Source organism: Cryptomeria japonica, chromosome 5, assembly GCF_030272615.1.
Source record: "Cryptomeria japonica chromosome 5, Sugi_1.0, whole genome shotgun sequence".
Classification (NCBI taxonomy): Eukaryota; Viridiplantae; Streptophyta; class Pinopsida; order Cupressales; family Cupressaceae; genus Cryptomeria; species Cryptomeria japonica.
Window position 1 is genome coordinate 700,931,169 of NC_081409.1, and position 72,089 is coordinate 701,003,257.

Genomic DNA, 72,089 nt, shown 5'->3' on the forward strand with positions numbered 1-72,089 from the left:
GAAAATGACTATTAATAGATAACGAAAAATGGTAATGAATTTATGAAATCGAAATATTTATTTTTCCATAAATAACGAAATATTAGCCAATAAAATTAAATAATTTTTAAATGGTACATAAAAATCGCCAATGCACTAAAATATTTTTTCCTTCAAAGTATAACTTTTCGCCCATACACTTATGTTTTTTTCCTTTAAGCAAAAAAATATTCACCTCCTATGTTATATATTTTCCCCACACAATAATGAATTACTCACCAGGATTTTATGGAATTTTCATACCCTAAAAAAAACGCCAATACAAATTAATGTTTTTTCCAAATTTGAAATTTTTTTTGCCATCAATATGAAATTTCCCCCCCAAAAATAATGTTTGATTCACCAGGATTTTATACTTTTTCCCAAAGGGTGGTTTCTTAAAGTTATCCCTATTTGAAAGTTGATGATATTCATGGTGTTATCCTAAGCGAGGAAATGCGAGGAAAAAGTATAGGTGAGACTTCAACATCATTAGGTATTGTTTTGAATGTAGAGAATAGGGGAAGATCAAAGGAAAGAAGAAAAGGCCCTACGCGTGAGAAGTCACGAGGGAAGTCAAAGAAAGGACGCTCTCAATCTAGAGGAAAAAAGGATTACTGGTACTGCGGAAAGACAGGACATTTAAAGAAAGATTGCTAGTCTTGGAAGAACAAACAAGGAGAGGGAAATGAAGATGACAGTAAGGAAGCTAATGTTGTAAGTAATACTTTACAAGATGCCTTGATTCTATGTTTAGATACTGTTAATGATTCTTGGGTAATAGATTTAGAGGCTTCATTCCATGCCACAACCTATAGAAAATACTTTCTAGATTATGTTCAAGGTGATTTTGGATAGGGTGATGATGAGCCTTGCTAGATTGTTGGAAAAGGAAAGATAAAGATCAAGTTGCAGAATGCAAATGACTGGTTGTTGTAGAGGCAAGGCACTTTCCTAATTTAAGAAGAAATTTAATTTCTAAACTAGATAGTGAAGGTTGCATAGTTACTGAAGAAGTTGAGAAATACAACTTCAGAGATCCCAAGAACACCTTCAAGAAAAATACCTATCACAAGAGAAGAATGGAGGCAAAAAAACAATAATGGCTCTGAAGAAAAAGATTATCATTCAGAGAGGAAATGAATAAAAAAGTACAATACAATCCTTATAAAAGGAGATTGTGCAACCCTAAAGAAACCCTAAAGGGATAATGTGTATTTAATAATTATATTAAATACCTATAATATTATTAAGTGCCTAAGTTTAGCTTAAGTGTAGAGTATAATAGACTAATAATTAAAAAAATAATTATTAGCCACAACATGATAACTCTAACACCCCCCCTTAAGACGAACTTAGGGAATAGCTAAAAACAACTAAGGACTAAAAATGCATGTAAACAAAATGCATGAAAGTGACAACGGGTCCGGACAACTAGGCCTGATGGGGTACCCAAGTACAAAAGATCTTTGTAAAGTGGAGAAATAGAGAAAACCTCATGGAAAAAAACTCTACTCCAAAAATAGATTAAGACTAGTGAAGGACTGAAGAAGCCTCCAAACTAGAGAATGTTCTAGAAAATAGGAACAAAGGATGAACATGAAGAACACCATTGAAGCATGAAGCTGCAAACACTATCAAGAATAACTCTTGATCTGAAGAACCTTCACTGAAATAGAAGATGATCAGGTAGAGAAGACTGTAATCTACATGAGTGTCCTCAAATAACACTACTCGAATCAGATGGCAAACAAAGGCAAACAACTGAACTCGAAGATATAGAAGGAAAAAAACACCAAGTCTAAAGAGATGATCAATTGAAGATGGAAGGTTGCCTCCAAAAATAGGAATGAAAGAGTGTGCATTTGGTAAATGATCCACCTCACCTAAATGCATAGGTAACCAGCCACTGCATCTGCCTAATACATAGGAATAAATATTGAATACATAGCTCACTCCAACGAACCAAGGAAGCATTAGAACCAACAATCAACAGGTGAAACCCCCCATAATGTTGACAAGGGAGAGGTGATAGGTACACTAAAAATAAATGCCAAAAAAGCTACATGACGAAGAACCAAGAACATTGAGAGTGCAGCAAAAAGTACAAACATATAGAGGCTAGTGTCATGGAATGAACACTCACTTGACACGCATAATGAAACTAATTTCATGGAAGGAACACTCACGTGAAAAAGGTAGATGGAAAACAAAGGCAAACATCAAACCCCCCCATGGCACATTATAATGGAGTGTGAGTACAATAAAGCACAAGATGTGCAAGATCCCAAGCATGCAAGGCATAGTGGCACTTTATCTCAATGCGTTTGTAAAAAGGAAAATGCTTACAAAAATGATGTATACAATGCTTAAAGAAGACAAAAGGCTAGAAATACATGAATAAAAGCCAAAAAAATTCATCCCACGCAAACGAGAAGCTTCCATGATCTCATATGCCAAATAATTCACCAGAGTGTGAAAACACAAAAAACTACATAAAATGTGCTAGGAGAAAAATATTGAAAAGGTGCATGAATGGCTATGAAGAGCTCTGAAAAAATATCCCAATGTCGTTGGAATCACGAAAAATGGAGAAATTGGCTAAAAGATATGAGCTCAGGACTGAAAACAATACCTTTGACTTCAAATGGTTGTATAATGTACCAGCAGCAAAACCAGATGATAAAACCCACAAATCTGGAAATTCAACAAAACCATCTTTCTAAAAATATCTCATTTGACAAAAAATGATATCGTATGCCCAACTTATGGCCAAATGAAAAAAACACCTCTTTTAGGGCACAGAGAGGGTTCAAAGGGGCCATGCACAGTTGTCCATACTACTGACGTCATGCTGACATCAACAAAATATTCTTTGTTGTCAGAAAAAAATAGGTTGCCGGAAAAAAAATACCACCTACCGAAAAGGGATCGCCGTCTAGAAAAACATTGCCGGAAAATATCTCGATGCCAGAAAAAACTACAGGCGGGGGCTAGAAAATCGGCAGCATTCGGAAGGCCCAAGAGGTGGCGAGCAAGCAGGAGGCAACGACGGAGAGGCTTCTGAGAGGTGGCCAGGAGGTGGCGCGGGGCTGTTGTCCAACGGAGCAAGAGGGTCGGTCATGGAAAGGACAAGCGGCAGGCTGCAGGGCAGAGGGTGCACAGAGGGGGCAAGGGGGGTTCAGGGTCCATGGCCTGCTGCAGGCCGTATAGACCGATAGACGATGCCAACCCCCACCCCATCCCCCCATTTGATTTGAAAAAAAAACTTTGTTTTAAAAATTTTCACAAGTTTTTCATTTCGGCCTAGGTATGTCGTAAAACTGACAAAAAAAAAAATCAATAAATATTTATTTTTTTGGATTTTTTCAACCCAAAACTGGGCAAAAACCAAAAAAATATTCCAGAGGCTAAAGTTGTCCAAATTGGATAAATTTTATATGAAAATGGGGGTTTTTGGGTGTTCTAAGCTCAACAATGAGGTCCGTTTTAGCCCAAAATGCCCAAAAACAAAGAAGCACCCCAGATCAAAATACAAAGCTCTAAAAAAACTTGAAACCCTAGCCTCCAAAAATCTTTTGGAAAATCAAGAACAAGTAGCAGCAGATGTAGGATTTGATACCATGAAGAAGTTGAGAAATACAACTTCAGTGATCCCAAGAATACTTGCAAGCAAAATACCTGTCATAAGAGAAGAATGGAGGCAAAAGAACAATAATGGCTCTGAAGAAAAAGATTATCATTCAGAGAGGGAATGTATAAAAAAGTACAATACAATCCTTATAAAAGGAGATTGTGCAACCCTAAAGGGATAATGTATATTTAATCATTAGAATAATTATTGAATTCCTACAATATTATTAAATGCCTAAGTTTAGCTTAAGCGTAGAGTATAATAGACTAATAATTAAATAAATAATTATTAGCCATAACATGATAACTCTAATAGTTACCTTCACAGACAATGTGTGGAAGGTCACTAAAAGTGCATTAGTTGTAGCTAAAGGTGCAAAGGTGGGCACATTGTATTAGTGTACTGGTAATACTTATCCTACCTTAGCTGCTACAAAAAAAGTTGTTGCTGGGACAGCTACAATAGATGTTGCAAGGACAGATTCAAAACTGTGGCACTATAGACTTGGGCACATCAATGAGAAAGGGATGAAAATCCTTCAGTCTAAAATTTTTTTGATAGTATTGAAACAGATTGATTTAGAATTTTGTGGAAATTGTGTTTATGGTAAACAAAAAGGAGTCAAATTTCTCAAGGTTGGGAAAGAGAAGAAGAGTGCAAAATTAGAGTTTGTGCATTCAGATGTATGGGGACCAACTCAGGTATGATCTCTTGGTGGCTCTTGTTATTATGTTATTTTTATAGATGATGCAACTAGGAAAACATGGGTATATTTCCTAAAATAAAAATCAGATGTTTTTGAAACTTTTAAGAAATGGAAAGTTTTGGTTGAGAATGAGACGGGAAAAAAGTTTACGTGTCTCATATCTGATAATGGAGGCAATTATTGCATCAAAACATTTGAAGATTATTGTTTCTCAATGGAATCCGAAGGCAGAAAATAGTTCTGAGAACCCCACAAGAAAATGGTGTGTCAGAGAGAATGAATAGGCATGGAGCATGCAAAGAGCATGGGATTGCATGATGGACTACCCCTACAATTTTGGGCAGATGTTGTACATATTGTTGTTTATTTGATAAATAAAGGACCTTCAAATCCTTTGGATGGTGGCATTCCAAAGGAGGCATGGACTACTAAAAAGGTAAACTATTCTTTTATAAAATCCTTTGGTTGTGAAGCTTTTGTCCATGTTGATAAAGAAAACAGAACCAAGCTTGATGCTAAATCTAAAAAATGTACCTTCATTGGATATGGAATGGATGACTTTGGTTATTGGTTATGGGATTTTGAAAATCAAAAAATAATTAGAAGTAAAGATGTTATATTCAATGAGAAGGTCATGTATAAAGAATAGATGTAGGAAAAGAAGCATGAACAAGTCAAAAATCAATATGTGGTGTTGGGTGAGATTCCTAAAAATAAAATTCCATTGGTACCTAATGCTTAGCAACAACAAAATATCCCACAAACTCCTGCAAGTATTAGACATTCTACGAGGATAAGTAGGCCTCCTGAAAGATTTTCTCCTTCTTTGTATTCTATTTTATTAACTAATTCTGGTGAACTGGAAGGATATGATGAAGCAATGTAGGTGGATGCCAAACAACAATAGGAGCTAGGCATGAAAGAGGAAATGGATTCCTTGATGAAAAATCAAACTTGGGACTTAGTCCCATTACCTGCGGGAAAAAGAGAATTGCCAAATAAATGGGTTTATAGGTTGAAGGAGGAGGACGAAGGGAAAAAAAATACAAGGCCACACTCATGGTTAAAGGTTTTGCACAGAAAAAGGGTATAGACTTTGATGAAATATTTTTGCCAGATGTAAAAATGACTTCAATTGAAATTTGCTTAAGTCTTGTGGTTGTAGAAGACTTGCATCTTGAACAACTAGATGTTAAAACAACTTTTCTCCATGGGGATTTGGAGGAGGAAATCTACATGGAGCAACCACAAGGATATGAGGTCAAAGGTAAGGAGGAGTTAGTGTGCAAGTTGAAGAAGAGTCTGTATGGCCTAAAGCAAGCACCTTGACAATGGTATTTCAAATTTGATAGTTTCATGGTTGAACAAGGTTACCACAAATGTGATTCTAATCATTGTGTTTATTTTAAGAGATTGGATAATGGCAATTATATTATCCTCTTACTTTATGTTGATGACATGCTTGTTGTTGGGTCTAACATGCAACACATAAATGAACTTAAATAGAAATTAGCAAAGTCATTTTTTATGAAGGATTTAGGTGCAGCTAAGCAAATCCTTGGTATGAGGATTTCATGGGACAAGAAAAATAGAACATTAACTCTATCCCAAAGTGATTATATAAAGAAGGTGTTGAAAATATTTAACATGCAGAATGCAAAAGCAGTTGGTACACCTTTGGCTAGTCATTTCAAATTGACTAAGGAGATGTGTCCTAAGACATAGGAAGAGGTAAATAAAATGTCTAACATCTCATATTCATTAGTTGTTGGCAATCTGATGTATGCAATGGTATGCACATAGCCAGATATTACAAATGCAGTGGGAGTTGTGAGCAAGTACATGAGCAATCCATGAATGGAACATTGGAATGTTGTCAAATGGATTCTCAGGTATTTGAGAGGTACTTCTAGCAAAGCATTATGTTTCAAAGGATCAAATGCTGCTCTACGAGGATATGTTGACTCTGATTTGGCAGGTGATATTGATACAAGAAGGAGTACTACAGGGTATATTTTTACTGTAGGGGGAATTGCAGTTAGTTGGATTTCTAGACTACAAAAGGTTGTTGCGCTTTCAACCACTGAAGTTGAGTATGCAGCTGCTACTAAAGCTAGCAAGGAGATGATTTAGTTACAATATTTTCAGGAGGAATCAAGCCAGATGCAAGGGCATAGCCCATTGTTTACTGATAGCTAGAGTGTCATTCATCTTGCAAATAACTTTCCTCTTCATTCAAGGACAAAACACATTCATCTTAGGTACCACTTCATATGGTCTATTTTGGAGGATGGCCAGTTACAACTTGAGAAGATTCACACAAGTGGCAATCCTATAGATATCTTCACAAAGGTAGTCCCATGGGAGAAGTTGATTTCCTCCTCAGTTTCTCTTGGCCTTCTTGACTAAACATCATGGAATTAAGGTACAACCAAGTCCGGGAGTTTTATCCAGTGGGAGCTACAAGTTCAGTAGTGTCATCCAGGATCAGTCTCCAAGTGGGAGATTGTTTGGTATGGAGCCTGAACAGCCTCCAAGTGGGAGATTGTTGGTATTTGGTGAGTGATCATGCAAGTACTATACATTCGTTGAGTGAATGTGTCAGCCCAAAGGGATGAAGTATTTGGGAGCCGAAGGCTCCTGGCAAGTGGAGCTCACCAGGTGATTTCTTGTATGTATGAGAATATGAGAGTATGAGAATATGTGTACGGGAAGAAGATTAGGGTGGCTGCAAGAAGTTGAGTCCCACTTTTGGGCAAAAAGTGGAAGTGTTTTCTTTGTTTTTCAAATTTTCCATCGATTGATGTCAAAATTTGAGGCACTTAGAGATTGAATCTCAAAAGACTTCACTAATAGAAAATGTAGTGTTTAGAGTCTACTTTTCAAATATGTAATTTATTTCAATACCCACATGGCAGAAATTGCTTTTTAGTAGGCATGTTTAAAAACCACTTTTTCAAACTGCCTATTTCAGGACCATACCACACGTGCACGACCACCATTTTTTGACACAAATAAATGAATTTTTGTAAATGCTTATGGGAAAAGATACCTAAGACACCAAATATTGATGAGAATATTTTTTCTTATTTTTTTATTGAATACATATTTTTTATTAATTTTTAATTGACTATAAAGTACATTTTCAAAACATCAGGTGTATGGCCACCATAATTTGATGAAAATTTCATATTTTTTAATTTTTTTTTTTTTTTATCTTCAAAATAATTGTATATAGATTGATGTCATATAATTTATTTTTCTAAAAACTTAAAAACAAAAAAGATATTAAAGTTTTACTAAACCTCAGTATTTTAGGTTTAGGTGTCACTTTTGATTAATAAATAATGCAAAAATAGTAAAAATAATCTTATCACTATGAAATTTATATTTTTGAAATTAGGACACAGAGAACTTAAATGGGTTTTCGTTTCATCAAAAAATTCGATCAAGAAGGCCCTTAAAAAATTCGGGCAAGGCAAAAATATGATATTCTTTTGTCTTAGCCATTTTTTAGAGGTTCAAGCATAGGCTTGGTCCCACCAAGCCATATCCAAAGCCAAAATCGAGGCATAGGGTTGTTTCTCGCTCCACCTTTTATGAAATGGGTGCAAGTTATTTGAAATTCAAAAAACGGGCACCCATTTTAAAACTTATAGCATTTTAAGAAACGTGCACCCATTTTTAGAAATGCGCACCCATTCTTAAAAATATGTGCCCATTTCTAAAAATTGTGCACCCATTTTTGTGTGTGGGTCCAATTCTAAATGGGCACCCATTTTTCAAAACGTGCATCTGTTTTATTTCTATGGGTTGGGGCCCCAAAGCTAAACGGGTGCTCGTTTCTAGCGGCAATTTTTTTTGCTCGGGGACTTCCACATAATTGGGACCCAACTTCTTGCACCCACCCATTATGAGAATATTCCTTTAGGGTTAGGGTTATTCTTTGTTATCCATTTTTGTCTGTTCTCATAAAAATTGCTTGTTATAAGTGGCTACAATGTAAAAGGGCATGGTAATGGTGTTGTATTGATTTACTGGATAATAAGAAAACATTGAATGGTTGTGTTCTATGGATGTATCCCATCTTGGGTGAACCATGTTAAATCTTCGTGTTATCTATGTTATGCAATTTTCTTCATCTTTTGTGTTTGTATCTGCATATAATTGTTAATTTTTATTTTCTCTAGATCTGCCTAAACCCTAACACACACAAATAAATATTATATCATGTTTGGTCCCTTGGGGTAAGGGCCTTCTCATCCCTTGTTATGGGTCCTTGACTCCCTTGTTATGGGTCCTTGACTAAAGGCTAGAATTATGCTCCTATAGATCCCTTCATGAGACTCAAGTACTCTTTGACCAATTCATCTTCATTCAAAGGCCAATCTACTCTCTCATCTAGCATGAAGACTTCTTCAATTGCTTGTTTATTAATTACAACCAACCTCCCTCCATCCTTGGCCACAATTTCCCTCACACATTTGATGTAATTATTGGCAATAGACCTTTCCAGTTCAATATTTATAAAACCATTTGGAACAACTAACCTTCCCAAATTCATATTCTCAATGTTGCATACTAAAACTCTCTCCTTCTTTTTCTAACATCTTCTTCAAAGGCTAAAACCCCAAGGCTCCATTATAGGGTCTTTGCATGTAGTTGTGAAGTCAATAAAAAACAACTCTAGACTGGCACTAACTTTGGCTCTCTTTTGAGTATCTATTGACCTCAGAAGTTGAGAGATACTTTCATCAAAAAATGTCCTCTTGCACTAGCTAGATGATTCAACCATTTTTGGTTATTAAGGGTTTTAGCTAAACATAAGTCAATTTATTGGACCTAGGGTTTCAAATTTGAACTACAAAGAATACTCTAAGAATACTTAACTACATATGATTTATTGAAAGAAGATAAAACTCAAAGCAAAGCACAATGGACAAGCACTAAAGCATTGACAGCTAGTATAACCATTAGCAAACAAAACCCAAGGAAAAACCCTAATATATAATAATTCACATTGGAGAGATGACACAAAGTGCAAGAATTATAAAAATATACTTTCCAAGATCAAAGTGAAATGATTTGATCAAGAATCTGACTCATAATGGTGTAATTGAGTCATTGATTGCAAGCATGTAACTATTTGGTTGGTGCGAACTAGCCATTGCAATTCATATTTGAAAGTTGTGATAGTAATAGCTATTTACATGTTTCAGGTGTCAACCAATGAGAAAAGAACACGTTAGCTTATAAATCCTAATTGGGCAGATATTTGCTTCTCAAAACCAATCACTTTTCCTTAATCATGTAGCTTGGTGAATCATAGTCGTCAATCATTTCATTCTATGTTTATATTTTAATTTCCCCCATTTGATTAACTACAAGGCTATAGAGTTAACACTTATGAGCTACTTTTTCTAATTGTGCAACAACGTGAACATTCATGTCTATTGGTCGAGCTTGATATGAGTGTTCTTTATTTAGCTGACTACTATGGGCCCCATGGAATCGATTGGCCCACCACAAAAGAGGTTTGAGCATTTGGTAGAATTTAATTAGTGGACAAGTGTGATGATTAGTCTGCAATGTGGGCCACCATGCCACGTCTGTGAGATTGAGTTACAAACTTAAGATGATTGCATTTCTTCTACTAACTACACAATCATGTGAGTATCCTGACTATTGATTCAAAACAAAGAAGCCTGAGCTAAAAACTAGTTAAAGACTCTGACCATGGGCTTACGGGCTTATCCCTAGCAAGAAATTTCTCTTCATCGTGCAATAGTGCACAAATTTGGATCGTTGATTGAAGTGAACCCACATGGTTAGTACTACAGAGATAAAGGCCAAAGCTAATAAAAAAAGCTAACACAAGGAGTCGGTTGACGAAACATTATAAAAGGCATAAGTTGTGAGAAATGACCAAGAACCAATTATAGAGATTCAACATATAATTAGAACATAGAATAAGAAAAGCCTTTATACAAGGGCTTAGGGGTTAGGATTTAGAGTTTCAGTCAATGATAAATAAGACTTCCTATTCTCAAACCCTAAAACTAGGGATGACATGTTGTTTCAAGAAAAAGTTGACCTCCCAATAGTGTCAAGGTCTCTTTTGGTTTCTTGCATGTTGACCCAAAAAGACATTTGTTTGTTAATCTTATGTGGTCTTATTCCATTGTTCTTGTAGTTCCACTACCTTAGGGGGATGAGGCCAATTCAATGAAATTATTCTTGATATACATTATTTAACAAAAGTGCATACTGACCCTAGCTAATGGACCCCTTATGTGTTTTTTCCTATATGTTTTGTGACCATTGTCCTTTGATTTGTCATTTCTTGGGGGCATATCATTGTGGAAATATTCTTGTCTTTTGGATGCATGTATGCTACCTTAAAGCTATTGCTCTTGGCATGGCCTACCCAATCACATTAATGTTGGGGCATGCACTCTTCTCAATGTTACAATTTATGCACACACCACGAGACTTGGTTTGTACACTTTTAATCACACACCATGACATTTTTGGTACATGTTGCAGTACCCATTTTGCAATCAAATCAATTCAATGTTCGAGTTACTTTACAAATTGAGCCTTTTTCTTTGTAATCTTTTGCACTGAATTTTTTATCTCAAACTTTTCAATCTAACATGGCTCATAGTAAGCACAAGCCTTACTAGTCCAAGAAAGTCAGGCTCTTTCCATCCTCACCCTGTTATGTTGCTCCTTTTTTTGTATATTAGATTGATAAGATCCTAAGTCCTTGGGAGCTTGGTGTGTATGGTCTCTTTGGTATCTTGGTGAAAGTTTTTCAATGAAACTTTGTACTTTAAATTGAGTATGGGAATAGGCTCATACTCACGCTAAATTGAGGGTTAAATGTAGCATTATAAATCGTATCCTTGTACAATTTCATCCTCACCTAGGCCTCACTTTGGTGTTCCTACCTTCAGTTCTCTATAGCTACTTTGATTCTACTCACACAATTCTAGAATCTACATTGTTAACTCTTTCTCTAGCTTTGATTCAATTTTGAGTCTTGATTGACAAGACCAAGATGTCTTGGGCACTCTAGTCCCCCTAAAAGGAGCCCAAATTCAGACCCCTCAATAGTCACTTCTTTTGGGGAGGAAATCTATCTCTATGTCAGTATGCTCTTAAAATTCAAATAATTATGGCACGATTAGGTATAAAAGGAAGCCTACCCACCCCCCTCATAAAGGGGAAAACTTCTATCAAGATCTCAATTGCACTCTAGAAAATTCAAGCCTAAGTGAAAAAGAAATCAAACATTCATCAAGCATTGAAGGAGAAGTCAAGTCAAGTTTAAGCTTTCAAGATGGCATCTATGATCAACATTATATGAGGACACTCTATATGATATCCTAAACCCTTGTATGAGGATTCAAGAAAGCTTCATCAAGGTATCAAGTTCAATTTCAAGCATTTTTAGATCTAGCCTTTCCCTCAAAAGGAAAGAATTTTACTTCAATTCAATTCCATTTCCAAATTCAAGTATTATTTTAATTTAAAGGTTATTTCCTAAACCGTAGTTTGGTCTAGGTGAACGCCCATCAACAATTTTTTTTTGTCTTTCTATGTGTAGGAAATTGACTTAGGAGCCACCAATGAAGAATTCGACAAAGTAAACGATGACAATATGATATGGGTTTTGAAGGTGTGAAAAGAAGAGGACTGGGTTGCCCCGTATCTCCTAATCCCAATAATCTTTGACAAGCTTCTAATAGGAGATTTTGTGTGTCATCCTGATCCTAAAAAAGATTCAATTTATCTACATCTGACATTTGAAAGACCAGGTTACCCCACACATCCCGATACCAACAATTCAGCCTAAATTCTTTGTCACAGGTTGTAATTTGTTTCCTATTCTCAAATTCAACTTTACAACTTTGCATGATATTTGGAACTTACTATTACTATTACTTTATGTCAAATTCTGACCATTTGTCTTAGACCTAGCATTGCAATTCAAATCTAACTCAAATACAATTTCAAATCAATTAAGGAAGATTAATCTCATCTGTATTCATTGTTTTTAGAGTTTGACCAACCAAATTCAGTCCCCCTTAATGTAAGTTGGTCCCATGAAATCAGTGGCTTTATTAACCTAATTTCTGAAGTCCTAATTTCACCACCTCACAATCTCTTACCTAGCAAGAGGTGCCTACTGATTTAATACTAAATTTTATTCTCAATTCTTGCAATCACAACTTGCTGAAGCTTGAAAGAATTGACATGAAAAGAAAAATGGATGCCCAAGAATCAAAATATTTACCCACAAAATCTATTTACTATTGACAGACCCTAGCTAGAAGACCTTGGATAGAATGGATTGTATATAACACCAGTTCTTATGACATTGAATGTAGGATGTAAGGGCTTGACAGAAAATTTCAATTCTCTTCAAAGTGTGGTTGATTTTTTCTTATATAGCATGAAGAGTGATAAAAAAAAATCATGAGAAAAATGACCATTCAAAATGTGTTGCAAATAATTAAGAGAAAAATACCCTTGAAATGGGATTGAGAAATAGCTTAAGAAAGGAGGTATCCAAATCCTTCTACCAAAAAAAACACAAAGATTCAGGAAAGAGGAAACCTTTCTTAATGGACTTGTAATGTATTAAAATAGAGGCCCTAGCCTAGAGACATAAACTAAGATCAAAATAAATATCATCCATTAAAAAAAATAGCAAAAAAGATGTAACTTTTGTCCCAAATGAGAGGTGGATGTTGTGTATGATTACTTCCTTCTTTTGATTTTGTATGATTGGATATGAAAATGCAAGATCTAGGTAAAATATTGGGAAATTGGCAATATTAAACATAAACAAAAGTACATAGAACTAATTATCAACATAGAAGTATAAATCTAGAAATGAGATGTAGACAAGAACTTGCTATTAAAATCTAGAGTTGAAAGTGGTAGTCAAGTGAGCTAGGCACTCTAGACTTGGAGGTATCTTCATCAATTGACGCTTCAAATTTCAGATCAAGATTCTTTCTAGATCGTTCTGTCCAAAATTTAGCATTAAAATTAGATCAATCAACTGAGCTAATCTCTTATTCAATGTTTGGGATTGTGCATCTCAGTCTATGATGTACAAATCTACTGCTATTTGGTGTCATATCTATATCATGCACACTTAAGGAGAGAAAAATTTTGTGTTGTACATAGGAGCTTTCCTATATCAAACCCAGTTTTGTTGTCTTCACCTCCACAAGAGCTATGATGATGAGAAAGAGATCTTAGTCCTAGTAGGATAAAGGCTAAATAAGAAATAGAATGCTTAATTGAAAATTTTATATCTTAGGATTGATAATGGTTGTGATGCAAATCTCTTTACACAAGTCCTCCAAGTGTTTTTGTAATAACATAACAATTCATAACAATATCCATCATGAAAAATATATGTTTTCTTCTTTTCACTTTATATTTGATTACTTTTGTTCGATGTATTTATATTGATTATCATGAGTATTATCTTTATAATCTATGTTTTATGTTTGCTTTCATTTTTACTCCCTATCAATAGGTAGGTATATATATGCATCTATTTGATTTTGTTTCGTGTGACATTCTTATCTAATGAAAATATATAGTTTATATTCAACTTTTTTTTCATTAAATTTTGAATAGCCCATATATCTATTTTTCTATTGGATAATATTGTGAATAATTAGCTTATTAATCAAATTTCTCTTTTATTTTTACTAGAATTTCAGTTAATCAATACATTTTTATTTTATCCCTAATATTTTATATCATAGTCTTTTCATATATAAAATTGACAAGCTTGTATAATATAAAATTCTATTAAAAAACTATTTATAAAATCTATGTTTTATTTAAAGTTGAAATTTAAATATATGTCCCTATAAATACCAATTGAATAAAAATATTTTGACATAGATTTTATTTATTATAAAATTTAAATCCTTGCAATGAATGACATGTCTTCAAAATTCAACTCTATTAATGGTCATTTTTCCATTGAAATTTGACAATAGCCTCGTGAGATGGAGAAGCATTCATCTAATTTATAAGTTGCAAATTCATTAGAAGATAATTATGTAAATTTACTTCTTGAATTGTAAGTGTAAGTAAACTATTGCCTACATGATGTTTGACAATATATGACCATAACCATGCTTAATGTGTCTGTTCTCAATTTTTGTCTACATTTATATCTACGAAAAGTTTAATTATTTATTTGTTTACCTCTTTCTAAATTAATTTATTCAATACATCAACATGAGAAATAAGGAATGAGTAAAAATGTAGTTACTAGCTTTGCAATGGAACATACTATAATTGCCTTGAGATGAAAGTTTAACTAGCAATTGTTTAGAAGAAAGTGACTCTATCCATTATTCAATTTTGACAAATCAAATTTACTTTGTCTTAGCCTTAAGTCTCAATTCTTTAAGGCTAAGGTCCCATGGGGGCTTGAAGATCTATTTTAAAATATTAGGGAATCTCATGAAGCAAAAAAGAATACAGTATAAGATCAATCAAAATCTTTAAATGTTTTGAAAATGTCCCATAAAACTCTATTGTTTCAAAACTATTTATTCCACAAAATTACTTTTTTTATTTTTTTTATTATCACTTATTTTTTAAATAGTTGAGTTATATTGTAGTAGCCACTTGTAAGCAAATGAAGGAAACACATCACTTGAATTGGTCCCATGCAGGGGGCTTCCTAAACAAAATTAGTGGGTAGTGTTAGATTTCTCGATAGTCTCATGAATTTGTTAGTGCAGTTCTCCGAAATGAAGTTGGTGGTCTCATGAATTTTATTATTTAGCGTATTCAATTCATGTGAGTAAGTAAATATAAAAAAAAATGATTAATTAATAAAATTCAAAAAATTCAAAAGATTGACAAGTGACTGAAGAAAAAGCCTAAACAACTGGCACAATTTTTAGCCATCCACCATTTCCACCAATTCAAATATTTTGCCCTTAAAAATAAAACCGCTGTTTTTAAAAAATATAACCAATGGTTCCTTTACCAAAAAAAATTGACTTTATTAAAAATACTCATCCTTCAAAATAGATCTTGAAGCCATTTCATACAACCCCACCTTTACATAATTGGAAGCTTTTGGAGTGTCCCACCCTCGAAAATGTATCTTCACTTCACAAAGAGCATCGTATACAACAACTTCATCATAATGATGAAGGATAGATAATTAGAGGTGCGGTTAAACTGGTTCCAAAATGACATGTTAAAATTCCTGTTATTGAATTTTCAAAAAATTGTATTTTTCCAAAAATCGATAACACAAAAATTACTGATCCATACTGTGCCATTTTGGAACGAGTTTAGCGGCAACCGACAATTTATCTGATAATATCCTTGAAACCCTCCTGAGGAGAAAATCGATGCAGCTTCTCTGTAGTGAGAATATTTGTAAAAGATTCCTAGGGAGATAGTCGACGCTAACTTCTCTGTAGTGAGAATATGTGTAAAAGATTCCTAGGGAGATAGTCGATGCTAACTTCTCTGTAGTGAGAATATGTGTAAAAAATCATATGACAATTACATGTTTGTCCTCGGCAAAGCTGTAATGGCATAGCCGATACAAAACTATGCAACGGACTTCCTTGTTTCACCAACACAATGGTATTTCAAAGAAAATCACCATTCAAACACGGCGCTTTGTTGCTACCGTTTCCACCCAACCAGAAACAATGCAGAAAAAACCCGAGAAAGATTACAACAACAATAATTATCATTATCAGTATGCAGATGTTTTTTCTCTACTGCAGGCATGCAAGAATCTCAACCAACTCCAGCAACTCCAAGCCCACTTGTTTATTTCTGGGTTTGCTCAAAACGCTGAGATAGCTTCAAAATTGTTGAATATTTATGCCGAATGTGGCAATTTAGAGACTGCTTGCCTGCTTTTCGACAAATCTAGCAGAGCATTCCATCAGGAGAGAAGTCTGGGTAAATTTAACAAACATGATGACAACATTTCGTTCTGGAATGCAATGATAAGAGAATATGCCAATGGTAGGTTTTACACAGAAACGCTTAGAGTTTATTACCAAATGCAGTTCTATGAAGGCCAAACTTCAAACAATTCGACGTTGCCTTTCATACTCAAGGCATGTGCTGGTTTATCAGCTTTGCAAGAGGGAAAGAGGGTCCATAATTACATCATCAAAGCTGGATTTGAATCGGAAGTCCACGTGAGTGCTGCTCTAGTGGACATGTATTCAAAATGTGGGTTTATAGAGGATGCACGCCAAGTGTTTGACAAAATGACTGAGAGGGATGTCGCTTGCTGGACTGTTATGATATCAGGCAGGTAATTTTTTTCAGTTATTCGTTTTTTCTTTCTTCCAACTGTCTAGCTTTGCAAGGCTTAGAATCCGCGATCAACCACTTTTCCAAAAATAAAATTTGCCAAAATCTTTGTATGCGTGCATGAATTTAATAGACGAGCCAAAATTTAAATTTGAAATAGTAGTGAATCCTATGTTATGAATGTAATAGCTTTTCATAATAATCATGTTAATTTCGTTTAGATTTATTTCTGTGATCTATTATCAGTTTTTTTTTCCCGGCATCAAATTTGTAATTTATTTATCTCTCTTTTTAATCCTATTCAAGATTATGCAGCGTGATCCAAATGTTGATGAAAACAAAACAAACTTAGTGATACCATATAATTGTGGACTGTGAAAACGCCATCCTTATTAAATCCTCTGTTTCCCTTTTAACACTAACCTGTTATACAATATAAATTCGTTTTTTGAAATGAAAAGAGTGGCGAATCACCCAAAAATTTAAATCTCTCAAACTTATCCTGATTGCAGGGTATTCACAGAATAAATATGGTGCGGAGGCTTTGAGGATTTTTGATCAAATGCAAGCAGTAGGTGTTATGCCTAATTGTGTTACCGTGGTAAGTGCACTTACAGCTTGCGGAGAATTGGGAGCTCTGCATCGGGGTAAGTGGATCCATGAGTACTTAGTTAGGAGGGGATTTGAATCTAATGTGTTTGTTGGGACTGCCCTTGTGGATATGTATGCAAAATGTGGCAGTGTTGAGTTTGCACGGCAAGTATTTGATAGAATGCCTAAGAGAAATGTGGTCTCTTGGAGCGCGATGATTACTGGGTACGCCTTGAGTGGACATGGAAATGAGGCCTTGGGGATTTTCAATCAAATGCAACTTACAGGTGTTAAACCCAACTCTATTACCATGGTAAGCTTGCTATCGGCATGTGCTCATTTAGGAGCTCTTCAACAGGGCAAGCGGATCCATGATTATGTAATTAGAACTGGACTTGATTCATTTGTTTCTGTGGGAACTGGCCTCATTGACATGTACGTCAAATGTGGCAGTGTGGAGATGGCACGCCAGGTTTTCGACAAAATGAGTAGCAGAAATGTTGTCTCATGGAGTGCGATGATTGCAGGGTATGGATTACATGGATATGGCGAAGAAGCCCTATTACTTTTTTCCCAAATGAGACAGACAGATAAGAAACCAAATGAGATTACTTTCCTAGGTGTTTTGAATGCTTGTAGCCATTCTGGTCAGCTAAATGAGGGCAGGCAGTACTTTGAATGCATGACTAAAGATTACCGCATCACACCAACTTTGAAGCACTATGCATGCATGGTAGACATCCTTGCCCGAGCTGGTCATTTCATTGAAGCACAAGATCTAATAAAAGGAATGCCATTTGAACCTGATATATGTGTGTGGGGATCCTTACTTGGTGCCTGCAGAATACACCATAACATTGAGCTAGGAGTGCAAGTTGCAGAGTATATTTTTGCATTAGAACCCCAAAATGCAGGATATTATGTATTGTTATCAAATATGTATGCCACAGCTGGCAGATGGGATGATGTAGCAAAGGTCAGAATAATGATGAGAGCAAGGGGTGTGAAAAAGCCTCCTGGATATAGCTTCATTGAGATAAATAGCCAGGTTCATGCATTCCTTGCAGGAGACAGATCACACCCTCAATCTGAGAGGATTTATGCTACGTTGGAAAAATTGACAGAACAGATGAAGGATGCAGGGTATGTAGCAAGTACAAATTTTGTGCTACAAGAGCTAGATGAGGACGTGAAGGAACGCATGCTTTGCAGTCACAGTGAGAGGCTGGCTATTGCTTTTGGACTTGTAAGTACAAGCCCTGGCATCCCTCTCCATATAACAAAAAATCTCCGGGTATGTGGTGATTGCCATACTGCCACTAAAGTCATATCCAAGATTGTAATGCGAGAAATTATTATGAGAGATGCAAACCGTTTCCATCACTTCAAGGATGGGGTGTGTTCTTGCAGAGATTATTGGTGATTATGATTAATGATAAGAGATTTTCACAATTCATGATATAGAAAATACCAAATGTTGTTTTTGGATTAAATTGTGTTCAGTTTTTTGGATCGATATTTCGAATCACTCTCTGTGATCCATCATCAAAATGATATAAAACCAAGACATACAAAATGATGTTTATTGGTGATACTAATAGCATCCTACTTAATTTTTGGAGGCACAGATAGTCTTATGCAATTTTTAATTGGTAGGATGTATAAAAGTTTGAACTGTGGGTGAAGAGGCTGGGCTAAAATGATACAACCATTCTTTCACTACAAATATATTACCTTGACTTAGGTGATGAAGGGCCAAGATTACCTTGATCTGTAAGCACATATAAGATGCAAGCAAGAGAAAGCTTGGCGAGTTCAACTAGATGAGGATGAATGAACCATGTGGTGGATGGCTAAGGCTACCTTAACTTGGATGGAGAAATAAGATGCAAGCAAGTGGATGAGAACAAATAGATGGGGTAGATTGAATCATGAATGGATAGTCAAGATTACCCTGATTTGAAGGGAGAGTCAAGATGCAAAAGGTTGGTTTTTGGCTGCTTGTGGTGAAGTGGACATGGATTTTTATTCATATTAAATGACATAAAATGGGGGAATGTGCATTAGCTTAATTAATTAAATATGAATTTATTTAATTAATTAGTGATGCAAGAAGGTTAGAGTGATTAACAAAACAAATATGATTCATTTAATTAATTAGTGAATGGGAAGTTAGATTAATTAACTAAATAGATTAATTTATTTAATTAGCCACTAGATGAAATATTATCTGATTAATTAAATAATGTATGCAATTGATTAGTGCAGAAATGATGGAGAATTAACTAATGAGAGTTAGAAATATGGAGATGTTAGGTTAAAATATGAAAGTGAATTTGAAGTGTCTACATTTTGCCCCTCTTTGAAATGGTGTCATCATTAAAAGAAGTGATGTCATTTCAAGGAAAATAAATATATCCACCAAATGAAGAAAAAAAATTGGTTGTAGGATGCCCCAATGGGGTTAGAAAGTGGGTTAGTGTCGACCCTCGAAAGAGTGAGCAAGGTTATGAGATGCAAGTGGTCTCTCAAAAGGAGAATTAGCTCGTAAGGGGCTAAAAATGGAGGGAAAAGATGCCAATGGGGGGGACAGTGACTAAATGGGGGAGGGGCATAATATTTTCATTTTCAGCCTTGCAAATATTGATTCAAAACTCTAAGATAAAAGATTCTGAGACCAAAATGGAGCAAGTATCAATCCATGAGCCCTATAGTGAGTATGTTAGGGAGTACCAATGATGGGATGACACTAGATTGTCTATTAATTGTGTTTTGAAAGTTTGAATTTTACATTTATAAGAATTTATTAGGGGAAAAGTCATCTTAATATCATTTCAATGGAAAATCCAAACATTTCCATCATATGACTTTTTTGGGGGGGGAGGGTTTGTATCAAATGGTTGCGCCCTACAAAAAGGCATTTACAAGACAAGATGAAATATGTGTGCTTTGAACATAACAATTTTTAATAAGAAATACTTTTTGTTAAGGGAAATTATGCCACACATTGAGATGTTTGTGCTTTGAGCATAGAATTTACATATACAAAAGATATTTATACCCAACTAAATGGAATTGCACAAGAGGTGCAATGTTTGTTGCTTGTTGCACAAAATTTGCACTATAAGTACAGAGAAGAAGATTTTTTGACACTAGCAAAACATTTTTTAATAAGAAATAATTTTGACAAAGACAGTTGTTCCACACATTGAGATGTTTGTGCTTTGAGCATAGAATTTACATATACAAAAGATATTTATACCCAACTACGTGGAATTGCACAAGAGGTGCAATTCCGTGAATTGTGTTTAGAAAGTTTGAATTTTACATTTATAAGAATTTATTAGGGGGGAAGTCATCTTGTATCATTTATATGGTAAATCCAAGTATTTGCATCATATGACATTTTCTATGTATGGGGTGGTTGCGCCCTACAAAAAGACATTTACAAGACAAGCTGAAATATGTGTGCTTTGAATACAATATTTTATAATAAGAAACATTTTTGTCAAAGGCAATTGTGCCACACATTGAGATGTTTGTGCTTTGAGCATAGAATTTACATATAAAAAAGATATTTATACCCAACTACATTGAACTACAAAAGAGGTGCAATATTTGTGCCTTGTTGCACAAAATTTGCACTATAAGTACGAAGAAGATTTTTTGACATTAACACAACATGTTTGGGTAAGTGCACCAAGATGGTGTGCAAAAAGGGGGGTATAAATGGACACTTTTTTTCTGAAATCAGCTAAACCTAAACTTGGAAGAGCAATTTGAGACTCGTCCACTAAAAGTATGAAGATACTCAAAGAACATAGATTGTAGTACTCTAAATCTAGTTTCCAAACTACTAATTTTTTCAAAAGTAGATAAGATTAAGGAGGTCAAATCCTTCCTGCACAAAAAATAGATCCTGATTTTTTATGAAAAACATAACATAGTGCCTAGTGTGCGCATCAAAAAAGTCATAGTTAGATTTAGTATTTTGAAAAATCCTTTGGTAGAAAGATAGTTAAGACTGAGCACTAGAAGTGTATTTTTTTGTAATTTATTGTTGAAAATTTTTTTTATGATTTTTCGAAACGGTCACATCCTCAAAATCAAGTACCTATTTGTGGGCGAAGCATAACTTGCACCAAAATAATCAAAATGTAATTTATTTTTTGAAGTGTAAAGAATCAAGTGCACTACAATAATATAGAAAGCTTTTAAAATTTGGATGGATAGATCAAAAGTTATTAAAACAATGGTACACATATGTCTTTGAGAACTATGGAGACACTAGTAAAAGAAATTCAAGATTAATATGTTAATGTTGTTCAAAATTTTAAAAAATTATATGGTTAGAAAGCTCTGAAGATGGGTGAAATTATGTTGGCAATTTCAGAAATACCCATTTGATAACATGTAAACCTGATGATGATTAAGTTGAGAAACCAAACTGGAAGAAGAAAACACTTAAAAATGAGGGAAAAAAAGGCTCCCAAGCCTCAACCTTGCTATCCAAGCCTAAGTACAAGAAAAAATGCGTATGGGTTATTTAAATTAAAAACGCGTACGGGTTTTTTAAAACAAAAATGCATTCGCGTTTTTAAAAATTAAAAACGCGTTCACATTTTTAAAAATTAAAAACACGTACAAGCTTTTGAAAAGACAAAACACTTACGTGCTATGTTTAGTAAGAAAAAACATGTATGGGTTTTGCTTACACAAAGTTAGATTAGTAATATGGAATTATGTGCAATTCATTTAGAATTTCATTAGGTTTTTCAGTAGGATATATACATAAAATATAAAATTTAAGTATAAGTTACATTTTCATAAAGTATAAGTTACATTTTCTCTTTGTCTTTTATCTTTCTTATACTTTAAGTTATATTTTATGTATATATTGTCAGGATGTTTGAGAGTGGTTTGAAATCTCTAGGAGTCATAATGTAGATTTAATATTTTAGGAGATCTTATAATTTTTCAAACTTAGTCAAATTTCAATAATCAGTGGGCTTGTATCATCATTCACTTGCTATCTCTCTATCTCACGCTCTTTGTCTCCCCTAAGCTCTAAACCTATCTATTTTCCTATCTCTCTCATCGTCCCTTCACCTCTCTCTATCTCACTCTCTCCTCTCTCCCCAAGCTTTAGATCTTGTAATTTCTCAAACATAATCAAATCTCAATAATCACTAAACTCTCTCTCTCTCAATAATCACTAAACTCTCTCTCTCTCTCTCTCTCTCTCTCTCTCTCTCTCTCTCTCTCTCTCCCCCCTTCTCTCTATCTCACTCTCTCCTCTCCAAGATTTAAACCTATCTCTCTCACCCTTCCTTATATCTCCTTTCTATTCTATAAATATGTGACACAAATTCTCTCCTATGTATCTCACCTCTCTATCCCCCTCCCCAAATCTCTCTCTCTCTCTCTCTCTCTCTCTCTCTCTCTCTCTCTCTCTCTCTCTCTCTCTCTCTCTCTCTCTCTCTCTCTCTCTACATACCTCTTCTTCTCTTGCTCCCTAGCTCTATTCATCTTCATAAATCTTGCTCTTGCTCTCTACTTTTGTCTTTCTCGCTTCCTCCCTCCTTCCTTCCCTATCTATTTTTCTTTATCTCACACTCTTTATTTTCTCTCTCCTTCTCTTTATCTACCACTCTTTTCATCCCTTACTACTTTTAACTCCCCTAACTCTCTCTCTCTCTCTCTCTCTAGGTATCTAGATAAATATTTTATGGGAGGAGTGCAAAAAGGTAGGTAGATATAGATAAGTAGAGAGAAATGAAAAAAGAGAGAGGTAGATATATAGGTAGGGAGAGAGAGAGAGAGAGAGAGAGAGAGAGAGAGAGATGTAGGTTGAGAAAAAGGTAATAGAGAGAGAGTGGGGAGAGAGTGAGATTGATAGAAGTAGTAAGGGAAGGTTTTGGAGATAGAGGAAAATATAGAAATAGAGGTATTTTAGGGAGGGAGATATATATAGAGAGAATGAGAGAGAGGAATATTGGAGATAGTGATAAGTTGAGAGGGGGAAAATAGATAGAGAGAGATGGAGAGGGAAGGAGAGATATAGAGATAGGTGATATATACCAAAGTGGAGAGCAGACTTGGAATGAGAGAAGGAGAGGTATTTAAAGAGAGGTCCTGGGTAGATAGAGATAAGTAGCTAGAGAGAGAGTGTGTGGAAATGGAAGGAGGGAGGGAGGGAGAGAGGGAGAGAGAGAGAGAGAGAGAGAGAGAGTAGAATGGAGGGAAGGAGGCAGATAATTAGAGGAGATAAAAGTAGATAGGGATGGAAAGAGAGGTAGGTAGAGAAAGGGAGTTGGGAGATAAAGAGAACAAGAGGGAAGATAGATACCCATATAGAGAGAAGAGATAAATACATAAACGGAGAGGGGAGATAGAGAGTATCGATAAATGGTTACTTGATAGAGAGGTGGAGTAAAGAGTACCTCTCCTTCCCTCCCTCTCTTTGAATACCTCTCTTTAGGACTCCATATGACCCCTAACGACACCATATGATGTCTTAATGGGTCATATGGTGTACTAACACATGTGTGGCCCCTTATGCCCACAAATGACCCCTATTGACACCATATGACCCTGTACGACACCATATGACCCTTTAGGACACCATATTACCCCTTAGGACACCATATGATGATGTCCTAAGGGGTCATATGGTGTTCTAACACATGTGTGTTTCCTTCGGGCCTTATATGACCCCTAACAATATGATATCAACCTTGAGGACATCATATGACCATTTAGGACACCACATGACCCCTTAGGACACCACATGATAATGTCTTAAGGGGTTGTATGGTGTTCTAACACATGTGTGGCCCTTTAGGACCGCATATGACCCTTACGACACCATATGACCCCTCAAGACCATATGACCCGTAGCGACACCATATTACCCCTTAGGACACTATATGATCGCTCAGGATACCATATCACTCATTAGGACATCATATGGTACCCCAAGCGATCACGTGGTGTCCTAAGGGGTCATATGGTGTCGTTAGGGGTCATATGGGGTCTTAAGGGGCCACATAAACACCATATGACAACATATGACCCCTCAGGATATCATATGGCATCTTTAGGGCTCATATGGTGTCCTAAGGGGTCATCTCATGTAATAGGACAAAAAGGGGTCATATGTTGTTGTGAGGTGTCATATGGTACCCTAAGGGGTCATATGGCATCGTTAGAAGTCATATGAGGTCTTAAAGGGTCATATGGGGTCCTAAGGGGTCATATGGTGTCATTAGGGGTCATATGGGGTCCTAAGGGGCCACACGTGTGCTAGAACACCATATGACCCCTTAGGACATCATATGGTGTCCTAAGGGGTCATATGATATCCTAAGGGGTCATGTCATGTACTAGGATGTTAAAAGGGGTGATATGGTGTCGCTAGGGGTCATATGGTGTTATTATGGGTCATATGGTTTCCTAATGGGTGATATGGTGTTTTGAGGGGTCATATAGTGTCCTAAGGGGTCATATGGTGTCGTGAGGATTCATATGGTGTACTAAGGGATAATATGGTATCGTAAGGGGTCATATGTGGTCCTAAGGAGCCACACATGTGTTAGACCACCATATAACCCCTTTAAACACCATACGACCCCTTAGGACATCATATTGTCGTAAGGGGTCATATGGTGTTCTAAGGGGTCATAAGGTGCCCTAAGGGGTCATGTTGTGTACTCGAATGTTAAAAGGGGTCATATGGTGTCCTAAGGGGTCATATAGTGTCCTAAGGGGTCATATGGTGTCCTGAGTGGTCATATAGTGTCTTAAGGTGTCATATGGTGTTTTAAGGGGCCACACATGTGCTAGAACACTATATGACTCCTTAGGAAATCATATTGTCCTAGAGGTTGATATGGTGTTTTAAGGTGTCATATGGTGTCCTAAGGGGTCATGTCGTGTAGTAGGATGTTAAAAGGGATCATATGGTGTCTTGAGGAGTCATATGATGTCCTAAGGGGTTATATGGTATTGTTGTGGGTCATATAATGTCGTTAGGGGTCATATTGGGTCCTAAGAGGCCACACGTGTTAGAACACCATATGACCCCTTAGGACATCATATTTGTCCTAAAGGGTCATATGGTATCCTAAGGGTTCATATGGTGTCTGAAGGGGTCATGTCATGTACTAGGATGTTAAAATGGATCATATGGTGTCTGAAGGGGTCATATAGTTACCTAAGGGGTCATATGGTGTTCTGAGGGGTCATATAGTACCCTAAGGGGTCATATGGGGTCCTAAGGGGGCACACATGTGTTAGAACACCATATGACCCCTTAGGAAACCATATGACCCATTAGGACATCATATGGTCCTAAGGGGTTATATGGTGTCCTAAGGGGTCATATGGGACAAAGATGTGTTAGAACACCATATGACTCATTAGGGTGTCATATGATGTCCTTAGGGCTCATATGGTGTCCCAAGGGGTCATGTCGTACATACCAGGATGTTAAAAAGGGTCATATGGTGTCCTGAGCGGTCATATGGGGCCACACATGTGTTAAAACACCTTATGACCCCTTAAGACATCATATTGTCCTAAGGGGTCATGTCGTACATACCAAGATGTTAAAAAGGGTCATATGGTGTCCTAAGGAGTCATATGAGGTCCTAAAGGGACACACATGTGTTAGAACACCATATGACCTTTTAGGACATCATATTATCCTAAGGGGTCATATGGTGTCCTAAGGGGTCATGTCATGTACTAGGATGTTAAAAGGGGTCATATGGTGTCCTGAGGGGTAAGTAGAGAGGTGGACGGAAGGAGGCAAGGATGTATGAATAGAGACAGAAGAAGAGAGAGCAGAAGAGGGGAGATAATGATAAGTTTAGAGGGGGGAAATAGATAAAGAGTGATGGAGAGGGAAGGAGATAGAGGTAGGTGAGATATACAAAAGTGGAGGGGAGAGTTGGAGTGAGCGAGAGAAGGAGAGGTATTCAAAGAGAGGGAGGGAAGGAGAGGTACTCTTTACTCCACCTCTCTATCAAGTACCCATCTATCTATACTCTCTATCTCCCCTCTCCCTTTATGTATTTATCTCTTCTCTCTCTATGGGTATCTATCTTCCCTCATGTTCTCTTTATCTCCCCCCTCCCTCTCTATACCTACCTCTCTTTCCATCCCTATCTACTTTTATCTCCCCTAATCATCTCCCTACTTCCCTCCATTCTACTATTTATCTGACCTCTCTCTGTCTCGAGCTCTCTCTTTATCTCTCTCCCTCCCTCCTTCCATCTCCATATTCTCTCTCTCTAGCTACTTATCTCTATCTACCCAAGACCTCTCTTTAAATACCTCTCCTTCTCCCAATCCAAGTCTCTCCTCCACTTTTGTATATATCACCTATCTCTATATCTCTCATTCCCTCTCTGCCTCTCTCTATCTATTTTCCCCTCTCAACTTATCACTGTCTCCAATCTTCCTCTCTCTTTCTCTATATATATCTCCCTCCCTAAAATACCTCTATTTCTATATTTTCCTCTATCTCCCAAACCTTCCCTTACCACTTCTATCAATCTCACTATCTCCCCCCCCCCTCTCTCTCTCTCTCTCTCTCTCTCTCTCTCTCTCTCTCTCTCCCTATATATCTACCTCTCTCTCTCTTTTCATTTCTCTCTACTTATCTATATCTACCTACCTTTTTGCACTCCCCCCATAAAATGAGGATGCAATATATTGCATATTGGTGAAAATTGGGGGGTTTTTTATTTTGGCTATGAAAAGTACAATATTTGGTGAAAATAGGGGGCTTTTAATTTGGGTTGTGTATTGGGAGGGGTTGACAAAAAAGGAGTTTAGGATAATATTTTTTGAATATAGGGAGATTCTTTAGTATGCCATGAAAACACATGCTATAACCCAGTTTCACTAAGTGAAGCCCCCGTGTGTACAATATTAAATCACATTTTGGAATATCTTAAAAAAAGCTTTTCATATCTATTTTTGTAAGGTAATTTTTGAAATTTTTTTATATTTTTGGTCATGTCTTGAATAAAAATGAAAAATATATAATATTAAAATATATATATTATACTTTCTAAATACTTAACAAAAAGAGGGCATACTATCTAAGATATAAGTTTAGAAAATATAAGATAATAAATTTTCTAATGCTCTAATAGAACATTATTTTGGGCGCGATAAACAACATTTTAGTATCAATCTACAAAAAGAGACAAGAGAAAGACAAGAAAATAGATAATTGACAAAGACCCATCTTTAAGTTATCAAGGAAAGTCCAATAAATTATTTAATTTGTTAGGAAAATCTTTATGAATTCTTTTATAAGAAATTATTTTTCTCTTTTGAAGATTTATAAAAGACTTAAAAAAAGACAACAATTTAGTCACCAAATATATGGATTTGGTGAACTTCAAGTATAGTAGCTATTTTGTAAAGCTAATTCTTAGTAGCTATTTCTTTTAAGTTATTTATATTTTATATTATTTCTTTGTTTCATTTTCTAGCTCTTATTTGGCCTTATACTCTTTATATTATTGTATCTATATTTAAAGGACAACATTACACGGATTTTAGGCAGCTTTAATGATTGTCTTAGATCACACTTTTTATACGGTAATAAAATTCCTCTCGGATTCTTTATCACACAATTTAAATGCATCATAATTTATAATTGTCCATTAGTATTTAATACTGCCAATACTTGAACGGTGTTCAACAGAAGCAAAAGATACTATGGTTCTAATGGTGAAGTTAAAATAATAGGCAAGTTTGTTTAAATATCGACATTGTCTTTACTAAAGAGATAGTAAACATTGAGATAATGCAATTTCTTATTTATTTATTTTCTTACTTGGAAAAAGAAAAGAATGAATTAGGTACTAGATCTATGAATACATAATTATTCAATATTTGTTAAAGCTTACGAAACAATATTTTGTATTCCTAGTTCTTATACAAAGATGAAGAGGATTACAGAGGACTTTTTTATTCTTACATAGTGGACCTATTCCTTCACAAAACTTAAAGAACCCTTCAAGTAGTAAGGGAAGTATTACATTTATCTTTCCCTCTATTGTTTTCTACAATATAAACCTCAAATTTTTATTTGATTTTCATTCTACAAAAAATTGAACTTTGTTCATGTAACTTCAAGGAGAGAAAGGGAAAACTATAGCCATCATTAGGGTACGTAGTTAGTAGATTTGAACTAAAACATGCCAAAGAATAAGTATTACTCTTCTATTACACGATGAAACTCTTAATCAAACATGATGGATTATCCCTCAAACTATCATTTCAAAACCATCATATAGACATCACTAAAGTAACTCCAAAGAAAAATAACACCAATAGGACTTTCTCTCTTACCAACAATAACACTCGTAAGCTTCTTTATTCAAATTAATCATATAATCCTAAATAAGGAATGTCTAAGGAGAAAGAAAGAAAGAAAAAAAAAATCTCTCTCCACCCTACCATATTAGCATCATGAAGCCTCATTGGTTCTAGGCAAACCCCCAAGCAAGAAGAATCCACTATTTAACCATTGTGTTTAATGGTCGTAGCCCAAATTACAACCTGATTTTCTCAAAACAAAACAAAAACATTATCATCCTTTCATCTTTTTTTTTTTGATCAGTAATTGGCCGAAGCCTGAATAGCTTTTGACTAAAGCTATGAACCAGTGGGGACATAGTAGGGGCCCCCATCCCCATTACATATCTTTGAATTATTATTATTATTATGTTTGATTGGATTGACCCCAAGACCTTCCCCATCCTATGAAAGGCCAAGAGTCACAACTTAGAATTCCACTTCAAATGTCCCTATTGGGAATTGAACTTGGGTCTCCACAGTGAGAACCCAATGTTTTAACCAGTTAAACTCAACCCCTTGAACATCCTTTCATCTTTCTTACAACACAAGCACATTGAACAAAAAAGCTTGCCTACAAATAAACATATTTAACCCGATGAGTGAAATTCTCTCTATAGAAGCTCTTCATATTGCTTTCCATGTCCATAAGAAAGAATATCATCCTTCTCCAAATTCTATGCTCTTTCCAAAACTCAACTAGATTATTCTCCACAAGGAGAGGTGGATAACAAACCTTCATTCATTCACAACCAAGATATAAAGGGGTTTCAAATTGAAATTCTTAGATGGGGAAGTGACACTTTTCACCTTCTCATTGACTTCTCCATAAGAATCTTTTCCTTAATAAAGAGGAGACAAAAACTAGATCGTCTCATCCCCACTCAATCTCTACATTCGTCACTCATATTAATGAGGACTTTTGAAATGTTAAATTGAGTTGTATAGGTTTTATTGCATATCCAATAGACCCCCATCCCAAGGGTATAGATTGCAAGAGTTTATTTTTACACTCGATATTAAAATGCACTATTAACTAGACAATGATTACGAATAAGGTAAGGCCAAATCAAAATTAAAGTAAACAATTAGCTAGGCAATGATTAGAGGAAGTGGGTAGATTAATTTACGTCGAAGGCGTATTCTTATTTGAAATAGACTACCTATTTTTTGTCATCAACGGTTGACACTCAATATTAAAATGCACAATTAACTAACAATGATTAGAGATAAGGTATGGCCAAACCAATTATCTAGGCAATGATTAGAGGAAGTAGGTAGATTAGTTTACGCCAGGCATATTCTTATTTGAAATGGACTACGTATTTTTTCTCCAAACCATCAACAGTTGACACTCAATATTAAAATGCACAATTAACTAACAATGATTAGAAATAAGAAATAAGGTAAGGCCAAACCAATTAGGGGAAAGGACCCAGTAGTTGAGCATGTACCAATTGTTGTGAGGGTTGTTGATACCTTTTGTTCCAAAAATTGAACAAATAAAACCTATTGTTTGAAACAAAAAATATCAATTTTTGTTAGGAAATGTACCAACAGTGGTTAGGAAATGTACCAATAGTTGTTAAGAAATGTACTAATATTGTAAAAAGTAACCAATCAGGTGATGCCATGTCAGCTGCACAACTATTGGGGTCTCTTTTGCACGCCTATTGGTCTCACTTTTTTTTGGGGCTGTTTTGGACACCTTGGCAAAAAGCATGCTGATGTGGCATCATATTTGATGACGTGGCCCTGAAACCTTAGTTATTAGCAGGGGACTTGCCAAGTAAGCTGCTGTAAAAAAATCGGAGTGATTTGAAATTTCCAAGTAGGATTTTGAGAAGCGCGAAGTTAGGGTGCACGACTACTGGGTCCTTTCCCCTAGCTAGGCAATGATTATTAGAAGAAATAGGTAGATTAGTTTACGCCGGACGTATTCTTATTTGAAATGGACTACGTATTTTTTCTCATCAACGGTTGAAAATTGCCATGAGCCAATGCAAGACGATTGACTGAGTTTTGACCGTCCGTTTATTTGGAGGCTCGTGAATCCAATGAGTGCCTGTCAAAAAGGTCTGATGTGACTGTTGTGAGGGGCGAAGCGTGGGCGTACAAACTATTTAGCGTGTCCACGTTCTCTTATACTTCCTGCTCACAACAACCTGTTTCGGCGAATGTCTGACTCCACGGGAATGGTGATGCCTTTAAGAACTTGGTTAAAAAGCCCACGTTTTTGCAGTGTTCGACGACTGTCAAACCAGATTCAGAACTGTTCCATTTGTCCCACGGTTGAATATTAATGAAGGTATGGATCCGTCTGCCACCCTGAAGCCTTTATTCCGACGAACAAGACGCGATCTTTATGGATCGCAACGGATTTCTGTCATTGGATGAATGAAGTTGACATGGTTGGGCAGGAATATTAAGATAGAGCTACCATCGTTTGTTTCCCACATTTTATTTGCTGGTCTCAAAGTAACTCTTGGCAAGGTTTCACACAGCGAGATTGACCCGGATCCCCATGTCCAATCCATCTTTTTTATTTTTGTTCTATAATTTATAGTTTTTTTTTTCTTTACTGGAATTACAATATGAGAATGAATTTCCTTAATTTGAATAAGTCTTATAAAATCTATTTTACTAAATAAATTTTAATTGTACTATTAAATGTAATTATAATTAAATTATATATATATTAATCGGTAATAGGCCAAAGCCGATAAGATGCACATACCCTACCCCTTATGGGATTTGAACTTGTGACCTCTCTTTCAAGAGCACAAGTTCTCCACCACTAGGCCAACTCAGGCTGTACAATAAATTATATTATATTATATTCAATTAATTTATACAATTAAATTATCAATATATAGTAAAAAAAAAATATTATATTACTTTCATAATGTAACTTCAATAAATTTTCTTTAATAGTTATAATCTTAATTTTATAGCATTAATTTTAATAATTTTAATTTAATCTCCTCGTCCTAAAAAATATCATTATTTTCCATATTCACTTCGACCTCCATCTCCTTATCCCTCCTCTCTCTCTCTCTCTCTCTCTCTCTCTCTCTCTCTCTCTCTCTCACACACACACACACACACACACACACACACATTGAAAACAACCTATTGGTAATGGAACTTGATTATCTTCCTAATTCGAAGATTTTGTTTCAATCGTGTTTGGATCCCTATAAGTGGATGCATAGTTAATTTGAAGACATCACTCCTCTCTACAGACCTTTGAAGTTGTATATTGATATATCTCTATCTCTCTCCCTCTCTATCTTCCCCTATTTATCTCTCCCTTTGTCCATCTCTATCTATCACTCTATGTGTCTCTCTATCTCTCTATCCCTCTCATCTCTTTATATCTCCTCATATCTCTATATCTCTATCACTCTATGTCACCAATTACATCCCTACCTATTTTTTCCTCTCCCTCTTCCTCTCTACCTATATACTTATCTCTTCCATTGATATCTATCCTTCTCTCTTCACTTTATTTATCTCTCCCTCTCCTCCTCTCCATACCTCTCTCCTTCTCCATCTACAATTATCTTCATAGACTCTTTAAAAAGACACGCAAGATGATGAATACGACCCTCGTTGTTCATCATCGCCAATGTCCTTTATTATGGGTGATATGAGGGTTCATGTGAGTGTTCAATATTCTAATGTTGCTTACAAAATCTAGGGAAAGAAAATCAACTCAATGGCATTAAATATGGTTGCCTTCTGGAAGATCTATTCCAATAGCTCAATATATAAATTATATATTTTTTGTATACTTTATTTTATATCTCATTATCTCTATCTCTTCCTTACCGCATCTTTCATCCTCTATTATCTATTTCTCTATCTCCTTCTTGCTCCATTTCTATCCATATCTTTGTACCTCTATCTCCATATCCCTCTCTATCTCTCCTTATCTCCCTCTATCTATATCACTTCCTCTATCCATATCTATCTAATAAGCTTTATCTTATTCACTCCATCTCTGTCCATCTCTCCTCTACATCTCTATCTATATCTCTTGATCTCGCTCTCACTCTTCTTCCTATCTCCAAAATGTTACCAAGCATGTACTATCAAACATTAACAATTTATTTTGTTTTGTTACAATGTATGAAGCGTTCAAAAGAATGGTTTTGGTTGTGATCATATTATACAAACTACAAATCCTAACATATGAAACTTCCTATCCTTTATTTCAAAGACCCGATGTTCATGATAAATTAATGAAATTTGTATGAAAATTTATTAAATTGTTCAACTTATAAAAAAAAACATTTTGTAATATGTTACTTTGTCAAATATTGTTTTGTAATATGCTTCTTTATAGTATGAAATCAACTATGCAACTATGCAACTATGCATCCTCTTGCGGGGGATTGAAATACAATTGAAGCAAAATTGATGAATGAGGAAGATATGCAAAGATTTTTAGGACCTACTCTACACATGTTTATTATACATTTGCTTGAGAGGTTCAAAAGAAATTTCAAATGCTCACATTTAGGGAAAAATAATGTACTTCATATGTGCAATTATATAAAGTTTGTAATTATATTGTGCAATTTATGCATATCCTTTTGAAACAATATTACCCATTCATCATATTCTCGTGTTTATATATACCTAAAACTCTAACATTTCAATCTTCCTTTCCTTGATTACCATTACCTGATTTTCATGATAAATGAATTATCTATATATAGTAAATTATTCACCTTGTCTAACTTATTAAAAAATAACAAATTATAACATTCCACTTTAACAATTTGTTTTTGTTGTTCTTCTATTTCCCCTCTTAATTATTGGGCATACCCATTGCACACCAAGATGCAATTCCTAGTCATAGGTAGTTGAGTGCTGACCAATAAAATGTCAATACAGTCTTTTCAATCGATTAATAGATACGGTCAAAAAAGACGGTTCGCTCCTATCCGCTACCTTCATCTGTGCAATTTACGACTGCATACGAAAAGAAAAATACAAATATTTTTCCACGTTTTTTTAGTATTGAGAAAGCCAGAGTATTCCTCACATTTTATCATCGATTTCTGTGTAAAATTGTTTTGAAGTTGCCTATTTTCTGAAGAATTCCTCCGCCATGGGACTTCCTGTAGGTCTTCGTAATATCGCTATACCCAGAGTGCTGCTATACTTGGCATTAGTCGTGGCTTATTTAGAGACTGGAATTTATTGGTTTCTTTCTGGTCTTGGGCTGTGCGAGGCACCACAAGAAGAGATCAATCTTTGGCGAGAATTCTCAGAAATTTCTTCTGCCATCTCTTCTTCTTCAGGGCAGATGATTAAGCGTAGGTTGTCTGTCATAACATTCCGAAAGGTTGCAGAGAAGTTGATTAAGATTGAAGAGGATTTTGTATGCGCGGTATGCTTGAGCTCTTTCGAAGAAGATGATGAAATCCGAGAGTTGCGCAATTGCTCCCACATTTTTCACAGAAATTGTTTGGATAAATGGATTGATAACAATCAGGATACCTGCCCTTTTTGCAGATGTGCTCTGTATCCACAGATTCAAAGTGTTGATAAATGACGCAAATGAACGCTTCTCAAACCCTCGAACCTCTCGGTGATAAATTCATTAGGGTTTGATTTATTTTTCCTGTGCATTTTACTTCATTAATTTGGGTCATTTACTCTGCCAGTGATTAAAATGAAATGTTAATCCTTCCTTTGTTTTTATTAGTGTTGATAAATTATGCAGATGAACGCTTCTCAAAATTATGGCAGAGGATAAACCCTCTAACCTCTCGGTGATAATTTCATGAGGGTTTGATTATTTTATTTCTGTGCATTTTACTTCCTTAATAAACTTCATTTGGGGCATTTGCTCTGGGAGTGATTAAAATGTAACATTGATCGTTCCTTTATTTTTTTTTCCTGTTATACAGGAAAAGAGAGAAATTAGTTGTAATGGATTTCCAACTGCTACAGTTCTCCATTATTTTCATCTAAGTCAGAAGTTCGAATCTGACACCTAGTATCATTATTTTTTCATTATGCTATACTAGTTTTCTGTATCATTATAATCTGGCCACGAAAAAGAGTACTCTCTAATAGAAAAGCGTTATGCAATTATGTTATGAATTCATGTTTACTTTGCGTTACACAGATTTTAAAAAGTACATAACATTTTAATGTTTGTCTTTTCATGTCAGTTTTATTTATTTAATTATTTATAGTTATAATTCTAATTTCTTTGTAGTAAGATTATGATGTAAGGATGAAAAAATTACACATTTTAAAGTGCTATTGTTCTAACTTCTAGGTAATAATGGTTGGGTCCTGCTATGCCTGCTAAAAAGTACACAATTCAAAGTGTCACTTAAAGATGTCTTAATAATGGGTCAATTATGGTGGTTATTGGTACATGTGAAATTTAATGTTTTTAAATTTTTTTTTGTTTTTTTTAAATTAATAATTGAGAAGTTGGGTGCACAAAGAGTGAACAGATATTAGAACATAAGGTAATTGGTGCTCTTTTCTTATAATATTAATAAATTTTATATATTTTTTGATAAAAAATAATCATTTCACACTATGGGTACCAACAATAGTGCAGGAATGGGTCAATTACGGCAGTTGATATTGGTACATGTGAAATTTAATATTTTTTAATTTTTTGGTTTCTTTAAAATTAATAATTGAGAAGTTGGGTGGTTATTAGAACATAAGGTAATTGGTGCTCTTTTCTTATAGTATTAATAAATTTTATATAATTTTTGATAAAAAATTGATCATTTCAATACTATGGGTATAAATAATAGTGTACTAATGGGTCAATTATGGCGGTTGGTATTGGTACATGTGAAATTTAATGTTTTTTAATTATTTTTGTTTCTTTTAAAATTAATAATTGAAAAGTTGGGTGCCCAAAGAGTGGATAGTTCTTAAAATATAAGATAATTGGCGCTCTTTAAATAATAGTACACCAATGGGTCAATTATGACCGTTGGTATTGATACATGTGAAATTTAATATTTTTTTATTATTTTTGTTTCTTTAAAATTAATAATTGAGAAGTTGGATGCATAAAGAGTGAAAATGGACAGTTATTAAAACATAAGGTAATTGATACTCTTTCCTTATAATATTAATAAATTTTATAAGGCGTTTCTTATTTTTTCATTGTTATATGAAATGGATGGTCTAAATTTTCAAATCAATGATCAATATTTAATGAGAGACGTTCAAGACGATTGCAACGTCCAGCACCGTTGATCGCGTTTCGTCTCATAAAACGATTCGTTTAAAAACGTCAAAATTCACATCACGCTCCCCTTCCTCGATTTCCGTTCGCCATTTACAATTTCGTTGTTTCAAGAATCGCACGGCATTATTTAAAAAACACGTCCGAAAAGTCTTAAATGCATAATATTTAAAAAACACGTCAGAAAAGTCGTAAATGCATAAAGTGGGAAACACGTCAGAAATTAAATAGTTTAAAATCAGCATAGTTGTAAGTAATTTTGTCAATATTATTCCAATATGCCTCAAACATCACCTCTCTCTCAAGCATGTGCTTCATTTTTTGTTGGGGTTTTCTTATTTTATTTTTAAGAAATGGTGGGCCCAAAAGAATTTGACAATAAGATTATTTTTATTTAGTTGGACAAAATGAAATAATTTTAGGTATTTCTATTCTCTAATATTTTGAAATAAAAGAGTGTAAATTTTATGTCATTAACTATATATAAAACATAATTGTATATTAAACATATAGTTGAATTAAATAACTAAATATATTAATAATCAACTTTTTTATTTTTTCATTTCAATTTATTTTATTTTAATCTTTAATATCTCGTTTAAAATTAAAATTAAAATTAATTGTTTAAATTTAATTTATTTAAGAATTTAGTTATATTTATGTTCATTTTTAATATTTTTTAATGTGTTGATATTGAATTTATCTCTCATTCAATTAATGTTAATGTTATTGGTAATATATTAATTATGGTTTTTAATTACAAATATTTCAATTTTCATAATTTAAAAAATAAGTCGTATTTTTATTTTATTTTTTATTCTTAATTATTATTTTTATTTTATGTTATTTTAATCTTAAATCGACATTTAAACTTTAATTTAATTTTGGGGTATTATCTTATTAAGATTAATTTGTTTGATGTGTGCAATTTAAATTTACTTTTAGAATATAAATTATAGTTATATTTTATATTAAGTTATAAGAAATATAATATATATCTAATATATATTATATATTATAATAATTTAATAAATATAAATATAAATTATATAATTGACAAATAATATATTTTTATATAATATATATCAAATTAACATATACATCATTTCAATATAAATATTATATAATATATTAATTATAGAATAATATTATTAGTATTTTATAATAAAATTATCAAATATAAATATTAAGTTATTGTAATTATTTTTAATGTTCAGTTATAATTGTACTTTTTATTAAGTTATTAATAATATTAATATAAAATAAAATATATTTAATGTATTATATAAATATTATAATAAATTATGAAATATAAATATAATATATATATACAATTTAAATTATATGCATTGTAAATTTAATAGCTTTATCTCCTATCTATCTTTATTTCCATCTTTCTTCCCTATCTCTATCTCATTACCTCTTCTTGCCTCTCTCTCTCTCTCTCTCTCTCTCTCTCTCTCTCTCTCTCTCTCTCTCTCTCTCTCTCTCTCTCTCTCTCTCTCTCTCTCTCTCTCTCTCTCTCTCTCTCTCTCTCTCTCTCTCTCTCTCGCGTGCACACACACACACCCCTATTTATCCATCTCTATCTCTTTTTTTATCTTTTTATTTCTCCTCCCTCTCTTGATCCCTATCTATTACTTGTCCATGTCACCTTCTTTATCTCTCTCTTGTCCTTTTAGATCTCTATCTCTCTCTTTCTCTCTTTTTTCTCTCTCCATTCCACCTACCTCTCTCCCCACCTACCTATCTCTCTACCTCTCCCCATCTCTCCCTCGCTTGCTCCCTATTTCTTACCCATCTCTCTATGTCTACCTTTTTATACCTCTCTCTCTCTCTCTCTCTCTCTCTCTCTCTCTCTCTCTCTCTCTCTCTCTCTCTCTCTCTCTCTCTCTCTCTCTCTCTCTCTCTCTCTCTCACACACACACACACACACACACACACACACACAATCTCTACTCTTTCCAAAACTCAACTAGATTATATTCTCCACAAGGAGAGGTGGATAACAAACCTTCATTCATTCACAACCAAGATATAAAGGGGTTTCAAATTGAAATTCTTAGATGGGGAAGTGACACTTTTCACCTTCTCATTGACTTCTCCATAAGGATCTTTTCCTTAATAAAGAGGAGATCATCTCATCCCCACTCAATCTCTAAATTCGTCACTCATATTAATGAGGACTTTTGAAATGTTAAATCAAGTTGTATAGATTTTATTGCATATCCAATAGACCCCCACCCCAAGGGTATAGACTGTAAGAGTTTATTTTTACACTCAATATTAAAATGCATAATTAACTAGATAATGATTAGGGATAAGGTAAGGCCAAATCAAAATTAAAGTAAACAATTAGCTAGGCAATGATTAGAGGAAGTAGACTAATTTATGTTATTTGAAATGGACTACCTATTTTTCTCATCAACGGTTGAAAATCGACATGAGCCAATGCAAGACGATTGCATGAGTTTTGACCGTCTGTTTATTTGGAGGCTCGTGAATCCAAGTAGTGCTTATCAAAAAGGTCTGATGTGACTATTGTCAGGGGCAAAGTGTGGGCGTACAAACTATTTAGCATGTCCGCGTTCTCTTATACTTCTTGCTCACAACAATCTTTTTTAGCGAATGTCTAACTCCACGGGAATGGTGAATTAAGAACTTGGTAATTTGAAATTAAGAATATCATCCTTTTCCAAATTCTCTGCTCTTTCCAAAACTCAACTAGATTATTCTCCACAAGGAGAGGTGGATAACAAACCTTCATTCATTCACAACCAAGATATAAAGGGGTTTCAAATTGAAATTCTTAGATGGGGAAGTGACACTTTTCACCTTCTCATTGACTTCTCCATAAGGATCTTTTCCTTAATAAAGAGGAGATCATCTCATCCCCACTCAATCTCTAAATTTGTTACTCATATTAATGAGGACTTTTGAAATGTTAAATCAATTTATATAGATTTTATTGCATATCCAATAGACCCCCAACCCAAGGATATAGACTGTAAGAGTTTATTTTTACACTCAATATTAAAATGCACAATTAACTAGGCAATGATTAGGGATAAGGTAAGGCCAAATCAAAATTAAAATAAACAATTAGCTAGGCAATGATTAGAGGAAGTAGATTAATTTACGTTATTTGAAATGGACTACCTATTTTTTCTCATCAACGGTTGAAAATCGCCATGAGCCAATGCAAGACGATTGCATGAGTTTTGACCGTCTATTTATTTGGAGGCTCGTGAATCCAAGGAGTGCCTGTCAAAAAGGTCTAATGTGATTGTTGTGAGGGGCAAAGCATGGGCATACAAACTATTTAGGATTCTCTCTCTCTCTCTCTCTCTCTCTCTCTCTCTCTCACACACACACACACACACACACACACACACTATTTATCCATCTCTATCTCTATTTTTTATTTATTTTATCTCTCCTCCCTCTCTTGATCCCTATCTATTACTTCTCCATGTCACCTTCTTTATCTCTCTCTCTTGTCGTTTTAGATCTCTATCTTTGCATTTCTTCCAATCCCTCTCCATCTATATCTCATTGACTCAATCTCTCTTATTTACTCCATTTATATCTCATTATCTCTATCTCTCTCTTTCTCTTTTTTTCTCTCTCCCATTTCACCTACCTCTCTCCCTCTTTCCCCATCTACCTATCTCTCTACCTCTCCCCATCTCTCCCTCGCTTTATCTATCTCTTTATCTATCTCTATATATCATCTTCCTCTCCCTCTCCCTCTATATCTCTTCCTCTCTATTTACATGTCTCTCTATATATTTGTCTCTTTCTCTACCTCTTTCTATCTCTATATCCATTTATCTCCTCTATCTTCTTCTCTAGCTCTATCTTCCTCTTTGTACATCTCTCTCCTTCTCCTCCATCTCAATCTCCGCCTTGATCCCCAACTCCTTGACCCTCTCTCACTCTCATGGATAGTGATTATCTTCCTAATTCAAAGGTTTTGATTCACTTGTGTTTGGATCCTTGTAAATTGATGCATAGTTCATGTGAAGCTATCACTTCTCCATTAAGATCTATGTTGCACAAACAAAATTACTTTCTAAATAGCCTACCAATTGACCTCATGTAATTCACAAATGTATTTTTGGTTGGTCCTTGGCCTAATTCTGTTTTCATTAATTATATTGGCTATTTCTGCACTCTTTCATATAAAATAATAATATTATATTGGATTTGATTATGTCTAGCGAAAGGATAAAAATACAAAATTGCATTTAACATTCCCCACAAGTCCACATTTTTATATATAATATATTTTATCAAAAGATATGTTATTAAATTGCATAGATATTATATTTCTTTGTATATATTATATATTGTTAAATATAAATAATAATATATATTTTTCTATCTCTGTTCCCTTACCCCTCTCTCTCTCACACACACACTCTTCCCTTCCTCTTTTCATCCCTAACTTTCCCCCTCTCTATCATCCCTATTGTAAAATAATATGAATCTTTCGGTCATAAAACCTACTTATCATTTTGATTTGTAGGTTTAGTTTCACTCACGTTCAAATCCTCGTAATTGGAAGTATAATTGATTTGAAGCTATAACCTCTTCATTGAGACTCATGTTGCATAAATAACATCATTCACTTAATGTCCTACTAATTGACCTTATGTGATGCAGAAATATATTTGAAAAATAGACCAATTATTTTCCCTACTGCCTTTCCACACATTTTTGGCGTACCTATTGCACACCAAAGTGCAATTGCTAGTTTACCACTATCTGAAATGGACAAAGCTAACTTTCCACATCAATGGTGTGCAGCGTCAAACAGACATGCAAGACGATTGGAAGCAAGATGGCCATTAGATTTCGTTGTCGGATTTGTGCTACTTTATTTTATCATTTGTTATGTTTTTTCATTTTTTTGTTCGCTCTATTATTCTGGGAAAGATATTTCCCCATGTGGAGTAGAAGCTTGTTTTCACCAATCCAAAACACCAAACAATCCCTATGAAAAGGTATCAACATGAATTTGTCTGTTTTTGTGAGTTGTCAGACAGTGTTACATTTATCAGACCACACTAAATAGTTTACTGCATTATTTAAAAGGTAGGAACGAAAGACGATGCGAATATTCCATATTTTGTTTCAAAGTTGTATCTCCCTTTATTTTCTTTGTAATACATTAATACTAATACAAAATTTTGAATTAAAAATTAATGCAAGGTGTGGATGCAAATTCTACCACATAAATAGAAATATAGATTCCTATTGCTGCAAAAATAGGAATTTTAATATTAATATTTTTTTAACTTTAAATTATAGATAGGTAAATAGTAATAACTTTTTAATTAATGTTACCCATTCATGGGTTTCCCAGGGTTGTCCTCTTGAAGCTGACGTAGTGACATGGTCAAAGCTTGAGAGGGGTTGGGTGAAGATTAACTTTGATGGGTCCTCAAAAGGGAATCTGGGCACTTCCGGTGCGGGGTGTGTGGCCTGCGATGATGAGGGGAAGATCCTTTTCATAGGAGCTAGAAGATTACAGGACAGAACCAATAATGAGGCGAAGGTTCAAGCGACATTGTTAGAGGCTGACTTGGCAGTGAACATGAAGGCATCGAAAGTCCACTTGGAAGGGGATTCCCAAGTAGTGATTAATGCCTTGATCAAAGGTGACACCCCATGTTGGAAACTAAATAAGTTCATACATATTATTTGTGAAAAACTAAAATTCTTTCAAGATTTTTGTGTTTGCCATGTGAAAAGAGGTGGGAATGTCATTGTTGATGGTCTATCAAATGTGGTGTGTGAGATTTCCAAAGGGGAGGTGAGGTGGTGAGATAGTCATGATTGCATCGTACAATGGATTTAAGACACCCTGCCAAGAAATGTTCTCCTACAAATTCGATATGTGCAACTTGCGGCCGACCTTTTATCCAAAGTTGTAAGTCTGGGTCGAGTTAATGGGAAATTAATGCGGAATGCTCTCTAAAATGGCAGCAGTTGTGGAGCGTGCCTCCTTAATTTCTAATATTGGTATTTTCATGTATTCAATGTGGCTACAAGTTTCTGGCAGAGCTTGACACGCTTTTGGCAGAGCTTGACGGTTTTTTGCAGAATTTGACGTTTTCTAAGAACTTCTAGAATGGAAGAAAAGTTTACCCTGAGGTCTTCAAAGCTGATGTCAGCTTTCTGGGGTCTCATCCCGGTGAAGAAGCTTGAGAATATGTTTCTGGCAAATGACCCTCTATTCTTGAAAGCAATTCAACTAGTTTTAGGTGAGGAGGTGGTGGTAATCGGCCATAGATATCGATCGAGAGCTGATATTTATTCTCTAATCATAGCTTGGGGCATGTGTGCGGGGAGGTTAGGAAGGTGATGAGGATGATTGTTCTGCATGCTTACGTGCTAAACTTGGAGTCTTTGTCGGAGTGGGTTGTTCTGAGTTGGGGATTTAATCTTTCTGAAGGTATTCTAGAGAGAAATGTTGAGCTTCGGGCTAGACACTCCTGAATTTCGTTTCTACGATGCTGCTAGGAGGACAAAGCTCCTTTCAGAGATGACACTGGGAGAGGATGGGAGGGCTTGATGGTATATGTTCAGATAATAGAGCACGAAGAAATTATAAGACAGGCAGGTGTGGAGGCTGGGTTCGTGGAGGAGGCGCGAAGAAGGCGATCGATCACCAGATGGCTCTCTGTGGAGTTGGCAAGACAAGTTGAGTAGGGTGGTGTGGTGGGTGGCTTTTTCGGGTCGGCGGATGCTTCGAGGTCACACAATGTTGCAGATGGTTGAAGAATCTGGATGATCAATGGTACCCCTTAGTACATTAATTTTTTGACTTAGTTGTTGTTTAGTGTTTTTCTTTGTTAAACAGTTTATTGTAATGAAACTTTTTCTATAGTGGGGTTGGGGGAAGGGTTTTTTTTGATGTTTTTGTTAGATGAACAGTATGGTTTTGGTAGGGTACTTTAGTTTTCAGATGGTGTGGATGAATGATGGTTTAGTATGTACTACAATTTACTTAATTAAAAAAATACAATATTACCAATAAAAAAAAAACCTTTTTAATTAATGTTAATATTATTTTTTATTATAAATAGGTAAATAGTAATAAATTTTTACTTATAATTGTTTTTAAAATAATAATATAATAATAAGGAATTAAATAAATTATGGATTGTTGTTTTAATCTTATTTTGTTTTTAATTTTTAAAATTTAGTTGTATTTATAATTTTTGATATGGAAGTAAAAAATTTAGATTTAGTCATTTGAATATAATTTATTTATTTTTTAAGTATTTTATTATAATTATGACCTTGATTATTTAAAGTTGATTTATTTAAGAATTTGTTTATATATATTCTTCAATTTATAATAATTTTTTATTTGTTAATATTGAGTTTATCTTTTGGTTAATGTCAATATTAATGCGAATATCGTGTGTATTATATTAATTATAATTTTAGGTATAATTTATTAATATTTGAATTCTAATTAATTAAAAACTAGTTTTACTTTTTTATTTAATTATTTATTATCTTAACAATTTTATTATTCATTGTTTCTTTTTAAAAATCATTATTTTTATTAATATTTAGATTTTGATATTCACCATAAATGCATAAATATGTCATCTTGTACTATTATTCTTGATGATTTCCTTCCCACTATCACACAATAAAAATACATGTGACTTGATAGATAGACAATATGACAATAAATAGTAAATATAGTGTATAATTAGATAATTATATAATGAAAAAATAATTGATTTTTAAAATATTATTATTTAACTTATATATGTCCCCCTCTATCTTTCCTATCCATCTCTTTGCCTCTCATTTATATCCGTATCTCTCCCCCTTTCTATCTCAAGCTTACCTCTATCTTTCTAACCTATATAGATATTTATCTCTCCATCTCTCCCCTCATCCCTCTCTTACTCTATATTTTGATCTTTATTTCTCTCTCTTAATCTTTCTCTCACTCCTTATTATATATCTTCTATCCATATTTCTCTCTCTCTCTCTCTCTCTCTCTCTCTCTCTCTCTCTCTCTCTCTCTCTCTCTCTCTCTCTCTCTCTCTCTCTCTCTCTCTCTCCTCTTCCTAGACCTCTATATCTATATCTCTTTGCCTCTCTCCCTCTATCTTCCTCTAATTATCTCTCCATCTCTCTCTACTCCTATATCTCTTTCTTTCTCTAACTCTATCTAGATATAATTTCCTACCTATATTTTTATCTTTCTATATGTCCTTGTTTCTCCCTCTTAATTTGATTTATCTCCTATATGTCTATCTACCTACCCCCACTATATCTCCCTCTTTATATCCCTATATCTTTCGCTCTATCTCACTATTTCAAACATAACATGATCCTATTGGTAATGGAGCCTATTTATATTCCTAATTTAGAGGTTTTGATTCATTTGTGTTTAGATCCCTACAAGTGGATGCATAGTTGATTGAAGCGATCACTTGTCCATTAAGGCATTTTTTTATATCGCTTTAGTACACTGTTTTAAACACTAATTCAATATGCAACAAATAGGAGGAAAAATATTCACAAATTATAGTTTCATTTAAGTCTTGGCAAGCGATTCAATCATTGTTTTGAACATGGTTTCAACAAATTTGTATGATTAACTTTATTTCTTCTTCACAGGTCTTTAATATTTTTCACTTTCTAAACAAATCTCCATCTTCTTCTCTCCCCCTATATATTTAGAGATGTATCCCTCTATCCATTCATCTATCTCTCTCTCTCTCTCTCTCTCTCTCTCTCTCTCTCTCTCTCTCTCTCTCTCTCTCTCTCTCTCTCTCTCTCTCTCTCCTTCTTCATGATTCAAAGGTTCTATTTTAGTCATGTTTAGATCCATGTTTGTGAATGCAAAGTTCATTTGAAGCTATGATATTTGTTGCACAAAGAAAATTATTTACAAAATGACTTATCAATTGACATTATGTAGTGCACAACTGTATACAAAAAATCTACCAAATTTTTCCCTAATTGAACTTCCACATCTATTCGGCGTACTCATTGCACACCAAGATGCAATTGCTAGTTATTAATTTATTAAGCAGATAGTTAGCCAAAAATGTCTCATGCTCAGCTAGAAAGTTTTAATGCGGTTGCTCAAGAAATTTGATGAGGTCCAGAGAAAGTCTCATGCTAGAAATTCGTTCCCATCATTTTTTGTCATCTGTCAAATAGTCTTTGTTTTGCCTATCACTTCCTTCAATTTTCATGGTTTAAAACACACATTCCATTGTGTACATTTTTAACGGCATAAAAGATAGTTTTGAATTTATGTTCTTTCGGTAATATAAGACACATTTGCCTACAAAAATTTGGCTAGCCTTCAAGAGCACACTAAGCTTTGACTACTTAGGTGGCTAATGTACAACCTTCTTAACCTGGGATGCATCTATTCTAGCTCCAAAAGTGACCTATCGTACCAACGATGTGCATCGACATACATGTTTGAGACATGCATACCATGCCAATTTGGCACAACCGTCGGACACACAAAAAATGACATGGACTTCTCTTGGACTCGCTGGTTTCAAATGACGAGGCCCACGCGAAACTACGTGGACATGCCGGAGGATGGCGGATCCTGGGTCGGGGCTTGTGGTGGTGTGTTGTGCCTAACATGCACATTAAAAGCCATGAAAAAAAAACAATTGATGACAACTACAAATGACAGTGTTCGGACGACAAAACGGCGACAAAAACAGGGCGCGGGCTTCCAAAACGCGTTGGCACCCTCCAAAACAAACAAAATGTCTTGTACGTGTTAGTGACAGGTGACTTAGTCCTTAGTCAATCGCATTCATTCATTGAAAAATTAACGATGTACAATGTGCCACTTACAGCCCTAACATGCATGTTAGGCAAACCGTACTACCTTGCGTGCCATTTTATGCCTCATGTGGAAAAAAGGACTAATGCAATCGCACTCGTTCATTGAAAAATTGACGATGTACAATGCACCAGCGTGTTAGGTAAACCATACTACGCATCCCTGTACCTCCATTTACCTCGCGCCATTTTCTGCCTCATGTGGAAAAAAGGAGTAATGGGCCTAATGCAATCACAGTCGTTCATTGAAAAATTGACAATGCACAATGCGCCACTAACACGCGTGTTAGGTAAATCGTAGTACGTGTCCCTGTACCTCCATTTCAGAAAACCTCGTGCCATTTTATGCCTCATGTGGAAAAAAGGACTAATGGGACTAATGAGTGATTAAAGCAAGTGTCCTCATTGTTGGGCATCCTCATTGTTGAAGTCTTTTGCTGTTGAAAGGAAAGAAGTGCTTGAAGAAGGAGGTAGCGAGTTATTATTGAAGGGCAGCCTATGTTGTTGAAGGAGGCTTCATCTTCTGGTATTGTTGAAGGGAAAGAAGGACTTGAAGAAGGAGGCAACAAGTTATTATTGAAGGGCAGCCTGTGTTGTTGAAGGAGGCTTCATTTTTTAAGGTTGTCAAGTATGTCGTTTTCTTTCTATTTGTATATTATGGTTTTCAATTCTTTGTTTTCGTTTTTTATTTTGCTTTATATGTAGTGGGAAAATTTTCTTGTTTTGCTTTAGTGGGAAATTATTTTTGTTTTGCTTTAGTGCGAAATTATTCATGTTAGGGTTAGATATCGCATAGGACATGTGTTAGTCTCGTTGTATTGTTGTTTTGGAGCCAGAATAGATGCGTCTTCCGCACTAGGGTTAGAATTGGTGTTAGGATGCCTATGTCTATTTGGTCTGTCATGTCTTGGTGAAGCTATTCGGACATTCTTTTCGCTACAACCTTCACATTTGGTGACATTTCCACTATTGCACTTTTCGGTATAAGTCTTACCGATAGCCTCATCAGTTATTGGCAAGATAATTTTATGCTTTTGCCGCTTATGTTCACTATACCGATGAGCCTTATTGGTATATGATTGTCCAATATAACCATCATTGACTTCATAATTTAATCAATGAGAGTGATGTCGATAGGTCCGACCTTGGATTTCCATGCATTGTTATCGATATATGATACGCTGATCAACAACTAGTATTTGTTGCGTGTTTTTATCAGGGTTACTTATCCCGATAGTGTAACTTTCCATTATTTGTAATTTTTACTTCCATAATCAAGTAGGAACTTCTTCCATCAATAAGGGGGCACCTTTTCTCATTATGCTTCCTGAGATGCGCACTCGTCTATTCTGGCTCCAAAACCACAGTAAGGATTTACTAGAATAGTCGCACACATGTTAGTTGCGCAATAGCCACGGTGACTCCGTCGTACGGATTGAATAAGCGACGTGTTAGTCCATCCACGATTAACAATTAAATGTACCTGTATACACATAAAATTTCCTATGAGTGATTAAATAAATATTATATATTTATTTAATGTTTATTCTTCTATTAAATAGTTAATTTGGAAAGATTAATTTATTTAATTCATTTCGTGTCTTTCTATTAATTAATATTTTATTAATTAATTCATCTATTCTATTCCTCTAAAATAATTGAATATCTAATATTTAATTATCTCCTTCAATCAATTAAATATCTAATATTTAATGGAAATTCTCCTATCCTATAGTCTCGAATATTAAATAATTTCCTAATTATTTAATCTTTCTTATCCAACTCACCTTCCATCTCCACTTCATCTTCCCTTTTCCAACTCATCAAACATGTGGCTAAGGAAATTAATATTTCTTAAATATTAATTCATCATTTATCTTCAACCACCAAATTTAATGAATATGGTGTATGTACACATATTTCATAACCATCTTCTATATTTTGTCCAACACCCCCTACATCTTAGGAAGGACTTGAGTCCACTTGTCCTATCATACCTAAATCTTCTCCAACCATCCCTAGATTCCCTTAGTCAGCAACCCAGTCAAGGTGAGATGAGTGACACTTGTCTTCTCCTTCCCCCTTTCTCTCAACCTTCACCTTTGCTCACAGCCATCCAAATCTGCAGATCTGATCATGACCATTGATCTAAGCCACATCATCTCATCCTCTTAAGGTCTATAAAATCAAGAGCTTCAGTTGAGAGAGAGTTAGACTTCAAGTGCATTTTCAAGCAAATCATTTGTAAAACTTATGCATCCATGAGTTTTAATCTTGAAGCAAATAGCAATTATCATATAGCATAATCATTTTAGCATAATCATGTAGTATTGCATATCATAGTATCCGTTAACTATCAGTTATCAGTCCATTCTTCATATGCCATCTTGGAAGCTATCAGTGCATTATCTAAGAGCACACCATCTGCAACCAAGAACAATAGAGTTAGGACACAATGAGACATAAACCATGAAGGTAATATTAATATTTTTATTTCATATGCATTTCATGTAGTTTCATTGGTTGAGTTTGGATTTCCTGTAGCATTTCCATTTGTATTTTGTGAAACTAACTTGTTGCAGGTAACATTCTGATGATGGAATTCAAGTCGACACAATACCCAATTAGGTTGACAAGCTCATCTATCTAATACCACTCATTTTAAGACAACAATATACGTAAAATATATAGCATAACACTAATATTCAGATTATCTTCAAATGATCCAAATCAATATGTAGAAATACCCATATTTGTAGATAATTTTACACAAGTTTTTTTGTCTTCTTATTTTAGTAAGACTTACTATTTATTACATAAATATTCTACAATAACAAAAAAAATGTATGTTTTGGAGTAGCAGCCGAACGCATCTATTCTGGCTCCACAAAGTTAGTACGGATTGACTAACAGGGGTGTTAGTCGTGCGTGCATGTATTGTGGTTCGAAAATAAAGTTCGGGTTTACTAACACGTGGGTTAGTATAGCATTTTACACCGTCAATTTTGCAATTAACGATTGTGATTGACTAACCTGTCGCTAACACATTGTACAAAAGGTTCGCTTTGGAGTGGGAGCACCTATTGTACAACCTGTTAGTGTTGTGTTAGTCATTCACTACCCGTTGATTGCAAAATCGACGGTGTAAAACGTGTGACTAATAGGCGTGTTAGTCATTGTGTACTACCATTTTGGAGTGGTCGCATAACACGCCTTGTTAGTCGAAGAAACTTTTTATTAGCTATGTACATCATATGAATCGAAGGTCTTCGTAGGATAACATGATATGGATATGTGTAAGTGTACAAAAATGTCCACAGACTATTGTGTAGAAACTTAGTTTCTAGAATAACATGGAACATGTGGTAGATGAACTTAATTATTAGAAAGCACTAAAAAATTAAGGCATAGGTTGATAAAAATTCAAATAATTTATAGACGTTGCTGTTAGTCTGACAGATTTGCATGTCTGTTTTAGAATCACAGGTATCTCGATTTCAAATATGGAGGCCAACTTTTCTTTAGAGACAAGCAAAACACAGGTCGCATTTTGGGGAAGAATAAGTGATGACAGGTTGATGAACCTATTTATCTATGAAGACACTACATTCCTTTCTATGGCGAAGTTGATCCTTGGACCTAAGTACGTAGATGGTGGATGGAAGTATAGAATGAATGCGGACATAGTGTCTCTATTTATGGCATGGTGTCTGGAGCTCCGACCTGTTCTGATAGTCAAATAAATCATGAACAGGTGTGTGAATAAGGAATGGCTAGGCGGAATGGAAGCTTTATTAGGTTTGGCATGAGAAATGGACATCTTTGAAAGTGTGGATAGAGCATGGATTCACATGAGTGAATTCACTCCTCCCTTACGATCGTTCTTTCTCTAGAGCACCACATTCGATAAAGAGGCCAAAAGAAGTGTAGCATATGATGGAATGTATGGTATTGTGCAATACCTTGAGACGATCGATGTCTAGGAAGCACGTGTGGAGATGGAAAAATGGGGACCTTGGTCAGAATATAGAGCACTTGTGCAACGAATGGTTATTGTACCTACAAAACGATGGGGTTGACCTTTTGGAAGAGGAACAACTAAGAAGGTTTGTGTGTTGCAATTCGGTGAAGGCTCCAGCAGGGAGACAAAAATGAACCAAGTTAGGAACATGGAAGTGCTGGATGTGGAAGACGGCACAGTCACTATTCACTTGGAGTAGTGAGATGGCACATACAGCCTTTATTGAAGTAAGCAATGTGTTTGTTTTAAAAAAAAAAATTGAATGTGTTATGTATGGACCGTTATGTATACCGGCTTCTATGGTCTAGTCGGCTAGCCGTGGAGGTTTATCTTTTAGAATGTAAACATTTTTAGAATTAATATAAAATATAGCTTTACCGGACAAAAATAAAAATTGTTGACTCCAACTGATACTCTTATCTTCCTTGTTTTGAAATTGTTGTTAACATTTCATTATATATGGTGAAAAAACAAGTGTTCTTGATTGTATGTGCAGGAAATTATTCTATAACATCAAACTCAAGCACTTCAATATATATGACTACAAATAAAATAAAATTCTTCTAGCACAATTCAAATTCTATTCTAGCTCGGTAAGAAATTGGAGGACTTCAATATATATGTTGGAAAAAAATCGATAACCTTATCTTCCTCTTTTGTGCTCGGCTTTATCTCCCTCATCGGGTATCGACATAGCCTAGAACTCCTCTCATCGATGATTTGAGTTATCTTGATGACTTAGTATTTCTACCTTTCGGTATTGCCTCATTGGAGTAAGCTATGCTGATGATATCACCTTTTCCATCTAGCCCATCGGGTATCGGAGTAGCGTGGGATGACATTCTTCGATGACCCTATTGGTCGTTGAGTCACAATGGGTAAAAGGACTTGCATATTCCGATCGCGGTCTCACAACCACTGTTGATTTTCCTTGAACTTGACCACAGTTTAAAGTCTTTTTCCTCTTCACACTTTACAGGCCCACCATTCAGTCGTTGATCCGCGAAGAGTAAAAGGAATCGCAACTCTTCATCACGGTCTAGCGACAACCATTAGATCAAATCCTTACCAGTCGAACTTTAAGATCCCTTCATCACTTAACCACCACCGCTTACCTGCCAGCGGTGGATCTCTGACCGGCCCCGCTACTAGCGGCCTCTCGCTGACTTGCGATGGGTATTAAACGTGCAACTTCCCATTGCGGTATCATGACCGGCGTAGGATCAAAATGGACCTGCCCAACTTTTAAGAACCCGATGTATACGTTAGAAAACCATACTTATACTTAGGAAAATTAAAGCGATCCAAATTAAAAGATGAAAGCCACCTAGACTTAAAACTCAAATGACCCCTTTTCAATGACATAAAGACCCTTCCGGTTAAGTGGAGAAAAAGGTAACGAATAAACAAATTTTCTTTAGAGACAATAAGACATGAAGGCTTTGTATCAAATATTCTCAAAATTATTAAACCCAAAATTCATAATTCATGGCCCAGATTGTTGCGGCAGTGCGAATTGACTAACAGGCATGTTATTCGCACGTTTTACACCATCGATTTTGCAATAAATGACTGCGATTGACTAACCTATCGCTAACATGTTGTACAAAAGGTTTGTCCATTTTGGAGCTAGAATAGACGTAGCCCGGCTATTCTGGCTCCAAAATATACATTTTATACAACATGATAGTGACGTGTTAGTCAATCCCAGTCGTTTATTGCAAAATCGATGGTTTAAATCTCGCAACTAACATGCGTGCTAGTCAAACTGCCCGTGAACCTTTGCTCAAATGAAGAGCAATACAAATTTGTAAACACACCTGAAACCTGCACCAAAAGAAATTAGAAACACCTCCTAAGCAATAAAATAACATACACTAAACCACTATGAAAGAACAGTAGCAAGGTCAATCCATTTGGTACAAACTGCTGCTACAAAAATGACAAAATTACAAGGTAAAATTTGAAAATTGTCTTCAAAATCTATTCAAACTTGCTCACAAATGTTCCAACCCTTGTAAAATCATTCTCAGATCATTTTATATGCCATTTTGGTCATAACCAACTCTTCATCGGTTTCCTAACCACCAATTTGCTAAAAAATGCAAAGTTGCTCAAAATGTTGCAAAAAGTTGTCAAGCAACAATGACAGCTTTTGCTCAAATGTGCATTTTTGCCTTTTATGCATTTTTACTTATGTTGAACCTCCTAGCATGACTTCCTAACATTAAACTGACATGCGTAAATGCCTAATCAAGCTTTACAAGTCATTTTAGATCATAATGCAAATTTATGCCATTTTAGACTTACAAGGGCTCCTAGGCCAGATTTGAGAAAAGTAACAACCTAGGTGACAGTCATCCTTCAAATGACTATCAAACACACATGTGCAGCTCTGAGTATTGCATTATTCAAACACCTAATCCAAAATATGGATCATCACCTCAAAATGTGGAAAATGCATAAAAAATGGTTAAAAGCTAGGTGCTCCTGCACCAATGGGTGTCCAACTTACCTATTTCAAGAACTTTAGAGATTCAACATTATACATCACGATTGTAATTAAATGTTAGACTATGTAAACAAAAATTTAGAGATAGACTCATTTAATAGTATTTGGAAACCTTGGTAAATAGTTTCCTAACACCTCACTTGGTATGATGAATCTCCTTAGCATGGTCTTAATTTCCCTATCTCTTCCAATTGGTGGAACAAGCTATTTTAGTATAAGGAATGCTCTTTATGTTGGTGAATGCGGATCGAGCATGGGAGCTTCGTTTTAGCTAGAGGTAGGTCATACCTTAGTGGAAGGACAAACCAGAGACCTACGTGTTTTTTCATGCTCTTTGGCAGATTGGTATCAAGCCGGGTAGATAAAGTACGTACGAGCAGGGACTTGACAAGTTCTCATAATAGTAAAGATATGTTGTTTGGATCAACCTTGATTGGAATTTGGGCCTGTTCTGGTCCCTAGACTTCTCTAGAAAGTCTGAAACTTTATATAAGGAATGCTTCAGATTGCAGTCTTAAGCCTGGAAGTATCAATCTGAACTGATGGTGCATCATTTTGGTCTCACTTGCTTGTGTAGAGAGGAATCGATCTAGGCCCAATGCAACCGGCTATTTCAAGCAAACAATGTGCTCTGGAATGTCGTATGGCGAGTGGCTAATGGTATATGGGGTGCTAATCGACATTGGTGTGATGGGTTTGTTTATGAGGCTGTCATTTGCCCTATGGTTGACATATTCAATTCAAAGGAAGCGACCATACAGAGGATCGATGGCTTTGTTTTCCCATCTGATGGACAGGCCCTGGAAAATGCCATTCTAGAGTTGGATTTTGATTGTTGGGTAAGCACCCTCGACATCTATTTTAACCACACCAACTACATCTCCTCTAAATTGGAGGAGTCAGACAGTGAAGATGAGGAAATTGCCCAAAAAAGGGCAGCACGGGAGAGGAGAAAGAACTTCATCCAGGAGGCATGGGAGGTGTTTAGGGTAGGGGTGAGGAATGGGAATCTAGATCCCTTCTGTAGACTACTCAACTCCGATGATAACTGGCTCTCGGCACCAGCCGCTGTCAAAGTAATGGAGATTGGAGAGAACATGGTTGTCATACTCCAATACATTGGGAATTAGTTTTTTTGTTTATCTACAATTTCTTGTTTTGCATATGTCACTTGAAACTACACTTCTATGACCCTACTGCAGACAGTAGGAATAATTTTGTAAAATTTGCAGTAGCACTATTTTAGGTACTTACCCACTATGTTATAAAACATCTTGTTATGGTAAATAGGAAAAAGTGTCAGCTAACACTATGTTAGAAATGGCTCACCATTGTAGGTGCATGGAGTGCCTTTGATGGTCATTTTGTAGCCAATATTTTTATGTTTAAGATGTCATTTTCATCTACATGTATTGATGACAAATGGTGGACATTACAATTTGTAAAGAACCAATGTGATAGGGAGGCTACCTAGTTTACCATCAATTAGGTTTCTTTGATGGTTTTCTTCTATTCCTTTCTGGGTTCCAAGTCTACCCCTTTAGACTTCTAAGGGCTTCCCTACCATTTGTTTGCTTATCTCACCTTCCTCAAGCTCACAAAGTAAGCTAGGTCACTAAATCCTTGCAAGGGTGAAGGACACACACATTCTTTCCTCTTTGCAAAACCACCCATCTTGTTTGGTTTAGCAAACTTTCCCCCCTTTGGTTACACAATGTCTCAATTTCAGGCTTCTAGCCTTCTAGATCTTCTTGGATGAGATAAATCTCATTACCAATGGTTTTCCATTTGTAACTATTTCATAGGTTCCATCGGAACATCGGGGTAACATCCAAACAAGGTTACCAATGTCCAATGACAACCTCCAACACTCCGCACTCCCTATCGGGTCTTCAGTGTAACATCAAAACAGGCTACCGATGACCGGTGACTACACACACCACTTTGCACTTTCCATCAGATCATCATGGAGACTTCAAAACATGTCTTCCGATGGCCAATGACAACTTTCCGTGCTTTGCACTTCCTATCGGGTCATTGGGAAGATTTCAAAACCTCACTTCCGATGGCCGATGGCAACTTGGCAAGGGAGGTGGTCTCATCGGGTCATCAGTGTAGCGTGAAACTACTCTTCCCAATCTCTGATAGCACCACCTTCGAACGTGCTCCAAATCCAATGCTTGCTCATCGGGTCATCGGGGTAACATGAACCCACTCCTTCTGATACCCGATGGCTTCACCAACGAATGACCAAAACAAAGATTTTTTATTGGGTCAGTGGGGTAACTTGAAACCACTCTCCCCGATACCCAATGGCTCCACTCCATGCCTATGCCTTCTCATCGGGTCATAGTTTCATCATAAGAGCATTGCCTGTTGATTTTTTCACTTAAGTGGAAGGGTCACCGTGTCATCGAAAGGGGCCATTTTGAGTTCTAGGTTTGGGAAGGTTTTAATTAAATTTGAAATGTTTCATAGTTTCCTAAAGTCCTAAGTATTTTCCTTTATGTATGCGTCTGGTTCTTAAAGGCCAGATAAGTTTCTTTTGATCTAACTGTTGTCATGAAACCGCAATGGGAAGTTGCATGTTGAATATTCATCACAACCTAGTGTCAAGACACTAGCGGCGGGGCCGGTCAAATAGTCAATCCATACAGTTAATGGAGACAGCTAGCGATGACGATTTAGTGGTGATGGCTAAGTAACAAAGGACCTTAAGGATCAAATGGTTAGCTGATGATCGGACGGTTGTCGCTAGACCGCTATGAAGAGATGCTCCTCCTTTACTCTTCGCAGACTAGCGACTAAATGGTGGGCCAGACCAATGTGACAAAGTCCAGAGGAAATAAACGGCTGTCACTAGACCCCAAAGGGAAGATGCTTGACCTTTACCCATCAGGGATCAGTAACAAAGAGCACGCGAGTGACGAAATGATGGGCCCACTTTGAAGGCTAAAGTGATTAAAGGGAGCACTGAATCCGCATGATCTAACGATTCTCGATAGACAGTGATAGGAAGACGCTCGACCTTTACTCATTGTGGATTAGCGACTGAAGGGAAAAATACTCAGAAGAAGCCCTTTTGGTTCGTTCAAGCCGAAATTTGAAATTTAAAAGAATTAATTGTAGAAGTGTGCGGCCCTATTGATGATAATTAATGCTCAGTGGTCAGTAAGGTGCCTCCATACGACATTGTTTTGAAATTCAAATTGAAAATAGCTGTGAAGAGGATTAGCAGAGACTAGGTGTGCGGTTTTTGTGATTTCTCAGGAGACAAGTAAGTTTTTCTGCGACTGTGCTTTGCAATACCTATTTGTGTGACATTGTTTGGTGCTGGAATTTAGAAGGGGTTATTTGAATAACAATTGAAGTGATGATAGCTTTATATTGACAAGATAACACCACGAAAATAATTTAAGGGAAAGATAGATTACCAAGAGAGGACTATTTGCGATGACTTTCTCGAACAATTGGTTCAATCCACAAATAGTGCAACCAAGATAAAGGAACTTGTGCCCAGATCTCCCCGCATGCGGATTGGTGATGGTTTATATGACAAGGGATGTTGGCTGTGAGATCCCCAGATAGGCATGACAGGTTTAGGTATGTTCAGGGTAGGGTTTGGCCAATGGAATACACCTGGTCCTATAAATAATATATGGGAATTAGATGTTGGAAAATTGGTGGTCCCTGGAGTTTTCATGGACATTGATTTGTTGACCCAGATTGCAAAAAGTTATGACCCTATCACTAGGATGTGAGGAATGTAAACGGGGGCCCCCTAATTCAAATCACTGATGATGAACTCAGAAGGGTATTCTAGCTGAATGAAGCCTTAAGTTATTTAGAACCCACTGATTTTGAAATGCTCAAGAATGTCTATGATGCCCAGAAGGAGCATCTTAGGAATGGGCCATTGAAAGATTTTTTTACAAAGATAGGAGGGTTAACATTGGTAGGTACTAGCACAATAGAGCCTTTCCCTATGAATTTCTTCACTTTAAGGGCTAAGGGTGTATATTGGTCTCTATGTCAAATTTTCGAAGAAGATGCAGAGAATGCCATGCCAACTCATTATATGCTTATGATGGCACAAATTTTGAGCTTGTCCTTAGCAGTGGCATATGATTATAAACCTTATCTTATAGATGTCATTCATGAGGGTTTAATTGGGATAAATAATGCTAAAGTGGATAGACCTTTTGGTTGGTATTCCATGTTGATGCATATGCTCTTGTTTAAAGGCATAGAATATTTTGGAAAAGATATGGACCTACTAAGAGAAAGGGATGGTGAAGACATGCCAGTTCAGTTATGGAGTGCAGATCTGTCTTGGGACAGAGAAGAAGCTAGCTATCTGAAATTTGATAGATTCTTTGCATCTAAGCTTAGAATTATTGTGTCAAGAGAACCCTAGGATCCCAAAGGTTCTCCTTGAATTCATCAGACCTAAGGAGTTTTCAGAGAGCATCAAGATTGTGCATAATTGGGGTGACATAATCTTATATCCCATTTTCAAAGTATATGGTTTCAGTGGAACCCCATATTTGCTCCCTTATCAGGTCCCTTTGAAGATTGGTATTGCTGAGATTATGAGGCAAATTGGAGGCCTACAAGAAGTAGAGCTGACGAATAAAGGAAGAGGGACAATATTCCCAATAGTCACCATGGCACATCAATTTGTAGTCACTAAAGGTGGATGGCTACATTTTGAGAAGTTTCTTTAGCCATATAGATTGTCAACGACAGTGGCTAGGTTTGTTGATCCTGAAGACTTCTTCAATAGTATGTCTAGGAAGAAAGTGAGGTGCGGTTGCAGAAATCATCAATTTCACTTCCCTAAAGATATGATAAGAAATGAATTTAATTTGGATGAGCAGGAAGTAAAAAAGGAAAAATGGTTGGCATACAAGAAGACCCTTGATTTTGTCCAATTTTTTGATAAGAATTATGATACTTTGAAAAGATTTCACCCATTTGAGGAGAGGATCAATTATTTTATAGGATACTTTGAAGGTGCAATGCAGATTTTGAATGAGAAGAAGGATGCTTTAATGAAGGCAGACCCTGAGAAAGCCAAGCTTTTCTTCACTAAGCCCGTTTTGGCCAAAGTCATTCCCTCTGCAAAGTATGTAATGTATAAGAAATCGGGATATAATGTGGTAATGCCTAGGAGCGATGAACCTTCTATGTCAAAGGGAAAGAGGCTAATGGAGGATTCCCTTCAGTCACAAGCTTCCCCAAAAAGGCAGAGGTTAGAAAAAGAGGCACAGTCAAGTGAATCCCTATATTCTCCTTCTCAATCCCCATTATTTATAGGTGATGAGCAGGCAGTTGCTGAGCAATTACTGCAACTAGGAAGCTTAGGGGAGATTGCATGTACATATGGAGAATTGCAAGAAGGGATTCCAGAAGAGCCAGTAGGTGCCAAAATGGACCTGACTGTTGATGAATTTGCAGGTAGAGATCTGGATCCTGTCATTAAGCAGGCCAGTGATGAAGTTTTGGTTGATAACAGTTTTGTAAAGATAGGAGCCTTTCTGCAATTTGTTTGGCGAAGGCATATAAGGCAGTTTAAAGAAAGGTGTGAAAAAGGGAGAGTTGAACAACCCCATAAGGATACATCTATTGTTGAAGCAGAAATAAAGCAGGAAATGGTGAGAGAGTTTGAAGCAATTACCCTTGACGAAGGGAGAAAATTGATTGCAGATGCTGAAGTGCTAATTCTCCCAGAATGGGACATAGTCGATGCAATAGTTTTTGATGCAGTAAGGAAGGAGACCAAGCCTTTGGAGGGAATGAATTATAGTACTGACCATGCAACCCTTGTAATGTGGTCACTTACAAGAGATGAAAATAAAAGGAGAGATTTCTCATAATCAGATTACTCAGGGGGCATGATTGTGAAAATAGTCAGAGACACAAGGGTAGTCGAAGATGATAGCACGACCTTAGAGTCTGCTAAATTCAGCATGGAAATGGCTGAAAAAGAGGCCAAGGAGAAAGCTGATCTCCATGCAAAATTAGAGGTAGTCCTAAAGGCTTATAATCAAGCAAAGCTTGAGCTATCTTCTAAAGATGGCACTATTGCAAAGCTGAAGAGTAAATTGGAAGGACAACATCAAAGGGGTGAGTCTTCCCAACTGATGATTGCTTCTTCTCCTGCTAAGCCCCCTCCTTCTCCCATGACTCCTGGTTTCCAATCAGCTGAGAACATTGAGGATGAGATTGAGAGATTGAGGCAAGCTCAATCAATTTTTGCAAATAAGTAGGAGGAAAAGATCATGGGTACTGTTTTGAAGTTTGTTGATACTATTGGGCTAGCAATTGTGCATATACATATGGGAAGGGTAATGAGTCTTTTAGATTCTTTCAAAGAAGAAAAGGCTACTTTGGAGCCAATTTTGGATAAATGGACCGCCAGAGAGGTGGATTTGAAGACTATATATTCTTTGTCCCAAGGAGAAGAAGGTGTTGATGTCATAATCAGACCTACTTGTGAATTAGCAAATGAGTTGTCCAGGTTTGTGACATAAGGAGTTAACATCGAAAGGAGGGCAAACTTGTACCAAAAGGAGTATGCAAGTGAAAAAATTGAATTGTTTCCTGGAGGTTTTTTGAGTGCCAACAAGATAAAAGATTAAGAAGTATGGATTGAGGAACTGGGTCATAAATTGTGTCAGAGAATTAATAACATTATAAACATGGATGATACTTCTTTGTTTATTCAGACTATTGAGGAAATTGAGAAAGTAAAATCACATTTCGGCTTTTTGGAGAAGGAAGTTAAATAGTTGACAAAATCATGGAAGAGTTGGAACAAACTGAAGAAAAAAATCATTAAATTCTCGTCGCCTGATGATGACACATTCAAAATATGGGAAACCAAATATATTTTGAAAGAAACAGCAACAGAGGAAGGTCCCACCGACGTCCCGGCATGTGGCACTTCACAGGCAACTTGATTTGCAGAGGAATACTTTTCAGAATTAGTTGCGCTCCTACTGCTACAATATTTTGTAATTGATGTAACTTTTTGGAGGCAATTTTGGTTAGGATAGGAATATTTTCTAGGGAAGTCCAAAGCTTGTCGCATCCTATTTTTTATAAGTGGATACCAGGACTACCTAGAAGGGGATCGCAAGAATTTTGTATGAAAGCTCTGGCAAAATATATACAGGCTTTTTTTTTTGGCATTTTGGAGGATCATTTTGTGTCTATGTAAAACTTTGATGGGAGAATATTAATATACAATTCAAACATTTATGAGCCCAGATCTGAATGTTGTCTTTGTGTCTGTATGCTTGTTATCATTTTGATTAAATGATCTAGGATTGTTTAGTTAAATGGTTTGCAAGGCCAATTATGAGAATGTCTTAGGTTTTTTACTCAAGGACAAAAATTAAGTATACTTAATTCCTTTTCATTGATAATCAGTAAATTTGCATGAATTTGATGACTGGGTCTACCATAGGTTGAGAGTTTACATATGTCAGGCATATATAGATTCAGTAAATCAAGGTGATGATATATATGTGAATTTCTATTGTCAAATTTTCATTCCATTCTTAATGACTCAAGAGACAATTATAAGATCATCACTATCAAGGTTTCATTATGTGTTGTATGAATAATATAAACACGAAATAGCCACCTCTACATCAATGTCTTCTTTCAATTTCTTAAGCATCTCTGCTTCATTCTCCGAGGTAACATTTGGGATGCTCTCCCTCAATTTTTTCCCTTTGTAGTGATACAAAAATGATTTGAACTCTTTAGACTGTACAAAAACTTCATTTGCAATAAAGGCAGCATGCTCTTCCATTCTTAAATCTGCATTTGCATTCATTCTCACCATGGCTTGCTCATGGCTCTCTGCCACTTCTTGTAAGTCAAGTGCTCGGAGGGTCCATACAACTATATTCTCATCAGACTCGCTCTCAGAATATCCTTCCTCTCTTACTTCCTGAAGCCTCTACTTCCGTTCTCTTGGTGCCCAAAACCATAGAATGGAAAACTTAAGGGTTTTCCAAATCCTCAACTAATCCAACTAGCCTTGGCCAATGATTAGGGATGGTCAAAGACCAAATCCCTCTGCCCTTAAGGCTCCACTGATCCTAGGTGGGTATACCTCTTCCTCTCAAGCACAAAAGAGATTATTTAAAGTGGATTTAAGCCTTTTAGCAAAGTAAAAAAACTGGCAAATTGTTGTTCTGCAATTATGCTTTATTATGTGCTTTAAGTGAATGCATTTGAAAAGAAATGAAAATGATTATGATAGTATATTTAGAATAAGAATGCTTTCAGGACTTAAAACAAATATACGAAGATCAGTTCATATAGAATTTGGGAAGAATGTTTCTCTCTCAAATATACGAAGATCAGTTCATACAGAATTTGGGAAGAATGTTTCTCTCTCAAGGACCTTAAATGCATGGCCAATCGGGACCATAAAAGATAAATAATAGACCAGTGCCTCTATCCAGGGGTATTTATGACACTTTGCAAACAAAAATCTTATCAACTCCTGAGACAATATTTATCATCAACTATGAAGGTTTCAGTATGTGTTACATAGCAATGAAAAACCCAATGTCACATTTAATGTAACAACATGTGATGGCACATCATAGCAAATCATATGACAGATTTATCAAGAGGATGAAGACAACTCATCAACACATTAGTATGCACAATACTTAGGAAAAGAAACAATGAACCTTCATATATTAATCCTTAAGAGATTATTGCATACATAAGTTGCACTTGAAAATACTCCATTACAGTCTATTTGCACAAAAAGATACTTCTTCGTTCTATAGAATTCCCTAATACATATAACTTGCAGTCGTTCCAGGCAATATGTTTTTTTTGTATCCTAGATGCCTTTACATACAAAATGACTCATTATAAATACACATGCTAAGAGATACGAATGAAAGGACACACCCTTTCATTATCCTAAACAACTAACTGAACAATAACTAAACAACCTAACTAAAACATCAATTGCACTATAAACACAAAAGTAAACAATGACTTAAGGTTTTCGATCCAGCCATTACCTATGTTACTACTTATCAAATTGCCATTAGTTTTATATCCAAAGTCATACTATATATTCTAGTTGGTTAGTATTACTGAATCATGCAGTCGGTACACACAGAGAAGTCGGTATGAATAGTCTAGTCGGTTACAGAAGAAAGCAGTCACAGAACGTAGTATTCATCGAGCTGTTTATCGAGTATTGTTTCATGGCTACCGAGCAGTAAAGTTAACTCACCGAGTTGATTATCACTGAGTGAAACATTTTACCAGATACATTTAACCTTGACATGCACATGAAAACATGTTACAAGATCGAGGCACATCTAACCATTTTTACATTGGAAATTGCACTAGAAGATTATGTTTGATTGCAAGGTCAATCTAACCAATGAAATATTTTGTTTAGTTATTCATTCGAGGAATCTTTTTGTAAGATGGAAGCAATGAAATAGATCACCTCTGTAAGAGATCTATTTATACAACATGATTTTAGGGTTAGAAATAAGAGATGTGAGATATGTGTGTGTATGCATGAAGGAAGACTATTACAGAGACACCGAGAGGTCACTGAGAAGGTTATCAGTGAACAGTCGAGAAGGTTATCAGTGAACAGTCAAAGATCAGAGTAAACAGAAGGGTTTGCCGAGTTATAATATGGGTTACCGAGGTATGCTACAAGCTAGGTAATCTTATTCTAAGCACATAGAATCTGCTATAGCATTTTAGATGTAAAGTTGCAGATATTTGTAATGATTTTATTGTAATATTTTGAAGCTGTAAGAGAAACCTTTAACAGAGTAAAAGACTCTAACCAAGTCTATAAATTGTAAATCCTCTAACCAGGTGCAACATTTATATAGTGTTATAAAATCCTTTAGTAAGGTAGATCTAACAGATCTTGATACTCCTAACAGGGTAAGCTACCAGAAATAGCTAAATGTAGCTCTAACCGAGCAATCTTTATTATTGCAATAGTGAAGTTGTGGGTGCCATCCCCACCGTAGTTTTTCTCTTTAACCAAGAGTTCCTGTGTAACCAAAATATGTGTTATGGAGTGAATCATGTATGATTGGTATCTATATGTTTTAGCTTTATTTTATGTTACTGCACTATTTGGTTTATGCATAACAGTAAAGTTATTATTTGAGAAATGTTTTGGAGTACTGATTCACCCCTCCCCTCTCAATACATTAGCTTTCCATATTGGGCCTAACAATTGGTATCAGAGCTTGAATCTTGGAAAAGGGTTTAACTACCTAAATAGAAAGATCTTATCAATTGAAGGCTATAAACAATCTCGGAGGATTGCATATCTGCAAGAAGAGCTGGATCATGCTAATCAAGTGATTGCAGACATGCAAAGGCAAATGCAAAAATCTCTGAAAGTAAGAAGAAGATTATCTAATGACTTGCAGGATTTTCAAGAGTTAGTGGAACAAATTGAGACATCATCTGAGAACATCCTATCTGAAGAAACTGAAGAAATGATTGGAATGTTGAAAGAAAAGAACAAAACATTGGCTGGTCAAATAAAAGCAATGAAAAGAGAACAAGAACATTTCGGTACATAGATGACTGAAAACCTAGATGCATTGAGGACAACTGAGGATAAAGCTAGAGATCTACAAAGAGAGAAACAACAACTTGAAGTCTTGGTATCTGATAAAAATGATGAAATCACAAGATTGACTGGGATTCAACAAAATATGACAGATCAACTAGGTTATGCACATCATGAAGCAATTCTGAAAGATGATGAGAATCAAGCATTGAAACTTGAAGTATCAAGATTGACCAATGAACTTGAAATAGAGAAGAAATCCAAAGAATCATTGGAGAAAAGTTATGAAGCATCAAAGATGTTGGATGAGCAACTAAATACAAGAAGACCCTACAAAGTTGGAGGACTCGATTACAAAGGAAAAGAATCAACCGAGAAAGGAATTCATACTACCGAGAGAGGAGAATCATCAAAGCAAGCTGGAAATAGGAATAAAATCAAAAAGAACAAGCTTATTTGCTACTACTGTGGAAATCAAGGTCATACTGCCAACATATGCCAGATCAGAAAAGGTAAGCAACCGAATTTCACTAAGTCCAATGATTATTGTTACAATTGCAATAAATATGGTCATACATCTAATCAATGTAGGACAAAGTCTGTTAACAACTATCGGAAGGCAAAATTCAAAGAATTTTGTAGAAATTGCAATAGATATGGACATAGTACCGAGAAGTGCTGGTCTAAGCAAAAGAACTACATGCAGTATCCACATCGAGCAAACACTAGAGGTTACCAATCTCACACATATCCTTACCGACAATATGCAGTAGTTCCATGGGATTACAATACAAGGATATGGTGTGAATGTTGTGGAAGTTATGGACATATAAGTGCCAACTGTTTTATAAGGTTTGGAATGAACAACCGGAGATCATGGAGAAATCCTGGTATGGCATGTTTTCATTGTCACAAAGCTGGACATTTAGCTGGAGATTGCAGAGATCAACCTAGAGAAGACACTGAGGAAATAAAAGAGAAATTTAAGATGATTTGGAGAAAGAAGGAAATCATGTCAGATGAAGAAAGCACCTTACCTACCGAGTTGGGTGCACCTATTCCAAATTAATCAGTAAAGGTATTAAGGAACTGCATTCTCATAAGGTTAAAATCATAACAGTTCCTATTCTATTATGTACTAAATTCAAAATCTACATAGTCAAGATGAATTAGTAAGTTTGAAATTCTATCAAAAGTACTTTACAGGAAACCTGTTAAGTCGGTCTATACAGGAAGCCTGTCTAGTCGGTAAATGAAGGAAATTTGGTTACTCGGTTAAAAGGAAACAAAAAGGAGGAAATCGGTTAAAAGGTGAACTGAGTGCATTTAATGTTTTAACCTAACCCGCACAGAGCCCAATAAGGTATTTTGTGTACTTAAAGGTATTTTCACGGTCATTTACATTCACCAAGTTTTTGAGAAGCAAAGCAGAGCAAATCAAGGTGATCAAACCACCTTCAAAGCGAAATTTATGGTATTTACATCAAATCTCATCAAATTGCTAAGCTGGTTTACCGAACGTATTGAGCATTATTATCTGCTGAGTGTGAAGCGTCTGTCGTTTGTTAAGTTATCAAACCCTAAGGTTCCTGTGTCAATTTTTATTTTACCTGAAACCTTCTATGGCGCCTAAGATCCAAGATCCTGTAGTTATCAAAAATGTGGAGAAGCCCTCGCTAAAATATTCTTTGACTCCCAAAGTCACCTCTGAACCGGATGACAAAACCACCTTTTCACTCATTCCGGATCGAGTCTTACTAGTTGAAGATGTGAGATTCTTCACCAAATGTTGTGTTGAGGAACTCGGTCATATTGAGATCAAAGATGCATATGATGAGCTATGCACTGATGGCAAGATGGATAGCAAATTCGAGCATATCAAAATCAAGGGATTAACTGAAGCCCTAGCCTATCCCCGTGTGTTCAAACCCCAGTGGGTTAAGTTTGTCTTGAGCAGAGTACATGATGATTTCATGTGGCTACAAGAGCAACCATTCAAGATCACTAAGGAAGTCATTCACCTGATCACCAGGTATCCCATCTATGATCATGCAAGAGCACAGAAGATGATATCATAGAAGGAGCTAATCAATCTAACTGGAGTAGAATCTGATTACCGAGGACTGAAGTTAAACAATGTCACTAATCCTAAACTCAAATTTGCCATTAGAGTAATTGGTTACTATTTCTTCCAGTCGGCAAGGGAAAATAGTGTACCCTGTGCAGCAGTGGACTTAGCATACAAAATTGTTAAGAAAGGCATGAAAATTGACTTGTGTGAAGTATTGTTGAAAAACTTGTTTGAAAACCTGAACACAATAAGGAAGCCAAAGAAGAACAAATCGACAAATACACTGAAGTTTGGTTCACTTCTTGTATGTATGTTTTTCTACTTTGAGAAGTTTTTTCCAACAATCAGTAAAGTAGTTTGGGAGCTACACCGACTGATCACCCATCAAATTAATGACTTTATCAAGAAATTGGGAGATAATTTTAATGATATCATGGATGACTACTTCAGCAAATTTCAAGAGAAAATGCACAACAAGTACAGGATTCCACCACAGCTGGTAGAAAAATACAAAGACAATATATGTTTTGAGGTCAACACTGATTATTGTTATGTAAATGCTATTGAACCGAGAACTCAATCATTGCAACCAATGGGTTATGAGATTGATTATGATATAACATAGCAACAAATTGATGCCTATTTATCATTGCCAAGGCATGCAACCGAACTAAGGTATGGAACCTATGAAGAGGTGAAGGAGAAAGTAAAAATGAGCATTGTAGTACCTAAGGCTACAAGAAAAGCTACAAAGATGATAAAGGTTTTATCTGAGAAATTCGGAGAAGAATCCTCCTCTACACCTATCAAAGGTGTTCTTGCCATTATCGAAGAGGAGATAGAAGCCCAAGAGGCAGCCATAACACTTAGCACCGAGTTGCCTAAAGGTAAAGTTTTGAAGAGAAAGAAACTGGATATTTCCAAGGCCCTATCGACTCCACCAACAAAAAGACCTAACACTAGAGCATCAACTGCATCACCGAGTAAGAGACAAAAGAATGTTACTACTCCCAAGGTAGCCAAGACCTACAAGAAGTCTACTCGGAGACTCATTTTGGAAAAAGAGTCCAGTGATACAAAGTCTGAAGATGCAAACAAATTCCAGATTGTAAAAAGCTAGAAGGTAAATATACATATTGTAGAAAACTTCTATGCAAATATGAAAGAATATGGTGGATTTAGTTCATTTAGATTTGTGAAGTATGAAACCTGGAACAATGATGAGAAGAGACAAATTGAAGAAGCTGTCATCTGCACACTTCTAAAGTTTTGGTTACTTCCATTAGAACTAGCAAAGTCACTTCCAGATGAACTTTATGCACATATTGATAATAGTTGGAAGTATGCAATGGACTCAAAGAAACAAATTAGAGAAAGAAGTCTAGTCCATCTATTTCCTGATATGTCTGTAGGAGAAATAAAGGAGCATTTGACAACCTACAATTCAAGGTTTCTTGTCAAACAAAGTGCCCTAAAACTGATGAATGGGCTCTACATTGATGTAGAAAAAGAGACAAAAGCAAAGTGGCAGGAAATTTTCAAAAACAGGGATGTCGGTGAACAATCTCGAGTTGAAATTGTTGATGTCACTGAGCATGATCCTGATGTCACCGAACAAGGTCCTGATGCTACCAAGCGAGACCTGACTGACACTATTCAAATTGATGAAGATGTCATGGATGCAAAAGCACCGGAGCAGGAAATGATTGAAGGCACTACCTATGCAAAACTTGTCTCTAGTGAATCTGTCTTAGAACAAGTTCATCCTTATCCGCTAATGAAGCCACATATCTCAACCGAAGCTCCCAAGGACACCAAGCAAGGCACTGAAGGTACCAAATCTGAAGCAGTAGAAGATACAACCAAAGATCAGACATCTCAAGCACCATCAAGCAGTGTAAATGTCACACCTAAGACCCCTAGCACCAAGACACCCAAGGACCCTACAACGGCTATAGGGATAGACCAAAGTGTTGCATCTACCGAGCAACCTACTGAGGGTCAGCAAGCCTCACAAGCACTTGTCTTAGTGCCTCCGACCAAAGGAAAAGAGAAGGTGAGAAAGCATGGTTTCAAATTTGACTTGTCTAAACCGATCATGTTGCCCAATGTAGACATTTCCAAATTGAAAGGGCAAGCACTCACTGAATTCAGTGAGCTATGCAAAGCAAAGGCCAAATAGGAGAAGCAACTGGCCATACAGAAGAAGAATAAAGTACTTCAGAAGGTTAGGACACTACTCACAGAAATGCTACCTTCAGCAACAATGTCAACGGATTCATCCATCCATATTCAATTGGATGAACTCCTAAATCAGATTGAAACATCTGGAGTTGATGCATCCGAGTACTTAAGCAAGCTCAAGGATAAAGAGCTAACTGCTAAAATGATAAAGGAAGTACATAAATCCATTGTTGTTGGCAAGGAAAAACTTGTCAAATTCATTGCTGAGTTGTCCCCTCAACTCAAGCATATTCTTTATTTATTTTAGAAACTGTGTACATTTTCCTTATTCATTAAAGATGTCAAAAATAAAACTGATCCAATTGAGAAAGAGATCACCGATCTCTCAACTCAGTTGACCATCGAGCCAAATTCAATTCAGAATTTTTATACAAAGCTTCAATAGTTAGAACTGAGGAATGAAGAGCATAAAATCAGGATGGATATAATGACCCTTCAGACATTATTCCTTCCTCATCTCTCATCAGTACAGGAACAGATCAACCGAGATACACGCTTATCAACTACACAAGAGGGAAGCACTTTTGATGGCTTAATATCACTCCTAGTTGATATTCAAGCACAAAACTCATTAATGGAAAGTGTAAAGGATTCACTCTTAGTCGCCCTCACCGACGCCCAGACTAAGTATAAGTCTATTTTTGATCAGTTACCGCCTCCGGATGGAAATTAAGTTTTTGATGTTTGTCAAAAAGGGGGAGTAATATTATGATACTACATAGAGGAACATAATACCCAGCAAAGGGGGAGTAATGCTATATTTGGAGAGTGATACAGTTTTGATAATACAGTTTTGAGTATTGTATACAAGGGGAGTATACCGAGCAGAATATACAAAGCATTCAGAGCACAAGCACAGAACAGAACCGAACATGCAAAATTCAGAGTTATGTACAGAATAATGATAAGGGGAGTATATCTGCATATACTATTTTATTGACTATTATATATATTTTCAAGTATAGTCATTTTGCAAGAATATAGTTTTTGAGTTATGACTTTGAAAGTAGTTTTTGTCAAACATCTCAACTAACGTCAAAAGGGGAGATTGTTACTACTTATCAAATTGCCATTAGTTTTATATCCAAAGTCATACTATATATTCTAGTCAGTTAGTATTACCGAATCATGCAGTCGGTACACACAGGGAAGTCGGTATGAATAGTCTAGTCGGTTATAGAAGAAAGCAGTCACAGAACGTAGTATTCACCGAGCTGTTTACTGAGTATTGTTTCATGGCTACCGAGCAGTAAAGCTAACTCACCGAGTTGATTATCACCAAGTGAAACATTTTACCAGATACATTGAACCTGGACATGCACATGAAAACGTGTTACAAGATCGAGGCACATCTAACCATTTTTACATTGGAAATTGCACTAGAAGATTATGTTTGATTGCAAGGTCAATCTAACCAATGAAATATTTTGTTTAGTTATTCATTTGAGGAATCTTTTTGTAAGATTGAAGCAATGAAATAGATCACCGTTGTAAGAGATCTATTTATACAACATGATTTTAGGGTTAGAAATAAGAGATGTGAGATATGTGTGTGTATGCATGAAGGAAGACTGTTACAAAGACACAGAGAGGTCACTGAGAAGGTTATCAGTGAACAGTCGAAGATCAAAGTAAATAGAAGGGTTTACCAAGTTACAATATGGGTTACCGAGGTATGCTACAAGCGAGGTAATCTTATTTTGAGCACATAGAATTTGCTACAGCATTTTAGATGTAAAGTTGCAGATATTTGTAATGATTTTATTGTAATATTTTGAAGTTGTAACCTTTAACAGGGTAAAAGACTCTAACTAGGTCTATAAATTGTAAATCCTCTAACCAGGTGCAACATTTATATAGTGTTGTAAAATCCTTTAGTAAGGTAGATCTAACAGATCTTGATACTCCTAACAAGGTAAGCTATCAGAAATAGCTAAATGTAGCTCTAACCGAGCAATCTTTATTATTGCAGTAGTGAAGTTGTGGGTGCCATCCCCACCGCAGTTTTTCTCTCTAGCCAAGAGTTTCTGCGTAACCAAAATATATGTGTTATGGAGTGAATCATGTATGATTGGTATCTATATATTTTAGCTTTATTTTATGTTACTGCACTATTCGATTTATGCATAACAGTAAAGTTATTATTTGAGAAATGTTTTGGAGTACTGATTCACCCCTCCCCTCTCAATACATTAGCTTTCCATATTGGGCCTAACAACCCGCACTTCTGAATGTGCCGCAAATAGCCTGTGTCTTTGTAGGTTGTAGTGTTGAATATTGCATCCTTGGCTCCGTTCTCTATCACGTAAAAGTTCTCCAGCTAACCGGCTGTGTCATTCATATCAAGAATATCCGTTTTGGCAATGGCTTGGGCTGCACTAAGAAAAGACTTATACTGAGAAATCCATACGGCCTTATCCTTGATTACACCTGCATCATCTACCAAACTGGGAACCCCATGGTGAACAATCTGCTGGCATTCATCAAATTCAGATTTCAATTCCTTCATGAATTCATTATGTGTGACAAGTAAACCTAAACCTTCTTCTTTACCTTTTCCCTAGTCGATGCATCTTGTAACAACAGGTTGAGTCTATCTCAAATTCTGGTATTAGAAACCATATTGTCCATGTTCCTCTGATATAAATCCTAGAATTCGTTTAATGCCTTCTCCATGTTATCATATCTTTTACTCATTAATAAACAAGTAGTATCAGCCCTAAAGCTCTTCATCTCCCTCTTCAACTTGGTGTGTTCATAAGCTAGTTTTTCAAATTTCTTCTTCCATTGGTCTCCTGAATAATTAATTTGAGGGATCAGATGCCCACTCCTCTTAATAGTTTCTTCATATATAACCTTATATTTATTTGTCTCTGCTATCTCGTGTTTCATCTGAGCCTTATTGAATTTTGAGATATTAATACCTATGTCAGCAGTGACCATAGGATCTACCTCTCCAACTTTTAGGGTTATCATGTGACCAAAAGCTTTATCTACATCTATGATTTTTGGCCTTTTATTTGGGGGGTACAAAGCCCATAACAACATTTCTTTTTCATCTGGATCATACCTCGGTCCAATGAATTTATCATTAACCCCTTGGACATTCAACTTGAAGTCCTTATTGTCTGTGTGTAGTAAACTGTCAAAAATGAATGGTGCACTCAAATCCCATCCTCTCTGAGGGGTCATTGTCTCCATTTTTTCATCAATATCAGCTTTGAGCTTTTGCAACATTTCCTCCTCATTCTCTGGTGTGATATTTGGCATTTCTTCCCTCAGCCTCTTCCCTTTGAAGTGGTATAAGAAGGATTTAAACTCTTTAGATTTGGTGAATTGATCATTTGAAACAAATGAAGTGTGCTCTGTCATCCTTTCATCTATTTCTCTATTTAGCACAATGAGGAGCTTACCCCGTGCTTCTGGTTCCTTCTATTTCTCAGGTGCACGGAGCTTGGAAACTACCTCGTTCTCCCCTGAATCACTTTGGGTTGGGTCTCCCTCCATGTTTTGTAGTCTTTGTCTTCTTTCCTCCAATTTCTTCTCCAAGGTCTCCATAACCTCTACAAGCTCTTCTACTTCCTTATTTTTACACATGTCTTCAAACTCATCCTCCTGATGAAAGTAATCTCCCAACTCTTGTCTCTTCCTACTTGTGTGGATGTAGCCCTCAAGAACATAATGCATTCTAGATATGTGCTGGAACAGGTTGTACTCATCCACTAGATTCCTATCAATAACCTCATATGCTCTGGTAGATACAATTTTAAAATCTAAGAAATGAAGTGCGCTAGGGAGGAAGGCTTGCTTGTGTGCACCTCCGAAGTGTTTGGCATTAGAGACACTTAATTGCCTTACAATTTCCAAAAAAACAATCATGTCTGGTGTAGGCTTCGGTAGCACATAGGGGTAACCTTCAAATCCATAGCACCGAACAAAAGTGAAGTTTTGGAATGAGTACCAATCACCCCAATTGTGATTAACCTTCGGATTTTTGTGCTCATGAGGCCTAAGAAACTTCTTTACATCCTCAAAAAATGATCCCTGTAGAGGCTCAAAAAAGAGCAAGAAAATTGGCTTAACAAATAATTCTTCGAATTTGAGGTAGTGAGAATTTACATATCTGTAGTCCCAGAGAGAAACCCATAACTACACTAGTTGATCATGTCCATTCTTGCCAACTGTACTTACATTCAAACCTTCTAACCATAGCCCTCTAAATCTCCCATAAAATAAAATAATATGCATCAACAATGAATAATGCTTAAAATGCTTGTCTGGATTATCTTTCAAGTTCATGAAGCCTTCATGAAGTCTATCCACTAGGTATGAAGCAAAATAAAAATCCCTAGGCTCATGTTTGCCATCTCTGAATATCTGCTACTAAAACCAGCGGTCCTATGTTTGCCACATCAGGGGCTTCAACTCCTCCAACCTGACCACAAGCCATATATGTATACTGTAAATATTTCTTGAAAATAGTCATATCATACGGAGGACCATCTTCCTTTGTTAGCCTCCCCTTCTCTACTTTGTGGATAGCGAGGTTCCAACCCTAGTATGTAGTATCCATTTTTCTATATTCCTCTTCCAAATCCATAAAAGATAAGGGCACATTTGCCTCCAGATCTACTGCAAACACTTCCTGAATTGTGGCTACTGCAAAGTGAACTAAAGCAATCTCGTCGGGCAACAAAATGCATTGCTTGTTTGTATCATAATGTCTTACCAGGAGCTTCAATAAATCAATATTTACAAAGACAATAGGTACCACAAGTTTACCTAAATTGGTACTCCATGGGTTTGAAATTGGCATAGGCTCATCCCTACGGAGGCAATGAAAAAG

The 72,089-nt window shown here is 35.8% G+C and overlaps 2 protein-coding genes across 2 annotated transcripts; both read left to right on the top strand.

Annotated features, from left to right (window-relative positions):
• Nucleotides 1–16,614: 16,614 nt before the first annotated feature.
• On the top strand, nucleotides 16,615–18,720 carry LOC131070663 (pentatricopeptide repeat-containing protein At1g08070, chloroplastic-like). Its single transcript, XM_059221639.1, has 2 exons — nucleotides 16,615–16,707; nucleotides 17,219–18,720. The coding sequence occupies exon 2, from the start codon at nucleotides 17,269–17,271 to the stop codon at nucleotides 18,718–18,720; it is 1,452 nt and encodes a 483-aa protein (XP_059077622.1). The 5' UTR covers nucleotides 16,615–16,707; nucleotides 17,219–17,268.
• Nucleotides 18,721–33,705: 14,985 nt separating this feature from the next.
• Nucleotides 33,706–34,545, top strand: LOC131070637 (brassinosteroid-responsive RING protein 1). Its single transcript, XM_058006223.2, has one exon. The coding sequence runs from the start codon at nucleotides 33,802–33,804 to the stop codon at nucleotides 34,246–34,248; it is 447 nt and encodes a 148-aa protein (XP_057862206.2). The 5' UTR covers nucleotides 33,706–33,801; the 3' UTR covers nucleotides 34,249–34,545.
• The last annotated feature ends 37,544 nt before the right edge of the window (nucleotides 34,546–72,089 follow it).

What these genes read in the sequence shown, in the direction of transcription:
- LOC131070663 (XM_059221639.1), top strand. Translation starts at nt 17,269, where the DNA reads ATGCAAGCAGTAGGTGTTATGCCTAATTGTGTTACCGTGGTAAGTGCA.
- LOC131070637 (XM_058006223.2), top strand. Translation starts at nt 33,802, where the DNA reads ATGGGACTTCCTGTAGGTCTTCGTAATATCGCTATACCCAGAGTGCTG.